Source organism: Lampetra planeri, chromosome 17 (genome assembly GCF_965212315.1).
Source record: "Lampetra planeri chromosome 17, kcLamPlan1.2.h2, whole genome shotgun sequence".
Taxonomy (NCBI): domain Eukaryota; kingdom Metazoa; phylum Chordata; class Hyperoartia; order Petromyzontiformes; family Petromyzontidae; genus Lampetra; species Lampetra planeri.
The window spans coordinates 1,723,612-1,795,700 of NC_136123.1; the positions used below are offsets into that span (position 1 = coordinate 1,723,612).

The following is a 72,089-nucleotide window of genomic DNA, read 5'->3' on the forward strand; positions in this document are numbered from 1 at the left end:
ATTTGGACCGGTCCCGGGCCTCCCCGTGGTCGATTCAGCCCTGAAACTTGCGCATGGTGCAGTGTGTGAAAATCAGCATTGGGGAGACAAAGGCGGCCGGGTACAGTGCCGGTCACCCACCCACCCCCCTCGTGTTCCGTGTTGGCTTTTGCAGGTGCTACTCGCTAAAGAACACTTGCCCCAACAGTCTGCTAAGACTCCAGGGCGGTGAGGGGGGGGTCATCTTTGTGTTCATAGCTGTGAAGATGCAACGTCAGATTGTGATTGACACCAGGCTATGTGCACGTTAAGGGCACGTGAAGTGTCAAACGCCCGCTGGGACAGACCCAGAAGGTGCAATCGGTCGACTGACTGAGAGAACTGTCCGATGCACCGCCTGTGCCAACTCGCTGTGTTTTAGCCACCAGGCCCATCCACACACAAAACTCCCCACCTCAACGCCGCATGCCTATCCGTTGTATGACTTTGAATTAATGGATCGCAACCCGCTCGCTGTAAATGGTAGCACCGATAGGCCGACGCTCCGACCACGCAGTTCAGACTGACAACTTAAATTTCGATTTAAAGCTTTGGTGACTGCAGGGATTCATCTTCTTGGTTCTTTCGGTAAAGTCACGTAGAAGGGAAGTAATACAATAATAAAAATGACAACTTAGTTGGTGATTAAACCGTTCTATACAGATTGTTAGGCGGTACATTTGCCATACCCTTTTTTCAAAAGCGAATGTTGGTGGGCAGGTGGGTCTTTTAGACCGGTAGGCAGTCGTGTGTGGGCAGTTGGAGGCAGTCGCCCTCCAGCAACAACGGAAGGGCAGAGGAGCAACGCTCACAACAACGAGCGCAGCGCCGGGCGGGCTAAAATAGTAGGTGGTACAGCTGGTGCATCTATCAGTCATCTCAGGCAGCCAACCGTGCTGGGTCTGTCCCGAGACCTCCTGTCAGCGAGCCATCGACACTTCACGTGGCGTCAAAGTGCACCTAGCCTGGCACAGGCGCCGTGGTGATGTCACGGTCACTTTGCGGCGAACGACGGCTGTGTTGGTATCGGTGTGTGTATGAGACCACTTTGATTTAACCAGATTTACACCTGGCCACAAGTTATGGGGTGCGTCTTCACGAATCATCTTATAACGCGGAGATCACGGTATTTATTTAATTAATGGGAGATAGCTTCGTGGATACACTGGTGCTGTGTTGTTCTCAACGTACGCAGGGCTTGCCGTTGTTGTAAGTACAATAAGTTGTAACCGCACGTGCTTGAATAAAACGTCACGTCTGCACGTTGTCCCCGAACTGTCGTCATCACTGCTGCGCGTTGTATCCCCTCTCGCTTGAGCGGTGGGTGTTCTCCGGGTTCTCCCGATTTCCTCCCACGTGGAACTCACTGGTCAAGCGTCCCAAATGGAGCGGCACCCCCTCTCGACGCACCCTAATCTCACACCCAACCTCCTGTGTACAATTTAAAATAAGAAATGAAGTTGAGGGTGCGTCTTATACTCCAAACATCGCGAGACAAAGGCGGCCGGGCGTTGTGCTGGCCACCCACCCCTTCGTGTGCCGTGCCGGCCTTCATAGGTGCTACTCGCGAACAGCACTTGCCCCAACAGTCTGTTAAGGCTATACGGGGGGGGGATCTTTGTCTTTGGTGTAGCAGCGCGCTGCGCTACGACCCCTCTCACGGCATCAACACCGGTGACGGCGATTATCTGAACCGGTCCTGGGCTTCCCCTAGGTTGACTGAGCCTCAAATGAACACTTGGCACGGTCTCTGTGCGAGTCTACGCCACCGGTGAGACAAAGGCGGTCGGGCATGGGTGGTGTTAGCCACCCACCCACCCCCTCGTGTGCCGTAGCGGCCTCAGCAGTCGCTCGCTGTTTCAAAAACAAATTCTCGGCAGTCTCCATCATTAATCGATTTGGTAAATTTAATTATTTCTCGCCCGAAAGGACAATCTGTGTAGGTGGAGCGAGTTGACGGGGAGAAGTGTGGGGGGAGGGAGGGGGCGCTGGAGATGAGGGAGGCGGGGCTGGGGGGGGTTGTAACGATGGAACACTTTCTGCCTAATATCACCACGCCGAGTACAATGCGCAAATACGTTTAGCAGCAAAGGTCAGCCGCGCGTGTGATCAATACAGAGTAATAGTGTTCATAGCGCGGTCTGTGTGTATGTGTGTGTCATAGAGAGACACACACACACACGCGAAGACAAAGACTCCCCGTACAGTCTTAAATACATTCGGGGCAAGTGCTGTTAGCGACTGGCATCTGTGAAGGTCGGCACGGCACACGAGGGGGTGGGTGCCCAGCATCACGCCCGGCCGCCTTTGTCTCCCGAGTGGCGATGTTTACGCAACGCATCCAGGCACACATTTTAGGCTGAGTCGACCTAGGTGAGGCCCAGGACCGGTTCATATAATCACAACAAAAGACAACGATCCCACACATAGCCTTGAACAGACTGTTGGGGTAAGTGCTGTAAAGAAAGAAACCGATGAAAGCTAACGATGCGTATTTACTGTGAGCATATGCAGACATTCCTGTGCACGTACGTACGTACACGCGCATGCCGCAATTGAATTCTGCTTCATATTCTGTACATAGACAGTGAGTACTGGGGGGTGGGTCCTTATTAAACATTTATGTTGGACCTTAAAATTGTTTTCATCAGGACCCCGGTAGCGACCCTCATATAAGATCGTTTCGATGAGGCTAACATATCACGGTCATGCATAGTACGACCACAACAAAGAGCCCCAATCGTGAAACGTCGTTCGCTACGTAGGGACCACCCTCTTGTATCACAACAACAACAACCGCCGTTCGCCACAGCGCCTGTGCCAGGCTAGGTGCGCCCTGAGGCCACGCGTTGAAGGCTCACAGCTGGCTGGAGTCACCGGCGGTAGTTGTCGCACAGGTTCGCGGTTCGGATCTCGCGGCCGCCCTGGTTAACACCGCGGCGCGGTATTGAACCCGCGTTCATCAGAACGCCGATGTGTGGTTTACACATGCCGGCACCTTGATGACACACAATCTGCCACTCAAAGTGCCATCATCATCACCACCACATTAATACTCAATATGAAATAAGAGAAATGTATAGTATAGTGAGGAGAAAAAAAAAACCTTAAATATATCAATATAGCAAGTCAAAATTTGTCAATTTAGAAAATTGCACCGAAAATTACTCAGTTGGAACTGTATAGAGCATGCATCAATTATCGCCCCCTACTACTGGCAAATTAACCCCCCCCCCCCACCCCGGTCAACCTTGCGAATGATACTCATCGTTGTCTCACGCGTTCTCACCTGCTTCCTCAAAATATACTTGAGACCCGAATTCACCCACACACCAACTCACGCAGCTACTCAATCGCTCATTCACCAACTCACTCAGCCACTTATTAACTCACTCAGAGAACTCACTCACCCACTCATCTCATTTACCCATTCACCCTCTCACTCGTTCATCCATTCACCCTCTCAGTCTTTCGCCCATTCACCCACCCTTTCACCCACTCACCCACTCACCCATTCACCAACTCACTCAGCCACTCACTCGCTCACTCAGAGAACTCACTCACCCACTCATCTCATTTACCCATTCACCCTCTCACTCGTTCATCCATTCACCCTCTCAGTCTTTCGCCCATTCACCCACTCACCCATTCACCAACTCACTCAGCCACTCACTCGCTCACTCAGAGATCCCACTCATTCAGAAACCTCACCCACTCAACTCGTTCACCCATTCACCGACCCGCCCACTGACTCACTCACTCACCCAGGTGACTCTTGCGAGTTAGACTATACCCGGGGCCTTTCGCAGATCTCATCTGGCCACGCAAAGTCGACTTGGAATCCCTTTGACAGCAGCAACAATAATGCAGAGCGCGCGTGTGCACGCTTCGTTGCCGGACAGCAGGTGGCGCTGCAGTGTCGCTATGAGCGGCGGTCTCTCCCCGGAGATTCACCCCCCAACCCCTCCACGCCCCCTCCGCCTCCTCCTCCCCCTCCCCTCCCCCTCCCCCTCCCCTCCCCCTCTCCTCCCCTCCCGCTCATCCTCACGCCTCTTGAAACCAGCCCCATCCCTACCCCTCCCCTCTTGTGGGACGCGCTACTACACCCAACGGACGGATATCAGCATCATCCATGGTCTATCCACAGCTGGACGAATTCAATGTGTACAGACAAATGCGGCGGGGAGTGGTGCTGGCTACGCTACACCGCCACCATCACCCTTGTTAGGCCGTGCCGGTCTTATCTTGACGTCTGTGAAAACAATTGCTTTATAGCTCATCGGATTCCTCCAGTGTAAACACATATTCTGATTTTGGTCTAATAGGTGCTCGCTAACAGCACTGCCCCCGGTAGCCGATGAAGGATGTGGGAGGCGATCTTCGTCTTTGTGTGCGTGTGTGGAAATTAGATTTGCATCATCATCATCATCAGCAGCAGTAGCAGCAGCCATGGTCAATCCACAGCTGGATGACGGTTTTCCACTCCTCGCGATCCTGAGATATCAACAATCCAGCCAGCACGCGAGCTGATTTAATAGCTCCGTCTCCACGGACACGGTCCTTTGGGGACTCATTAAGTGAGGGGCGGGGCAGGGCAGACAATGAAGACAGGGGTTGGGGGCGGGGGATGGGGGGGGGCACGTGGCGGGGCTGGGCAGACAATGGGGGGTGAGGACGCATGGGTAGGTGAATGCTGGGTGAGTGACTTGGATGGATGGATTCGCGTGGCTCGGGCGCGTGAGCGGCTCTGCGTGTGGTGGGTTTGTTCGTCGCTTCGGCGTGCGGTTTGATTCAGAGGGAGTTTGACAGGCGGATGGCCGTGCGGATTGGTCGATGTTTAGGAGGTTGGGTTGGTGTGTTCGTGGTTGGATGGGTGTGGGGGAGGTGTTTAATTGGGTAGGGGGTTGGTCCTGTAGTTGGACGGATGGTTGAGTTACTCGATGGGTGGTTCGTTGAATGGGTGATTCGTCGCCTATGTGGCTAGTGAGTGGGGTGGTTAGTTGGGTGGGCGGTTAGTTGGGTGGGTGTTTAGTTAGTTGGTTAATTGGGTGGTTAGTTGGGTGGGCGTTTAGTGGGGTGGGTTTTTAGTTGGGTGGTTAGTTGGGTGGGTGGTTAGTTGGGTGGGTGGTTAGTTGGGTGTGTAGTTAGTGGGGTGGGAATTTAGCTAGGCGGGCGGTTAGTTGAGTGAGTGGTTCATTTGCTATGCGGCTTGATAGGTGAGTGATTAGTTGGGTGGATGGTGAGGTGGGTGGATGGTGAGGTGTGTGGATGGTGAGGTAGGTGGATGGTGAGGTATGTGTGGGGTTATGGGGAGCAGTTAGCGCGCTGTGGTACGAACCTGACGACCCGGGTTTCGATTCCCGCTCACGGCCAACACCATGGACGATTATTCGAACCGTTTCTGAGCCTCCGCTAGGTCGACTCAGCATCAAATGCGTACCTGGCGCGGTGTGCAAACATCGTCACTGGGGAGACAAAGGCGGCCGGGCGTGGTGTTGGCCACCTACCCCCTCGTGTGCCGTGCCGGCCTTCATAGGTGCTCGCGAACAGCACTTGCCCCCGCAGTCTGTCAAAGCCACGAGGGGGATCTTTATCTTTGGGGTTAGCCCAAGAGGGCGTTCCACAGAATGACGGTCGAATCGCGTTGCATCCTCCTCCTTCCTCCTCCTCCTCCGCCATCCCTGTCCCCTCCTCACCCCTCCCTCGCTTTCTCGGACACGGGAGAGGTACAGACGCTTCTCTCGGCTTTGCCCTCCTCGCCTGCTGCTGCCGATGCCGCTGCCGCCGACGACGCTGCGATAGCTGCCTGACGCGGAGTCGTACAGAAAGTCACCGACACCTGCCCGGCTTCCCTGACGATGCCACCGTCCGAGCAGAATCGGTCCGCCTCACCCTCCTCACCCCTGTCGGTGAGCAGCGATTTCCGTCCGCTACTCACCACCCACACCACACTCATCTCACCGTTGCCATCTCAGATTCGCTGCCCCGGTCATCACCCGCCCAGCCACCTCACGCGATCCACTCACCGCTGCTGCTCTGCTCACCCAAAGTCGGCATCCGCTCATACGGTTCATCGGTAGTCACGGCTATGTGCCCATCACTACTCACTCGCTCACCACTACTCACCACTACTCACTCGCTCACCACTACTCACTCGCTCACCACTACTCACCACTACTCACTCGCTCACCACTACTCACTCGCTCACCACTACTCACCACTACTCACTTGCTCACCACTACTCACTCGCTCACCACTACTCACCACTACTCACTCGCTCACTACTACTCACTCGCTCACCACTACTCACCACTACTCACTCGCTCACTACTACTCACTCGCTCACCACTACTCACCACTACTCTCTACTCACCACTACTCTCCACTCACCACTACTCTCTACTCACCACTACTCACCACTACTCACTACTCACCACTACTCACCACTACTCACTCGCTCACCACTACTCACTCGCTCACCACTACTCTCCACTCACCACTACTCTCTACTCACCACTACTCACCACTACTCTCTACTCACCACTACTCACCACTCACCACTACTCACCACTCACCACTACTCACCACTACTCACCACTCACCACTACTCACCACTCATCACTACTCTCCACTCACCACTACTCACCACTACTCACCACTACTCACCACTCACCACTACTCACTCGCTCACCACTACTCATTCGCTCACCACTGCTCTCCACTCACCACTACTCTCTACTCACCACTACTCACCACTACTCACTACTTACCACTACTCACCACTACTCACTACTTACCACTACTCTCCACTCACAACTACTGACCACTCACCACTACTCACCACTCACCACTACTCACCACTACTCACTCGCTCAACACTACTCTCCACTCACCACTACTCTCTACTCACCACTACTCACTGCTAACCACTACTCACCACTACTCTCTATTCACCACTACTCTCTACTCACCACTTCTCACCACTCACCACTACTCACCACTACTCTCCACTCACCACTACTGACCACTGACCACTACTGACCACTCAAAACTACTCACCATTACTCACCACTCACCACTACTCACCACCACTCACCACTACTCACCACTACTCTCCACTCACCACTACTCACCACTCACCACTATTCACCACTACTCTCTACTCACCACCACTCACCACTACTCTCCACTCACCACTCACCACTACTCACCACTACTCACCACTCACCACTACTCACCACTACTCACTCGCTCACCACTACTCTCCACTCACCACTACTCTCTACTCACCACTACTCACCACTCACCACTACTCACCACTACTCACTCGCTCACCACTACTCTCCACTCACCACTACTCTCCACTCACCACTACTCACCACTCACCACTACTCTCTACTCACCATTCTCCACTCAACCGCTCCTCTCAAATCCCACGCCCTCGTGCACTCGACCAGGGCACACGCGTTGGTAATTGTCCATTGCCACGCACGTGACCCTGTGTGCTGTCATGTTCTCGACTTCTGCCGTTGCGACCACGCATGGATGAGCTTTAGTTCGCAGTCTTCATCTTGACGACGATGCTGCTGCTGGCGATGCTAGCAGTCTCATTACCATGGTGGTGGTGGTGGTGGTTCATCTTTCTGATGATGATTGTGATCGCGATTATCGTGATGGTCGTTGTGGTTGCGATAATGGTGGTGGTTATTAGTCACGATAATTGTAGTTATCATGGTGATAGTGGTGGTGGTGGTGGTGGTGGTGATGATGCTGTTAGCAATAGTGGTGGGGATAGTGGTGGTGGTGGTAGTTATGATGATGCTGGTAGTGATGGCGGCAGTGCTTACCATGATGATGGTAGTGGTGGTGATAGCGGTGGTGGTGGTAACGATGGTAATTGTGATGAGGATCGTGGTGGTGGTGGTGATGATGGTGATAGTGGTGGTGGTCATAGTGGTGATTATTATCATTATGACGACGATGATAGTGGTGGTGGTCGTAGACTGCAAAGACCCAAACGAACGTGGCCGTGCCACGGGTACGAATTCATCCGCAGTTTGCCTGCCAATCCCAGTGGGATCGGTTCGCCCGTATGAGCTGTTGCGCTGTTGTGCGGCTGGGGATAGCAGCGGCAGTGGTGGTAGAAGCGCTGATTAATTACACATTGATGAGATGCGGGCATCCGAGGATGCGCGCGTGTTGGAAAGCGTGTTCCAGAAATGCATGCGGGTTGTTGTATTTCCCCCTTTCCCCAAAAACATTGATGTTGTTGTTGTCGTCAGAAACGACTCGAACCGATTAGAGTCCAAACATCTTCCAGTGTTTTGTTATTATATATATGTAAAGTTCGCACTCGTTATGAAGGTGGCACTCGTTATCAAGTTGCTTGCCGCGAATGAACTACGGTGCCTCGCTGATTTCGCTCAAGGAGCGTCAGCCACCGCGCCGGTGGCAGCAACGCGAAGCCATCGGACAAAGACGGCCACCGCTTTCAGGTGGGCTTCTGCGGCCGTCTGGAACGCTCTTTCCTTCCGGTATTAGGAAACAACTGGGAGCTGTCCAACCGTGAAATCGTCATCTAGATTGGAAACTCATTTCGTTGCAACTGGCCTTTTGTGTTTAGTTTAACACGTAGGCTTTCGCGATCGATATCATTCACAATAGAGGTGTTTTGGGTTAGATCGCGTAAATATATAAATGTGTCGTTAAACCCGCCACCACGCGACACAGCCAACTAGCAAGGGTTGTCACGTAACAGAACGTGGCCAATTCGTCACTAGTACAGCACACCGGTGTGTTGGAGAGCCAAGCCACAACATTTACAATCCGAGTACGACGTTGTGTTTAGTTTTTCGTGTTTAGTTCGTTGTCCTTCCCCTGCACCTCCGATCACGACGGCTGGACGCGTACGGTGCGAATGAAGTTGTACATGCGTGCGGTTTCCGAGGGACAGCCAACACGAGTCGGGCAGTAGCGGTGCCTCTGCATTGTGCGCACATTGTGAGAAACAGCGCATCTCGTGATATGGCAGTTACGCTTGTGTGTGTGTTCTCGTAGGTTGACTCAGCCTCAAATGAGTAGCAGGTGCGCTGTGCAAACATCGCCACTGGGGAGACAAAGGCGGCCGGGCGTGGTGCTGGCAACCCACCTCCTTGTGTGCCGTGCCGGCCTTCATAGCTATTCGCTCACAGCACTTGTCCCAACAGTCTGCTAAGCCTATGCGGGGGATCTTTGCCTATGTTTCTTATTGCGAGGAATGGACCCCAGAGAAAGAGTTCGATTCCCGCTCACAACCCGAAGTCGATGACGAATATCTGAACCGTTCTTGGCTCTCACCTAGCTCGACTCGGCCTCAAATGAGTACTCGGTGTGGTGTGTGAATATGATAATTGGGGAAACACAGGCGGGCGGGAAGTGTCTCCGTCTGTCTCAGAAACACACGGAAACGCGGCGACCCGATGGATAACACACAACCACACGGACGCACACGGAGACAAAGAATCCCCCTATGTATAGCCTTCACAAACTGTTCGGGCAAGTGCTGTGAGTGAGCACCTATGAAGGCCGGGACGGCACACGTGGTGGTGATTAGCCAGCACCACGCCAGGCCGCCTTTGTCTCTCACGTGGGGATCTTTTCCACATCGTACCAGGTAATAATTTGAAGGCGATTCGCCCAGGACCGGTTCAGATAATCGTCACCGGTCTTTGGCCGTGAGCCGGAATCAAACTCGGGTCGACGTATTCGTAGCGACACCACCGCACCCACACACGCGCAGTTGCACACGGACAAAGACAAACACCCGCCTCATAGAATTCACATACTGTTCGGGGTAAGTGCTGTTAGCGAACGCCGATGAAGGGAAACACGTGACTATCACCTCGCCAGGCCGCCTTTGTCTCCCCAGTGGTGATATGGAAACAACTACACACCGCACCAGGTATTGCTTTGAGGTTGAGTCAACCTAGGGGTAACCAAGCGTTGGTTCAGATATCGATCGCCACGAAATGTAAAGGCGTGGTCTGGAATCACACAACACAGCCGACACGTGGTCTCACACAGCTGACACGTGGTCTCACACAGCTGACACGTGACGTCACACAGCTGACACGTGACGTCACACAGCTGACACGCGGTCTCACACATCTGACACGCGGTCTCACACAGCTGACACGTGACATCACACAGCTGACACGCGGTCTCACACAGCTGACACGTGGTCTCACACAGCTGACACGCGGTCTCGCACAGCTGACACGTGACGTCACAGCTGACACTCGGTCTCACACAGCTGACACGTGGACTCACACAGCTGACAAGTGTTCTCACACAGCTGACACGTGACGTCACACAGCTGACACGTGGTCTCACACAGCTGACCGCCACCACCCGCTCGTCACTAATCATTCGCCGTTCATTTTCGCGCGGATTCGGCGCGGCCACTCAATAATTTAACGAGAAGTGAATGCTCTGCCCCGAATCCGTGCCTCCTGCATCGCCAAATGACAGGGATACACCCTCGTGCCTATCCACACACACACATGCGCGAGTTTTATTTATTTCGTGTTACACACAGCCCAACAAATAGGTGAATAGCGCGACCGGCGCAATGCGAACATGAAATAAGCGAGCGGTGTGGAGTGGTCGGTGTAGAGTGGTTGGTGTAGAGTGGTTGGTGTAGGGTGGTTAGTGTAGGGTGGTTAGTGTAGGGTGGTTAGTGTAGGGTGGTTAGTGTAGGGTGGTGGTGTAGAGTGGTTGGTGTAGAGTGGTTAGTGTAGAGTGGTTGGTGTAGAGTGGTTAGTGTAGGGTGGTTAGTGTAGGGTGGTGGTGTAGGGTGGTTAGTGTAGGGTGGTTAGTGTAGGGTGGTGGTGTAGAGTGGGGAGTGTAGAGTGGTTAGTGTAGGGTGGTTAGTGTAGGGTGGTTAGTGTAGGGTGGTTAGTGTAGGGTGGGTAGTGTAGGGTGGTGGTGTAGAGTGGGGAGTGTAGAGTGATTAGTGTAGGGTGGTTAGTGTAGGGTGGTTAGTGTAGGGTGGTTAGTGTAGGGTGACTTTACCGAAAGAACCAAAGAATAGTGTAGGGTAGTTGGTAAAGTTCAAATCTTGAATGGCGAAGGAGTGGGGCGGGGGGGGCCGGGGTTGACTCAGCCCATCATCTCGACGGGGTGTGTACAAATGGTACCACGTTGTGAAGAAGTCAGCATTGGTTGTCCGATGCGACCCAGCTGTAGGAATGTGGAATTTCCACGACTGGTCCAATCAAGGCTGTAAACATGCCATGAGCACCAACACATCAATGCTTGTTTGAGCAAGATCATGCGACACGGGGTCGGAACAGGGGACACGGCACGGGGGGGATAGGGCACAAGGGGGGGAGGGGAGGGGACACGACAAGGGGGGGGGCGTGGAGGGGCACGTATGTCACCAGCACCACCTCGTGTCGAGTTCCGCTCTTGACGCGCGCGGTTCTCCGCAGGGATTCTTTGCGCTCTGTTCCAGTTGGAGGCCGGGAGGGGGGATGAGACTAATAGACCCGAACAGGCCACGTGCATAGCCACCGCCACCACCGTCACCGCCACGAACAGCACCCGGCCAGACGGGGATGTCGATTGCGGACAAACGTAAATCGGAGATGGAGCGATCCGATCAAGTTCATGCGCGGCAACGAAATGAACGGATGGACGGATAGTGGCATCGCAAGACCGTGAGAAGGTGATGGCGGGGATAGGCCTTCACCCAGCAGTGGATAGACCACGGCACATGCTGCGGCTGATGATGGTGGTGGTGGTGAGTTACGTGGGGAGCGGTAGTGCAACGGTTATCACGCTGCTGCTACGAACCAGGCGACCCAAGTTCGATTCCCGCTCATGGTAACCACCAGTGTGACGATTACCTGAATTGTTCGTGGGCCACATCTCGGTCGACTCAGCCTCAAATGAGTACTCGGTGCGGTTCGTAAACATGGCCACTGGGGAGACAAAGGCGGCCGGACGGGCGTGTTGCTGGCCACTCATGCCCCTCCGTGCGCCGTGCCGGTCTTCATAGCTGCCACTCGTGAACAGCACTTGCCCCAACAGTCTGTTTGAGGCTGCACCACTGCTGTATGAACGACTACCCCCCGAGTCGCCGCCGCCGCCGCTGACATCTCTCAACTCCCGGCTTCTGCGATGTAACGATCCACCTCGCACGGAGCGCACGAGCCGGTTTCGTCGCTCCGTCTCCGCGGTGGAGGTGCCTTTCCAACGCCGTCGTTCCATCGCCGTCACTGTGAATCGCGCACTCGAGTTGCATCCACGAAATGAACCTCCGGCTCGCCGCAATAAAAAAAATAAAAAGGATCCTCATAAAAAATGCCAAGTTTGGAGTTCCGAACAAGGAGGACAGCGGGTAGGGTTGTCTGCTCGGTGCTCAAGGTCTCAAGAGCACACACGGGTACACGTGTTGGTACGCACGTCTGTTTGTGTGTGTGTGCGTCTGGGGAGCGGTGACGCGGCGGTTAGCGCACTGCGGTACGAACGGGGCGAGCCGAGTTCGATTCCCGCTCACGCCCCAAATAACAGCGGTTCTGGGCCTTCAGTAGGTTGCTTTAGCCTCAAAAGAGTACCTGGTTCGGTGTGTAAACATCGCCACTGGGGAGACAAAGGCGGCCGGGCATGGTGCTGGCCTCCCACCCCCTCGTAAGTCCTGCCGGCCTTCATTGGGGCTACTTGTTAACAGCACTTGCCCCAAATGTATTTTAAGGCTATACGGGGGGTCTTTGTCTTTGTGTGTCGTGAGCGGTGGTGCGGTGGTTAGCGCACGACGTTACGAATACAACGACGGCCGATTCCCGCTCAAGGCTAACATCAGTGACGGAAGTTTGAACGGGTCCCCGCGCTTCCCGAAGGTCGGCTCAGCCTGAAATAAGTTCCGTGTGCTGTGGTGATCGTCAACAAAGGGGAGGGGGGAGGGAGAGACAGAAGCGGCCGGGCGCAGCGTTACTGACCACACCACACTTCCTCTTGCGCTGGTGACGAACTTAATAGGTGCTCGCTAACAGCACTTGCCCCAACAGTCTATGCAGGCTACACTGGGTCGGGGTTATCCTTGTCATTGTCTTTGTACGTGCAAAATAACAACACTGCAGCAATATAATATTCGCGCAGTCCGAGCGAGTGCCCAGCTCCCGTGCGGATACCAGATGTGGATTATATTATTACATCGCTCGAGAGATTGCGAGGGATCAATGATGACTCGGATCATCATTGATCCCGAGGCGTCTCACAGCCCTTCAACATCTCAATAGCGCAGATGAGTGGCAGCAGTCGCGATGCGGCACGTGTCGTCTGGCACGTGGCCTACAAGCGGGCGTTCATTTGCCAGTAGGGGGCGATTATTGCTGCTGTGTGTGTGTTAGAGAGCTGTGGTGTAGCGGTTAGCGCGCTACGCTACGAACCTGGCGTCCCGTGTTCGATTCCCGCTCACGGTCCTGGGCCTCTATGTCAACTCAGCCTCAAATCAGTGCCTGGTGTGGTGCGTCAAAACATCGCCGCTAGGGAGATAATTGCGGCTGGGCATAGTGCCGGCCACCCACCCCCTCGTGTGTCGTTCTGGCCTTCGTAGGTGCTCGCTAACAGCTATACGGGGGATCTTTGTCTTTGTATATCATCTCAATTGTGCGATACATATTTTTTCGCATTTTGGCAAATGTGAATGCAGCCCCCGGCACACAATGCCGATCAAAAATAAAAACAGGCGGTATAACTTACGGTTAATGCAACAACACCGCCGCAGTAATTGATCGAGGCGTCCGCTGGATTCGAACCCGGAGAACTTCTGTAGACAAGCGACGAACGCGCCACCGCGGAACCGCGGCCTCGGGGCGGGGGGCCAGGCCGCCATCCAGCAGTGGATTGACCATGGCCAACGACTGTGCGTGGTAAACGACCGCGCTCGGAGCAGAGTCTTGGCAGATCGGGGGGGGGGGGGGGGGGTCTAGGCGGGCCGATTGAGTCGGGCAAAAATGTTGCCCATTAACAGCGTGGGCAGTTGCCGTCGGGTTTCGTCGAGTGGAACAACAGAGGATGGATGAGCAGTGCGCAAAGAGGGACGGAGAGGGGCGCGCTGGAAATTGCACTGAGAGGCAGGGAGAGGAGCGGCGTGGTTGAGGTGCCGGGTGGGTGGGTGAGGAACCACGTGGGTGAGAGAACATACGAGGCGGGTTTGAGACATCGTCGATTGGACCTTTAGAGAAACAAAAGAAAGTGAGCGGGCCGGACGCGTCGCTTGACACGGCACCAGCGTCCGCGTTTAACCGGGGTGAGACGCTCAAGAGGTCAGCAGTCGAGTCTCATTTGCAGCAGTGACCCCGAGGTCACTGAACATGACGACAAACACCCGGAAAAGTACCGCAGGGTCGAATAAAGGTCGAGAATAAACGTGGCACGTCTTCTTGGTTCTTTCGGTGAAGTCACGTAGAAGGGAAGTAATAAAAAAATAAAAATAAAACGTAATAAAATTATTCTCACGACGTTTCGGCCACAACGCAAGCAGCCGTCCTCAGGTGAAGAATTCTTCTTCACCGAAACGTCGTGAGAATGATTTTATTATGTTTTATTTTTATTTTTATTATTTTATTACTTCCCTTCTACGTGACTTTACCGAAAGAACCTAGAAGATGAATCCCTGCAGTCACGAAAGCTTTAAATCGAAATTTAAACGTGGCATGTGCGGGCACACCTAAGGGCCATGCTGGCGGGGCCGTCCTCCACGGAGATGATGGAGCGAGCGGTTGGTGAACGGCAGTATCGGGCGACCGCGAGGGATGGCGACGGTTCGTGTCGTCCTTCATCCAACAGTGGATCGATCGTGGCTGGGCAGTGTTGGCCACGGTGCTGCTGCTGCTGCACGTGGCTGCCTGCGATCCAGCGCCGCTGTGGAGGCAGCAGCGAGCGAGGGGTTGGTGGTTCACCGCGCACGCAGATGCTGTGTGACACTCCCTTCACCCGTGAGTGGACTTCGAGGTGGTGGCACACCCCTGGCTCGCCACGACAAGGCAGTACAGCAAGTGGGCGTGATCGTCATCTGTTTCCATCTGAACTGGGGATAGAGCGTTGCACCGTCGCGCAAGGCGTGGGGTTTTCTCCGGGCGCTCCTGTTTCCTCCTCCCACGTGGACAATGATAACAAATACGATTCGTCGTTGATTAGCTTGCTGATCTCGTCAAGGAGCGTAAAACCATCATGCAGCAGCAGCAGCAGCAGCTTGATCTTGGCTCGGCCATCGAACAAAGGCGGTGGCCTCCGCATCATCGCACGGCGCTTTCAGGTTCGCTTCTGCGGCCGTCTGGAACGCTCTTCCCTCCGATATCAGGAGACTACTGGGCGCGATGCACTTTCAAATCTGGAATTAAAACACATTTATTTAGAACTGCTCTTTGTGTTTTAGTTTGATGTCCTTCACCCGATTCGCACTGTCGGCTACGTCCGGTGCGACAGAAGCTACGCGAACATACGTAAAAGCAAGCTACATTTCCAGACGTTGTCAATGATCACGACGATGACGCGAAGGAAGAACGGGGCAGCGATGCGACAACACTGCGCGAACGGCCGAGTCACATCCAAAAAAAACGAACGAACGAATGAGGGAGTCTAAGAACGACTCGAGCGAGCATCTTCATAGAATGCACGACTATTTCCGATCGATTCCTCTCCGGGGCCGCGTGGCTCTCGTTGCCAAGCAAATCCCAGGCCGTCCAATTACGGCTCCCGCTCAGCCGGTGCTTTGTGAACACCGCCTGTGCGTCCACATGGAGGCGCCTAGAAAGCCTGCATCGTAAAAGACAATGAGTGATGTTGGTGGTGTACTACCCAGTTCCTTCAAACGCTCATCTCTCTTTCTTTGTTGTTATTTATTGCTGTTGTTGTTGGGGGTGGTGGTGTTCGAAATTGAACCCAGCTGATGATAACACATTACGACAATGGGTGTCTGTGTGTGAGACTGGGTATCTGTGTGAGCCTTCGGGTCTCTGTGTCCGTTGGTGTTTCTGTGTGGGTCCGTGAAAGTCTGCGTTTCTGCGTGAGTCTCTGTGAGTCTGTGGGTCACTGTGTGAGTCTGTGGGTCCCTGTGTGATTCTGTGATTTTGTGTGACTCTGTGGGTCCCTGTGTGAGTCGGTGGGTCCCTGTGTGAGTCTGTGATTTTGTGTGACTCTGTGGGCCCCTGTGTGAGTCGGTGGATACGTGGTGAGTATCTAAGGGCAGGTGATGGGAGACCGTCAGGCCAGATCTTAGAGGTCACCGTCTCTCTACTGTGCAGCGGCTGCATGATCTGGCGGAAGGCAGAGCGCGTTGGCAATGAGCCGTGGAGGTACCATCAGCAGCTTTGACCACGATTCTTTAGAACGACTTGTCGTGTTTAGTTTGTTGTCCATCCCCCACACCTCCCGATCGACACGGTTGGCTACGTAAGGTTTCGAAAGTAAAGTTCGACACGCATACATACATATATACATACATACATCTTGATCTCGACCTTGAACCTGGTCAGTGCTGGGGAGCGGTGGCGTAGTGGTTAGCGCGCTGCACTTTGGACCCAGCGGCTCGAGTTCGTTTCCATGCTCACGGCCACGGCCAGTGACCATTAATTGAACCGGTCGTGCGCCTCCCCTAGGTCGACTCTGCCTCAAATGTGTAAACATCGTCACTGGGGAGACAAAGGCGGCCGGGCGTTGTACTGGCGACCCCCCCCCCCCCCCTCGTGTGCGGTTTCGGTCTTCAGAGGTGTGCTGCTCCTTAACAGACTGTTGGCACTTGTCTCAACAGTCTGTTGAGGCTATAGGGGGGAACTTTGTTTTTGTCTTTATTGGTCAGTGCTCCCGACTGCCAAGGAGGAGACCGTGAGATCAACGAGTGGTCGCCAGGTTATACCGGCCGACCCATCATCTTCGCGGGGCAGATAAAATTGGTACCAGGTTGTAAGGAGTTCAACGGTGGTTTGACCTATGTGGGCGGATCAGTCCAACTCTCATCATCATCATCACCACCGCCACATTCACCATCATCGCCATTCTCTATATTCTGTTGTCTGATGCTTGTTTCACCCGCAGCGCTTCGGCATCTGTTAACGGGAGCAGAGGAACGGAAAGAAGACGTTGCACCACCAACAACAACAACCAACGGAACAACCACCATCACGACCGACAACAACAACCACCGTCACACGGAGACGGCCACAACTGCCACCATCACCATCAATATTAACACACAACCACTAGTAACACCAACAGCCACCATCACCACCAACAACCACCATCACCACCAACAACCACCATCACCACCAACAACCACCATCACCACCAACAACCACCATCACCACCAACAACCACCATCACCACCAACAACCACCATCACCACCAACAACCACCATCACCACCAACAACCACCATCACCACCAACAACCACCATCACCACCAACAACCACCATCACCACCAACAACCACCATCACCACCAACAACCACCATCACCACCAACAACCACCATCACCACCAACAACCACCATCACCACCAACAACCACCATCACCACCAACAACCACCATCACCTACGGAATATCCATCACCACCACCACCAAAAATAATCAACACCAACGAAAGCAAACAAGCAACAACCACCACCATCAACGAAGCAACAACCACCACCAATATAAATGATCAGCACTACAAGTGCAAGAACAAGCAAGGAAAGAACCACATCAACCACCACCACCACCAACTGAACAACCACAACCACCTCCACCAGCAAAGACAACAACAACAGCCACCACCACCCAAGGAAAGGAGCCCACAACCGCATCCACAGCCCCCGTGGGTCCTCTCTCCCCGCGCGCGCGAGCGAGCCAGCGAGCCAGCGAGCCAGCAGCCATGGGCGTCCTGGGACGTAGCGCTCAGGCTCACCAAGGCTCGTCCAGGGGGGGAGGAGCCGTGCCCACTGCTGCCATGCTGCTGCCCCTGGTGCTGGCCCTGGCACTGCCCCTGCCGGGCCCCGGCTGGGCCCAGAACGAGACGGAGCCGATCGTGCTCGAGGGCAAGTGCCTCGTGGTGTGCGACTCCAACCCCACGGCGGATCCGGCAAGCGGCGCGTCCTCACTGGGGTTCACGGTGCGCTCGGGCACCGCCAAAGTGGCGTTTTCCGTGGTGCGGAGCACCAACCACGAGCCATCCGAGATGAGCAACCGCTCCATGATCATATACTTTGATCAGGTGAGAGGATGGCGGGTGGGGGAGGGGGGATGGAGGGATTTTGATGAGAGATGATTGGAAAGAGATTGATTGAGAGATAGAATGAAGGAGGAGAGAGAAGGAGAGCGAGGGAATGGATGGAAGGATGGGAGGCTTTTTGGAGATTTTTCAGTCTTATATTGAGACGCATAGACTTACATAGAGACGCATAGACTTACATACAGACACATAGACTCATGTAGAGACGCATGGACTTACGTATAGACTTATATAGAAACCCACATAATAACGGAGAAATGCTTAAGAGTTACACAGCCTACTTGGCTTGTGCGGTGACGAGTTGTTAACTACCTCGCCTGGTATACAGGAAGTCGTGGGTTCGATCCCGAGCCTGACGCCTGCTCTATATTCGGAGTTCGCATGCCTCTCTCTCCCCGTGGTCGCCTGCAATTTTCTCCAGGTCCTCCGGGTTTTCCTCTCCATATTTAGAAAGGTGCGTTTAGAGTGTTTGGCTGCTGTACATTTACACGTGATAATCCACTTCTTTGAGCTGTCATTTGCCTGACCTTGTAAAATGTAAACATATATTTTAGTCTAAGTTTAGGTCACTACCTCGTCGTGCGTCGTTTCGGTCTGAATAGGCGCTCGCTAACCACACTTGCTCCAACAGTCCGTTAAAAAGCTACACGGGGGAGCTTCGTATTTTTATTTGTTTTTGGCAACGTAGAAATACACGCCTAACTCTACATGTCCACACGTATCGACGTGTTATCACCATGCGATGAAATAGATGCTTAGATGTATTATTTAGAGCAAAGTATTAGACTCATCCATCCAGGAGATGGATCGTGCATGATAATAATCTACAGGGCCCAAGTAGTCATCATTGACAGCCATTTGTCAGTCTTGGACATTTTCTTTTCTTCTCTTTACCATATTTCAGTATTGGCTGGTCAGTGCAGTCCAGGCTGTGAAGGGGGAATGATGGTGAAGGTGGTGAGGGTGGTGAGGGGTGATAGAGTGGGGAGCGGTAGTGTAGTGGTTAGCGCGCTGCGCTATGAATTTGGCGACTCGATTTTGATTCCCGCTTAAGGCCAACACCAGTGACGATTATCTGAACAGGTCCTGGGCCTCCCCTAAGTCGACTCAGCCTCAAATTAGTACCTGGTGCGATGTGTAAACATCGCCACTAGGGAGACAAAGGCGGACGGGCGTGGTGTTGGCCACCCACCCCCTCGTGTGTCGTGCCGGCCTTCATAGGTGCTTCCAAACTGCACTTGCCCCTACAGTCTGTGAAGGATATACGGGGGATCTTTGCCCTTGTTCTAGCCAGGACTGCCTGCGGTCACGAATTGATTAAAACAAACGACAGAACGATTAGTGTGGGTTGTGAGAAGTTAATTGACCATCTTGGCTGATGGGATGTAAAAAAAAAACTAGCATGTTATTTTTGTTGTTGTACTGTACTGAACTTCTGTGTTCCCACTTCAATGTTCTTCGCTCTGAGGCAAAGCCCTAACTGGCTGGTTTCGGCATGCGGTGTCTCATCAGTCTCGAGTTTCCTTTCATTGAAAGCAATGCTGCTGACATGACGCACTCCCCAGCAGACCCTGTCACTGGGGTTGGTGGATCACGCACAGACGGTTGTGAAACTCCCGTTTCCCGTGCGCGTCGAGGCGGAGCCGTTCCCTGGCTCGCCAGGAGACATCAGTACAGCAACGATACGTGAACCCCACCCGTTCCGTATGCACGGGGATCGAGTGTTTCTCCCTCGCACACGCAATCGGTTTTCTCCGGGTGCTCCGGTTTCCTCCGCAGTTGAATAATAAACACAACTCTTCATTGATTGGCAAAAAAAAACACCTTCAAACTAAGAAGACCGCAGAGCTCGGGAAATTGTACGTTTTGTTGATCTTCCTCACCGTACGTAGCCAACCGTGCGTATAGCAGGCGCGGGGGGAAGTCAGCAAACTAAACACAAAAAGCAGTTCTAAAGAAATTAGTTTTCAATCTAGATTTAAAAGTGCGTAGCTCACAGCAGCTTCCTAATATCGTAAGGAAGAGCGTTCCAGACGGCCGCAGAAGCACGTTTGAAACCGCGCGATGCTGAGCCAAAAGCCGCTGCAATTGTTGGTAGCAACGGCACCTCATCGCCTAGTGACTGCTGCTGCTGCAACAGTAGCTGCTGCTGCTGCAACAGTAGCTGCTGCTGCTGCAACAGTAGCTGCTGCTGCTGCAACAGTAGCTGCTGCTGCTGCAACAGTAGCTGCTGCTGCTGCAACAGTAGCTGCTGCTGCTGCTGCAACAGTAGCTGCTGCTGCCTTCCCTCTCCTCGTCTGTGGTCCCTTCACCCTGGTGCCTCCGAGTCGTCCTCCCATCGCTCCGCCCGCCTACGAGAGCGAGAGAGCGGGCGTCCGCGCGTCGGCAACGACACCGCGCCTACGACGTTGCCGCTCGTACGATCAGCTCGGCCGGCTTGTCGAGGGCTCACGCGCGAGACAAACCAAAACCTGCGGAGGGCACCGAGAGCCGTTTGGCACGCAGACTCCCGCAGACCCTCGTGGGGGGGATAGCTTGGCAAAGACGCGCAAACAGCGGAACGCGATGAACATTTGACGCGTTCCCAGTTACATCTGCACATCCGTTATTATCGCGCGGATCCTTTCCAGGCCGGGATGTAGTGGGGGGTGGGAGCGTGGCGGGTGTCCGGGGGTAACTGGGGGGTGACGAGGGGAGGGAGAGAGCAGATTGAGCTGCGCAAATGGGGTCATTGATCCAGAGCCCACAACTAAACTCCAGAGGGCCCCACGAAAATAAGCAAATTAATTTCTAACATTTAATTTTCTGTTCGTGTATGTAAAAGTAGGACTCTCGGTTCACATTATCGCGTGGTAATAGTAACTCTCCGACAGCACTTTCCCCCGACGGGCTGCATGCCTACACGGGGGAGCTTTGTCTTTGTGGATGTGTAACACATCACAATCAGCATATGCATTTATGCTGGAGGAAACCGAGGAGCTGCGAAAGCTCTTGTTCGCAGATGTCCATCAGCAGCGCGGAGAGACAAAGTCGTGCGAGCGCATGGATGCTGCTGCTGCTGCTGCGGCCGAGTGTGGAATGGTTAGACGCAGCGACAACAGAGAGGCCGCCTGTACCATTGCGTTCTCACGGCGCGGAAATTTCAACGACGGCCATGTTTCTGACACTTCCCCCTAACCCGCATTCGTCCTCTCGCGAGCTAGCACCACGCCCGGCCGCCTTTGTCTCCCCGGCGTTGATGTTTACGCACCGCGGGAGGTACATTACTTATTTAAAAGCCCGAGCCGCGTGATCCTAAGCCGTAAATCCCGAATCGGTTCATCGGTCAAACCGCCGCCGACAATCAGCCGCGCGTGGAATCGACCTCACACGTGTGTCCCCCCCCCCCCCCCACGGGCATCATAACGCAGCGTGCGCTAACCGCTGCGCCACCGCTCCTCTCCGTTTTTAGTCTGAGAGGCACAGACGCGCGCGTCGTCGCGGTGCTAAGTGGATTGACTCCGGGGTGCCTTGGCCTTAATTGGATTTTTTTTTTATCGCGGTTGTATTTTTTTTTGGGGGGGGGGGTGGTGGGTGAGATGGCAGTGGGGGGGGGGGGGGGTACTGCACGTGGTTGTTCCACTGGCGAACATTCGGAATTGTGCAGCGTGGACCTCAGTCGTTGGTACTCGAGGAGAAATTGGCCGTGACCTTTGCTCACCAATGGACAATGCCCCCCCCCCCCGCTCCCCCCGCTCCCCCCCCTCCCCACCCCTTCCATCCCCACTCACCCCTTTCGTATACAGCGCCCTTTAATTCGAGCGTGGCAACAATCCCTTTGTGCCGCGGTTGTGTCTCCGTTTTTAATTACAGAATGACGACCCTGGAGACCACAATCGCGTAGTAACAATTACCATTATTTAAATAGACATTTAAGGTTATTTGTGTATGTATATATGTAATTACGAGGTTAATTAAAACTAATTGGCGCGATGCGGAACGGCAATGCCCTTGAATCCGGCCACCCGAGTTATATTTCTCACCCGCGGGTGCGTGCAACATCAGCGGCGAATATTTGACGAAGTCTCGTGCCTCTGCTGGGTCGATTCAGCGTTGAGCGAGTAGTCGTACCTGTGGTGTGCTGTGGGAAGAAAAAAAAATCACCAACCGGGAAGACAAAGGCGGCCGCGCGAGGTGCTCAGCACACCGCGATAACCTGCCGATCTCGTCAAGAAGCGTAAACCATCAAGCCAATTCCGGTCATCATCGCAGCGGCTTCTGGCTAACCATCGAACGAAGACGTTCACCGCATCGCGCGCTTTCAGATGCACTTCTGTGGCCGTCTGGAACGTTCTTCCTTCTGAGATCAGGAAGCCAATGGAGCTATGCACTTTTAAACATAGAATAGAAACGAATTTCTTGAGAACTGCTTTTTGCGTTTAGTTTGTTGTCCTTCCCCTGTACCTCCGATAAGCACGGTTGGTTACGTACGGTGCAAAGGAAGATCAACGTACATGCATACCACCCCCTGTGTGCCGTGTTGGTTATCCTACGGGCTGCGTTAACATCACTTGTTCCAACAGTCTGTTAAGGCTATACGGGGGATCTTTGTCTTTGTTTTGCACTACTGCTGCCAACGCCGTCTACCCGTGGACACACGGCACGGTAAGGGGAGTCGAGGGAGTCGAGGATGCGATGCGGGGAGGGAAAGAGAAGGGAAGGGGAGAGGGAAGAGAGAAGAAGGCAAAATGGGAAATGGGAGTCGAGACGTGAAGGATGGAGAAGGAGTGGAGAAACTGGAGCACGGGGAATCAGGGGACACGAGGAGAGGGAGGAGGGAGAGGCTGCGTCAGAGCCCCCAAGCTGCTGCCGCTGTTGCGAGGAGGAACGGCGTCTGTTTTCACAGTGGGCGGGGAGAGGGGTAAGGGGAGGGGTTCAGAGTGGGGGTGGCCACGCATATAGGTCACGTGGTTTACGGGAGGCTTGAACTGATTTCGACAGAAAGCTTTGGGGTGCAATATAACTCTTGTGTCTCTGCCAATTATTTGGTGTAATGACTGAAGTGGTGAGTAATTAACTGTAAGATATCCTCGACGAATGTTAAAACACACGTCAACATTATAACCACCATCATCATCATCATCACAAATATAATCATCAACATTAATATTTGTATTATAAAACATCCACATTAAAACCATTACCATCATCACCGTCGTCATCATCAACATCACCGCCATCAACATCACCATCAGTCGGTCACCAGCAATGATTAACACGTCATCACAAACATCAGTCCTTGAGAGATGCTGGGAGTGTCGATGAACGGAGTAACGACACTTCGCTGCACGTGGCCAGCCCTGTCAAACTGTCATCAACTCTGAATAACAATCCTCGCTCACCACACCGCGCCGCGCCGTGCGGTGACAGGGAGGCAGGGCTATGTTGGGTTCCACGGCCGGTTCACTCATCGCTTGCCACTCATGTCAGCTGGGGCCCGGATGCGAATATCAAGGCGCCGGGTTTATAGCGCAGTGCGGAAGCCAATGCTCCCCAGGAACTTAATAAAGCGCGCAAACATTTATAATCTCCTCCACGCAATCTCCTACCTCTCTTGACTTAAAACTTTCGTGACTGCAGGAATTCATATTCTTTTCTCTCCGCCTGATGAAGACCGCTTGTGTTGCGATCGAAACGTCGTGGGTTTTTTGCTTTTATTTTAAATGTAATTGTATTTTTTTTTCTATCTACGTGACTTGACCGAAATAACCAAGAATATGAACTCCCTACCTCTCCTCTCTCATCACTCTCTTCTAACCTCCACACACTCCCCTGCCTCTCATCTCACTCCACTCCCCTCCACGCACTCTCCTGCTTTTCCCCTTTCATCTCACTCTCGTCCCCTCCACGTACTCTCATGCCTCTCACCTCTCATCTCACTCCACTCCCCTCCACACACTCTCCTGCTTCTCCCCTCTCATCTCACTCCACTCCCCTCCACGCACTCTCCTGCCACTCACCTCTCATCTCACTCTACTCCCATCCACACCCTCCCCTGCCTCCCTCATCATCTCTCTCGAATTTCCCTGCACGTGACACAATGCTAATCGTGATTGTGGAACACACAACTGTATATATTTTTTTATTTAAACAAAAATCGCCCACATTCTCCCTCGAGCGGTGCCTAAGATTAGAGGTGGTGATGAAGCATAGAGGGGGAGGAGGAGGTGAGAGTGGAGATGGTTGGAGGGTGAACAGAGTGATTCATCAATAACCTTTTCAATGCACGTTTACATGTTCATGTTTTGCGCATGTTTAACACACGTTTACATTTTCATTTTTTACGCATGTTTATGCCAGGACAGGGTTTCTGAGTCTCATGGCTCTTCTTCAGGAGGGTCATGCCAAGTTATTTTTAGTAGGGGGGTGTGTGGGGGAGGGGAGGGCATAATTGCTGCTACGTTGTAATTCCAATGGACGAATTTACTGTGCAATTAAAAATTCACCCACGAAAACTCGATCCCATGTGAGCTCGTCCGCTCTCGCGAGCTCAGCAGGCTGCAGGCTTTGAGCCTGCACGAGAGCTTGGACGGGCACCCGTCGTGCACGACAGTGTTGCTCGTTCAGGCTGCTGCTGCTGCTGTGCTACGCTGCGCACGTCAAATGCAACAGCTGCTCTGCAATCTGTGCTCCCCGCGCTGCGCGAAGCAGCCACAGTCCAGCAGCACGCTGGAGCATTGCCGAAAACTACCACCGGAATCGCTCGCGGTGTGCAACTTGCGAGGCATTCATCCAGCAGTGGATTGACAACGGAGCTGTGTACGTGCACGATGCGTTCATCAGAATAGGAATGTCTGCTATGTGCTGATCGCTGGGATAAGTGACACGGACAATTCTAGATTTGAAGCTTTCGTGACTGCAAGGATTCATACTCTTAGTTCTTTCGGTGAAGTCACGTAGGTAAAAAATGAAATTAAAATTAATAATTAATAATTAATATTGTTTTATTTTTATTTATTATAATTTAATTTTTTACCTACGTGACTTTACCAAAATAACTAAGAGTATGACACGGACAAGTCACGGTCAGTGGAGGAGGGGGGCGATACTCAGCGCCGATTCGAATCTGGGTTGTTTAAATGATAACAGGTTAATACGAACGGGGCTTTCCCAGGTCGAATGTCTCTCGTAAATGAATGCGCCGATTTGGCGCGCGCGCGAACGCACAAACGGCACGGCCGCCTAAGGTGGTGACACTTTTTTTTTAACATCGTGTCTCAGTTAAATGTAAAGACGCAGAAACCTTGCAATTGGTTTGCACGTGTCACTACTGTCGAAAGGGGAACCTGTTAAAAAGTAAACGATAGATGTGTTGTTTAGTTTCAAACATTTATATTTGTACGACAAAGTGCTAACGGGTTTGTAACGGGTTCGTGATTTCATGCGGTTACCGTTGATGCACATGAAAGGATGTTAACGACCCTAATTTGAAGGTGGTAAGGGGTCTCAGCAAGGTGGACTAGAGGAGCGACAGCCGAGAAGGAACGACCTCCCACACCGAGCGGAGGTGGACTAAAATATTTTACTTTAGTTTAACCAAAAACACCTCTATCATGTAAGATATTTTAACAGAAGTTCGTCGGTGTTGGAGCGGACAAGCGCCACGGTGGCGAGATGGTAACTACGTCGCCTGGTATACAGGAGGTCGTGGGTTTAATCACGACAATAAAATAAATGAAACTCAACAGAGACGCACAGAAATAGAGAGAGAGAGCGAGAGAGATTCTCGTAATCGTGGTAACTTCCTCTGTACATTTCCGCCACTGCCTACCCCACAGCTTTGTCTTGAATCCACTCAAATGGACACATCATATTTCATCGGCTCATTCCAGCTGGAACCGAATGCCCGCGTCGATATGTAACTGGGCACGAGACTCATCAATCGGTGCGCATGGTGATGACAGCAGCAGCAGCAATGTGGTTCACGAGCTCGATACCAATGTCGAGGTCTTGTTGCTGCTCGCCACGACGAGAGGGCTTCAGAACGGCAAGAGTTCGTGGAGTGTCGCTGTTTCTCCTCCTGCTCCTCCGTTGAAGTGAGCGCAGACCACAGCGGGTTTACTACACGGAACCGAGTTTGGGGTTGCATGGACCCTCAATCGGTACTCTCGTGATGTATCTCACTGTGTCTCTGTGGATGTATACGTGTCCCTATGAGTCTATGTGCGTCTCTAAGGTTATCAACTGTCTCTGCGTGTCGCTGTGGGTTTACTCTACGGTCGAAAGTTCGAGCGTTTGCATGGCCACAATGGCGCCACTGCGGTTTGTATTTGAAGCATCATCTCTGTGTCTCTGTGGATGTCTATGTATCTCTGCGAGTCGATGTGGATGTCTGCGTGTCTCTCAGGGTATATATTGTCTCGCCGTGTCTTTCCGCGGGTTTCCTCTACGGCGCATAGTTCCGGAGGAAGCACGGGGCCACACTCGCACGACTGACCCGTGACTTGCGTATTTATTTTCTCACTTTACGCACGACATGTCGTGCGCGTCGGCCTGGCTGGTGGTGTCGCCGTGCGGTTGGCGATCACAGCACCGGAATCTTCGAGTGGGAGGAGAAGTGAAACTGTGAACGCCAGGAGGATGCGCGATGCTGTTCTGCGTCTCGAGTGAAGGGTTCCATTCGGGAGTTCCACGTTGTTAGACGCTTGCTCTAACAGCAGTCAGCGTTCTTCCCGATGTGGGTGAGATTCTCGGATGGCGACAGCAGCCGCAGCAGCAGCAGCAGAGCGACCCAAGGAGCGGGATCGGTAGTTGAGTCGAGTGCACAGCGCAATGCGCTAACCGCTACGCTACCACCGCCACCCAAGACGAGGATCTCCCGTTTCGCCTTTGACAGCCTTTCGGAGCAAGCGCCGATAACGAGTCGCACCTATTCAGGGGCCGGCACATCACACGAGCGGGTGGGTGGCCAGAAATCACTCGCGGCCGCCTGTGTCTCCCTAGTGGCGATGATGATTTTACACCGCACCAGGCCAGGTATACTCATTAGAGGTTGAGTCCACCTAGGAGAGGGGGGGGGAGATCGGGACTCGAGTCGAGATGACGGTTGATGAAAGGCGACGTGGTGGTCACGGTTGGACCGAGAACGTGTCCCTGGCAGTGTGCAAGTTTCCGTGGAGCACTGTGTGTGTGGGTGGGTGGTGGATGGAGGGGCATCGTTCACCTTCAAAATAAGACAAAGGTCCCCCGTAGAGGCTTAACAGGCTGCTGGGGAAAGTGCTGTTCGCGAGCACCTCGGTAAGGGTCGGCACAGCACACGAGAGGGATGCATGGCCACCACCACGCCCGCCCGGCCGCCTTTGTCTCCCGAGCGGCGATGTTTACACACCGCACCAGGTACTCATTTGAGGCTGAGTCGACCTAGGGGAGGTCCAGGACCGTTTCAGATAATTGTCACTGGTGTTGACCGTGAGCGGGAATCGAACTTGGGTCGCCAAGTTTGTAGCGTTGCGCACTAACCGCTACGCTACCCCTCCCCATCCACTCTACTCACTATCCACACATACAGACACAGACACAAACCACTATATATATACAGACAAAAACCACTACACACACAGACACAAACCACGATACACACAGACACAAACCACTATACACACGGACACAGACACAAACCACTACAAACACAAACACAGACACAACCCACTATACACACACAGACAAACCCAAACCACTATACACACACAGACAAACCCAAACCACTATACACACACAAACCACTATACACACATACACAAACCACTCTACACACACAAACCACTCTACACACACAAACCACTCTACACACACAAACCACTCTACACACACAAACCACTCTACACACACAGACACAAACCACTACACACACAGACACAAACACAAACCACAATACACACACAGAGACACAAACCACTACACACACAGACACACACAGACACACAGACACAAACACAAACCACTACACACAGACACACACAGACACACACACAGACACACGCTACCGACGTCACCATCAACAAACTTAGTTTGTGTCCCCAGCTAATTACCGACGCAGAAGGGAGTCATAAAGAACGGGGATAACAGCGCCCCCCACACACCCCGTTCCTCTCCCATCCCACCTCCCGCACCCCCCCCACACACACGCCATTAATTTAGTTAATGCTATGTCGAGGCCATTTATTTTCACTAATTAGTGCTTGTTAGGTAGAAATAATTGCGTGTGTCGGTGTGATTGTGCCGCACCGCCCCCTTTGTGTTTAATGTAATTGTATTATATAATTATTACTCCTCCCCTCTCTCGCTCGTGTTGTCGCGTGGGCTGCGCGTACCGAGTTTCATTGTTCACGCTGAATTGGTGAAGGTGTAACCACCTCGTCGCCGTGTGTGTGTGCGTGTGTGTGCGCGTATCTGCGTGTGTGTGTGTACGTGTATGCGTGTGTGTGCGTGCGAGTGATCACGGGACAGACTTCGGTGCCATGGTTTTATCGAGATGACTGGCAGATGCACCACTCACTCACCCAATATCTCACCCACTAACTCACTCACACACTCACCCACTGACTCAAACATCCACTAACTCACTCACCCACTCACCTACTCACTCAAACACCTACTAACTCACTCAACCACTCACCTACTTATTCAAACACCCACTAACTCACACCCCCACTAACTCACACACCCACTCACCTACTCACCCAAACACCTACTAACTCACTCACTCACACACTCACCCACTCACCAAAACACCTACTAACTCACTGAACCACGCACCTACTTACTCAAACACCCACTAACTCACTCACACCCACACCCACTAACTCACTCAACCACTCACCTACTCACTCAAACACCCACTAACTCGCTCAAACACCCACTAACTCACTGAACCACTCACCTACTCACCCAAACACCCACTAACTCACTCACCCACTCAACCACTCACCCACTCACTCACACACTCACCCACTCACCTACTCACCCAAACACCCACTAACTCACTCACACTCACCTACTCACTCAACCACCCACTAACTCACTCACTCACTAACTCACTCACCCACTAACTCACTCACCACACGCTGTATGTCACCTCTGCTCTCCCTGCTTCTTGGCTCACACTGCTCAACTCTGCAACCCTCTCTCCCATCATCAGCATCATTGTCACCTCCGCTCCATGAGTCTCATCGATTGCAACTTTGACCGTGCCGTTTGTCGCTGGCCGCTTCACGTCTCTGTCCTTTGAGCATGTCATCTCGGCAAGGGCAGTAACACAAAGTGGCAACTAGAATAAGTATAACCCGTAAAAACAAAGTTTTTCACTATAAATCCTTTATATGCGTGGCGGCTAGAGTCCTCTCGTCCTCTGGCTTGAGATGGCTGCCACCTATGGGTCAGATGATTGCATTGCACCATTAAGCAATTGGTAATTAAATATAATATTTTTGTCCTAAAAAGTGTAAAATTTTGGAAAAACATTTTCACGAACATTATTTGTCACGCACAACGAGTCTGTGTGGAAATTGTCAGCTCGATTGGATCACGGAAAGTGGGTTAAAAAACGACCGAAAGATTTGCACGGTCCTAAGCAAGCAAGCGAACTTAATATAAAGGATTTAAAAATGACAAAAGACGCACGAAGCACTTCCCATTTTTTGCAAACGTGACCCGGCTATTTGGTTGCGTCGAGACGTTGACCGTGCAACGGAAGATCCGGTGGTTCATCTCGATAAACGATGCATCCTAAAGTATTTTTTTCATCATTTTGTTTTACAAACGCGCGAATCAGGCGAAGTTAAGCCACGTGCAATGTTCCGAGTTGTGTTTTTTTGTGAGTAATGCCGTGGACTTGCCAGCTGTATGAATTACGCATAAACCTCCCAACGCTGTGGTTTATATTTGACATTGTCGTGATGGACAGGATATTTATAGATGTGGTTTTGAGGGTAAGCGCGTGTGCGGTAGTGTAGCGGTTAGCGCGCTGCGCTGTCAACCCCGGCCACCCGAGTTCGACTCCACAGCCACAGACAGCAGTGACGAATATCTGAATTGTTATGGGCCTCCCGTAGGTCAACTCAGCCTCGAATGAGTATCTAGTGCTGTGTGTAAACATCGCCACTGGGGAGACAAAGGCGGCCGGGCGTGGTGCTGGCCACCCACCCACGTGTGCCGTGCCGGCCTTCATAGGTGTTCGATAACAGCACTTGCTCCAACACTCTGTTAAGGCTATGGGGGGGGTGTGGGGGGTGGGATCGTTATCTTTAACCCGGCGATTTGTGTTCAACTCCCGGCTACTCAGTGCACCGTCCGTAACCAACCGATTAGCACGCGTGGCTACGTACGGTGCGAAAGAAGTTCAGCATACCTACACAGTGCCTCCCTCCCCTAGGTCGACTCGACCTCAAAATCAGTACCTGATGATGAAGGTGACGATATTGATGATGTAAACGTTAATGACGACGACGACGACCACGCTGGTGGTGACGATGATTGATGATGATGATGATGCTGTCGTTGATTACCGTGACGTCGACCATGACAATGACGATGTTCATGACGATGACGATGTTGTTATTGATGACGATGTTGGTCTGCACTTCGTGCCCTCCGCTATGCACAGACGCTGGTGAACGTGGGGAACAACTTCGACGTGGAATCGAGCACCTTCATCGCTCCTCGCAAGGGCGTCTACAGCTTCAGTTTCCACGTGGTCAAGGTGTACAACAGACAGACCATTCAGGTGAGGGGAGGGGGTGCGGGGGGGCTGGGTCATTGGGGGTGGGGGTGGGGTGACAAAGCAGAGTTGTTTTATTGGTGGACACCCCCATTGAATTGAGAATCTGCGGTTCTCTGTGTGAGTCTATGGGTCTCTATGTGAGTCTATGGGTCTCTATGTGGGTCTATGGGTCTCTATGTGAGTCTATGGGTCTCTACGTGAGTCTCTGGGTCTCTATGTGAGTATATGGGTCTATTATGTGAGTCGATGGGTCTCTGTGTGAGTATATGGGTCTCTATGTGAGTCTATTGGTCTCTGTATGAGTCTATGGGTCTATTATGTGAGTCTATAGGTCTCTATGTGAGTCTATGGATCTATTATGTGAGTATATGGGTCTCTGTGTGAGTCTGGGGGTCTATTGTGTAAGTCTATGGGTCTATATACGAGTCTATGGGTCTATTATTTGATGCTGTGTCTTTGTGTGAGTGTATGGGTCTATGATTGAGTCTATGAGTCTCTATGTGAGTCTATGGGTCTATGGTTTTAGTCTATGGGTATCTTATTTGAGTCTATGGGTCTCTTATATGAGTCTATTGGTCTCTTATGTGTGCCTATGGGTATTTATTTGTGTCTGTTTTGTTTCCATCTAACTATGGGTTACAGCGTGAGGTTATGGGTCTGTATGTGACTATATTGGTCTCTGAGTTCATGGGTCTCTGAGTTCATGGACATCTGTGTGAGTACTATTTATATCCCTATGGAAGTGTATCGCCCTCGATGCGACTGTGGGTCTCCATGTGGTTATTATGCATTGGTCTCTGTGGGTCTCTGTCAGGCTCTATCGGTCGTCGTGTGAGCCTGTGACAAGCAAAACTAGAGCGCCGTACATTATTGTGTTATCATTGCATAATCCTTACGTAAGTGCCATGTAATCTACACATGCACGTGTCATTTACGACGAGGAGGAGGAGGTTACTGAATCACTGGCAAGCGATTGTGAATTACATTTACGAGCACTCGATAGAACAAATTGCGCCCCGGAGCGACGCTCAGAGGCTTAACCGCTGATCCAGTCGACATTACGATGTACGTCTTCCCCATAGCCATGCACGTTGGGCTCACATCGCATCACCCTCCCCCGTCTCGTCGCATCGCGGAGGCTCGGCAGGTACTGAGCCTGGTGTGGGAGTCCAGGAGGGGCGGGGGGGGGGAGGTTAACCCCCCTCCTCCCCACCACTTAGTCACAGAATTATATTCCTGTGCAAATTAGCATTGAGGTGGCGATCATTTCCTGAGTCAGTACGCGGAAATTCCACGTTTCTATGGCGGCAGACGAGTGAATCCGTAAAGCAACCGCTGTTTTGGACTTTTCTACGAAATTGTACCAATTTTACCAACAATCCCCCCTCTACCCCCTGAAAAGATGATGAGCTGAAGCAACATCTCCAACCAGGATTTGAACTCGCACCCTTTTGACAAAGTTGTGGGCCCGCTCCCTCTGCCACTGATGCTCTTCTCAGCACAAATGTGCATCAATGTTGGGGTTTGGATACGCATACATTTTAACGTCTGACCTCTCCATCACCGGCCAGGTGGCTTAGCGGTCGAGCGAGACGCTCGCAATCGGCAGTTAAAATATCCTGGGGCGGCGATTGACTCAGCCTATCATCCTTCCGAGGTCGATAAAATTAGTACCAATAAAAAAAACTTCGAGTCTTGAGAATCGGGTGTATGAGCCTCCCGTAGGTGACGTAACTAATCGAAAACGTGAAACTCCTAGTGGCTTTCTAAACTCAATATATATTTTTAATTTTATCAGGTAAGGCCCACTTAGCTATTTAGCTCTTTTTCAGAAACGACCTGGCCACAGATGACAGCGCAATTAAGTGGCTTATCACGTGGAAATATCTCGCAGCCAAATACTCCGAACGAAATTTCTAAATGTGCATGGAAAACCCATAGGGGGGAAAAAGAAAACGGGCGCGACCACGTGTAGAGGGACAGAGCCCGCAAACTCCAAACACGCAGCAGGCGTACAGGGTCGAGAATCGAACCCACGAACCTCCCGTACACCAGGCGAGGTAGTTAACATCTCATCGCCACCGTGGCACCCTTCGGCCGCAGGTGAGCCTGATGCTCAACAGCTGGGCCGTGATCTCCGCCTTCGCGGGCGACCAGGACGTGACGCGAGAAGCGGCCAGCAACGGGGTGCTGCTGCTCATGGAGAAGGGGGACCGCGTGAACCTCAAGCTGGAGCGTGGGAACCTCATGGGCGGGTGGAAGTACTCCACCTTCTCGGGATTCATGGTGTTCCCCTTCTAATCGACGAGAGGTCGCTTCACTACTCGACCCCGCCCCTGGAGAGGTCGCTCACCACTCGATCGCCCCTTCTACCCTCAACAGCACCACTGCCCCCCCCCCCCATTACCCCACTCGTCGCCTCCTCGTCCTTCTCGTCTTTCACCATACTTCACCATCATCTGCTAGTTCCCACCGCCACCTTCCTATCGCCTCCTCTTGTTTACCCAAACCCCACCTGACCCACCACCCGCCCGAGCCCTGCGCGTGGGAGCTCCGAAGGCAGAGGGGGTGGTGGAGGCGTGGGGGAGACGGGAGAGGGGGCCAGGAGAGTTGTGGGGGGGGGTCTCTATTGGAGGACGGTGGTGGGGGGGGGGGGCAAGGGTGGATCCAGCGGCGTTGCGATGAGGATTGGCGATGGCTGTGGGACTGAGTCGAGTCGCATTGTGTTCGCAGATTTGTGAATGGTTTCAACACGCGCACGCACACACACACGTACACACACACGTACACACGTACATACACACGTACAGACACGTGCGTAAGTACGCACAACAAGAATGACAACGATGACAACAGCAGCAGCAGCAACAACAGCCGCCCGTTCGTCACTGAGTGGTGGGGGGTGTCATCATCGCGCTGCCCGTACCAGGCTAGGTGCGCTTGCGGACCACGTGAAGTGGCAGCCGCGTGAGTACACGCTCATGAATGTACACAGATCTGCGTGCGCGCGTGTGTGTGCGTACTCCCATAGACAGACACGCGTGTACAATGATGCACATATTCTCATAGGTGTTGCCTAAAACACCACATATACAGTCACACAAAATAAACTGTCGTAGACACACACACACGGACACGTGTGTGTATGTTCCAACACACACACACACGGGTATACATTGATTCGTACGAATATGCTTGCATGCAAATGCATATACAGTAGAAAATATATTTGCACGATGCACAAAAGACAAAATTCCCCGTAAAGCCTGAACAGACTGTCCGGGCAAGTGCTGATAGCGAGTAGCACTTATGAACGCTGGCATGACACACGAGGGGGTGGGTGGCCAACACCACGCCGGGCCACCTTTGTCTCCCCAGTGGTGACGTTTACACGCCACACCAGGTACTCATTTGAGGCTGAGTCGACTTAGGGGATGCCCATGACCGGGTCAGATAATCGTCACCGGTGTTGTTGGCCGTTAGCTGGAATCGAACTCGGCATAGCTGGGTTCGTAGCGCAGCGCGCTCACCGCTACATTCACACTACGTGCACACACACAGATTGCACGTGTCCTCATCACACTCACCCACGGAGGGAAGGTAATTCCTCGTTTCCATCGCACGGCAAATTCCGACTTCGGCTCAAATTAATCATTCGCGTCATAGTAAGGGGTTTATAAATAACACATTACATAAGCAGACACTAATATCGCCATCTCACCGGTCCCGCCTCTCGACGCAGAGGCAAATATCAAAGCGTTTCTTACCCATCCCATCAGCCAGCCAAACGGCCTTATTGGGAGTGCGTCATTTCAGCAGCATTCATTTCAAGACGAGATTACAAAACAAAACAAAACTCTTCACCGGTTTCAACACGCGGTGTCTCATCAGCAGCAGCAGCAGCAGCGGTCAGACTCGCTTGCTTAAATCGATGCTGGTGACCTGCCAGACGTTGATAGGCAAGCACGCGCTGTCGCTTTACGGTATGGGGCTTCGACGGAAAGTGACTCTGTCGCATTGTATAGTTAGACGCAATCACCTGCATCGTTGAGTTTGAAACAACTCATTATATTTGGATGCTTGCGTCCTTCTTATAGGGCACAAGGCTATGGCGTGCGTATTGTCAGCTGTAGATTCACAACAGGGGGGGGGGGGTTGCTGTGTGTTTCCACATTGAGTAATTTGCGAGTAATTTATTTTCACATTTGGACAATTTGAACAAAAGGGACACAAGACAAAGATCCCCCTGTTGAGCCTTAACGGACTGTTGGGGCAAGTGCTGTCACCGAGCACATATGAAGGCCGGAACTGTGGCACACGACGGGGTGGGTTGCCAGCCCGCACGTACGCACACACGCACTCACACGCACACTTACTCACACACGCACTCACGCACACTTACCCACACATGCACACGCGCACACACGCACACTCACACGCATGCCACAGTATTTTCAAATCAACTCCATGCCCATCAGTTGCCTCCAATCCTCTCCCTGCACGCGCGAACGGCGAGATATATGTATTTAATTATTTTTGCTATGATTACATTGCATTTTTTCTTAAATTATGAACAGGAGGGGTGGGTGATTGCGAGCGAAGAAAAAAAGAACAAAAGCAATTGCTGTCGTTTTTGGATGTAATTAATTACGATTATCGTCGCGAATGTGTTTTTTTTGTTTTGGGTTGTTCCTCCGCCGACGAGAAGACTGTTGATGATTCATCGCTGCTCTCTTTCTGAGCGGGAACTCTGCTCGAAGACGAAAATTTCGGACCAAGTTGTCTTGAAGGCGCGCACGGCGAAGACGTGGCGACAGACGTGTTTGCGCGCGCGCGCGCGCACACGCGTGTGTGTGTGTGCAAGAGACTGAAACACAAATTGGGAATATATATACACACACACACACACGCGCGCTGGTACTCGTATGCACATGGATTAAATACATTTTAAAAAGCACATATACATGCCATACTCACACACGACCAGATAAAGACACCCCCAACTGTATAGCCTCATATATGCTTTGGGGTCAAGTGCTGTTAGCGAATTGCAGCACATGAGTGGGAGTGTGGGTGGACAGCACCACGCCCGATCGCCTTTGTCTCCCCGACTCCTTCCCCCCCACACCAGTGCTGACGTTTATATGCCACACCAGGTGCTCGTTTTAACTCGACCCTGCAGAGGCCTCGGGACCGGTTCAAACATTCGTTCCTGTTGTTGGTCGTGTGCTGCGAACTGAACCCGAGGTCTCCAGCTTCGTAGAGCAGTGAGGCTAATCACTACGCTACCACTCCACACACACACAAAAAAACACAAAGACAAAGATCCCCCGTAAAGCCTCACTTTACTTTTGGGGCAAGTGCTGTTAGGGAGCACCTATGAAGGCCGGAACGGCACACGAGGGGGTGGGTGGCCAGCACCACGGCCGAAAACACACGCAAAGACAGACACACAGACACACATACAAGCTGAACGCAAGCGCGTTATGGAACATAAGTATTTCCATAATGTGAGTAGCTATGAATAACTAACCATAGGCGTCCCATTGTAGTGAGGCTATGTCAATAGGATGCTATGCCGTATCTGTACACTGATGCTTGCGTCTCCTTAATCAGCCCCCATTCCCCGCGCGCGCGCGTGTCGTGAAAGCTTCGTCTCCTCGTTGTACCTTCCTACCCGCAAGGGTTCTCACGCATATTCACACGGAGAAACAAAGGTACCTCGCGGAGCCGGCCCAAAGGGTACGTCGGCGATTCTGGGCGATCGCCACCGGCCCTGCGCTTTGGGGGGGGGGGGGGGGCACACGGTGTGGGAGTTGCCCTCGGCTACGCACCCCACCCCGATCGACGGCCCTGACCCCCCGTGCGGCCCTCCAACAGGCTGCTGGGACAAATGCTGTTCGCGAATAGCAGCTATGTATGCAGGCACGAGAGACACACACACACGAATGGGGGGGGGGGGGGCGGGTGTGGGCGCAACCACGTCCCGGCCGCCTTTGTCTCTCCCCTACTGCTCATGTTAATCACGCGGAGCAACCGGTAACTAATTTACGGCTGAGTCGACCCTAGAGGTGTGACTCGGATTTTCCGCGTTCGTAGCGAGGTGCGCTAAACACGGCACCACCGCTCCCTTACAACGTCATGCAGTTTATATATACACCAATACAAAAAGACAAAGATCCCCCGTATAGCCCTTAAGAGACCGTTGGGGGCAAGTGCTATTAGCGAGCACCTATGAAGACCGGCACGGCACACGAGGGGTTGAGGTGGCCAACACCACGCCCGGCCGCCTTTGTCTCTCCAGTGCCGATGTTTGCACATCGCACCAGGTCCTCATTTGAGGACACAGACACACAGACACACATGCAATCTATTACGCTCATCGCTCAGTGATCTGTGCAGTGCTTAACACTGGAGGTGACATTCAGCCGTGCCCTGCTGACGATGAAACCCAAGGGGTGGGGGGGGGGGGGTGCAACAAAACGCATCGAAATAATCGAATAAAATCGACGTATTAAGCTCGCAGTGCGCGCGTGCGTAATAATCAATAACTTTAAATTCATTTGCGACTCGCGAAAGTCTTCATCCAGCAGTAGAGCGATCGTGGCGCATGGGGATGATTCCGACCATGACCGTTGTTGTTGTTGCTGTTGTTGCGTGATCCCCGCAGCCGCCAAACGCCACTGCATTCGCCAAAACGTTGAAAAGGAATCGATTACTAATTGTTCAATTAAAATTGAGAATTTTTGGGGTCGCATCGGGCAAGTTAAATTATGGTTATGTCGTAAACCCTCTACCACCCGACACAGCTAATTCATGAAGTTGTCACGTGGTGAACAAACTTGGCCAATGCTTAACAATCTGGTAGTCCGACGTTTCGCTGGCAGATACATCCAGCATCATCAGTGACAGCCTATGCGTTCAAAAAAAAACATGAATACCGAATATGTAATCGATTATTGAAGGGAATTTTGTTTCCTTTGATCGCGATAGGTGTCCTCGCTGCACGGGGAGTACACGATTTAATCTCCCCGAATGAAACGCCGATGATGAGCCATTCAAAGTGTCGTGTTGTTCAAGATGTCCCAGCATCGCAGAACCAGCGGCGAGCGCGATATTCGCATTTTAAATTAACAAATTAAAAACAAAGGCAATCCCATAACTAATGAGGGCTGTCCGTCCCAGCCAGTCCTCGGAGTTTTTTTCGTTTGTTGTGAAACATATTCAGCGCGGTTTGCCAACTCCACTGCTGGATGAGTTTTCAAGCTTCCTAAATGGTTACTTTACGCACGCAAAACAAAAATAAAGACTCTAAAGTTGTGTCCTAGTTGTAAGTGACCGCCGCCTCCTCCCTTCTGCACCTGAGCGACTGCTTGTGTCACCAGTAGAGTCACCGTCTGCGGAACTTGTTGGGTAACCGAAACAAAAACACGACAATGGGTCCCACTAGCGTGGAAGAGGAAACTCCACCCGCGCAGTTCCAAGTGGCCGACTGTGCAGCAGCGAGCATCTGTGACCGTGCCGATGACTCCCAAGAAGAACGGAACCGGGCCACGGCTGTCTGCGTCTTCATCCCTGCTGCTTTCAGTCGGTCAAACGTGCTTCACTTTTATTTGTCGGTGACCTCCTAACTCAAGACAAGACTGACCGCTATGCAGTTCTTCAGCATCTGTTAGTGGTGAATATTTGTATCCGCATGCTGCGCCTCGGCGTGTTCTTTGACACTTCAAGGAGACACACTCAAGCATCGATCTGCTCGGCTAATTTGTAGCGACTCCTTCGTTCGTAAGTACAACAATAGTCTCTTATAGTCGTGTTTTTCTTTTCTTTGGAGGGGGTGCATGTGGATTAATCAACATATGAACACAGCGAACAGCTGTGTAACAAATACAAAGGATCCCCCCTATAACCTTCAACAGATTGGTTGTGCAAGTGTTGTTAGCGAGCTCCGACAGACCGGCTGCCTTTGTCTCACCGCAGCTGATGTTTACGCACCAGGTACACATTTAAGGCTGAGTCTCCCTAGTGGGAGGGTCCAGGACTGGCTCAAATCGTCACCACTCCTATGAACCGTGAGCGGCAATCGAACACGGGTTCGTAGCGCAGTGCGCTAACCACCGCACCACCGCTCCCCACACCGCTATATACACGGATACACAACACAAAACGCGACAAGGGATGAACAGGCAACGGCTGAGCGTTGTTGTGTGCGAGTGTGTGCAACTGCTACGGCGTGGTGCACATCTCAGCCAATGGACATTTCTTTCAACTAGGTCGGCATCATCCAGTGGACGTTCTTCTGCAACTCGGTGCGAGCAGTTGCGTAACCGGTTGCTTACCCGACGTGGATCTTCTGTTCATAAATCGCACGAGCAAGGGTTAGGGTTCGACGTCCTCCAAAGAGTGTAGGCCTTGTTCACACCTGAGCGATCGCTCGCATTCAACTCGGTTGCAAGCAACTGAATCGCTTCATATGTACGTGGATGTTTCCAGTTGCGGCCAGTTGCGCAACCGGTTGCCCGCGGTCGGCGGAGACCTGCAACCGGCGGTATGTTCAACGATTTGTAGCGACGCGTTTCGTCACGTGCAACATTTGCGCAACTATGCTTCGGTTGTTAGACTCCTGCTAAAACGGCGCTGTCTTGAGTTTCTGTTTTCGAGGGAACGTCTCGCACGGGTGCGGTCAGGGCGGGTCGCGGACGCAATTCAGTCGCGGCGCCATTTCGAACGGCGATTCGGGTTGCGCAACCGCGCGCTCAGAGGTGGACAAAGCGGTTTGCGATTTCGTCGCGCGCAACTTAATCGATCGTGTCCGGACCCCGTGTGGGGAGGGGGGCGGTGGGGTGGACTTCTAGGGGTGGGCGGGGGTAGAGAGAGGGGGTGGATATCGACCACGTGGCTGCAGCATCTCTTTATAAAGCGTGCTCTCTCTCTCGCTTCTCCCTGTGCGGGTAGAATCATTTCAATAAGTACGCTAGCTTTATTCATTCCACGCCGCGGTTATTTACACCAAGGTAAACTGTTACCCCCGAGAGCTGGGTGAGGGGGGGGGGGTGTATGCGAGTTCAGGGGGGGGGGGGTGGGCTCTGGGGGTAGTGGTGAAAGTGGAACACAGTTGAATACAGCAACGGGAGTGGTGGTGATTCACTTAAGCCGCGTGCTAAGTTTGCGTAGCCAATTTTAAGGTGGCCCATTGGTGATTTGCGAGTAAACGCCACGTGATTATCTCGCCACATTTATGTCGCTAGCATCGATTCAATTCGAAGCGGCCGGGTCGGGTGGTAGAGGGTCTTGACGAGGCAGCATTTCGGACAAATCATTACGCGTGGTGTTTGCCGTGGCTGATCAAAGCAGCGTGGACTCGATGTTCTTGACATAACGACCGGGGGATGTAACCCGCGCATTGATTTATCTATTATCGATGTAAACACGAACGGTGTATGTGTGTGTGGCACTCGATGATAGCTCGCGATGTTGGCGCCCGGCTATGTGTGGACAGTCAGAGGGCAAATGCTGTTGTTGTACGCTACTTCTATGCTGCCACGGCAATTGCTTCCAGACTCCCATTAACCGGCCACTGTCCAGCGTGGTGAAGTATGGTAAAAATAACCTCCCCCCCTCCCACAGCATTGAAAGGGGGTGAGTGGGAGGCACTCATCCAGCAGTGGATTGACACACGAGGCTGCACACGCACATGGGGACATCACGCCGAGAGCGGAATTGTAAAATAATCACAAAGGAAAGCATCGTCTGATACATAATTATTTAAGTAATGATTATGATAAAAAAAAATAATGACCGATAAATAATCCTTGCCTCGCGTTCCCTGGCAAATGGGGACATCACTACCGTTTAAATAATCTACGTGATATAAATAATAATTACGATTTAAATAATAATTGCGGGAAAAAAATCTACGCCTCGAGTTTCCCGGCTGTGGCTCCTGTCCACCACCCACCCCATCGGTAACTTCATTGTCGTAGTGTGTCGCTGGGTAACTGGCTACGCGGAATTCCCAGTGTCACAAATGAACATTGAGTTGAAGTGAAACGGCGGAAGAAGACGTTCGGAAGACGTCTAATCATAATACTGTAGTAATAATAATGATGATGATAGATGGCGATACGGAAGAAGTTGGTTTGACGAATACAGGAGGCTGACCGCTGCTCATGTAACACATTCCTGCGGAGGGAGCTGATAGGAATGTTGGGTTGCTCGGTCAATGGCCAGGGTCAACGGCGGCGTGGTGTATTCCGCAAATATGCCCGACTGTGAGGGCGGGCACAAGCCGGCGTGAGTAGGTTAAACGTTGAGTTTTATAAGGGCACCACGGGGTGACCAGCCCCTCCCCACCCAGCCCCACCCCTCCCCACCCAGCCACACCCCTCCCCACCCAGCCCCTCCCCACCCTCCCCTCCCCACCCAGCCCCTCCCCACCCTCCCCTCTCCACCCAGCCCCACCCTCCCCACCCAGCCCCTCCACACCCAGCCCCTCCCTCTCCACCAAGCCCCTCCCTCCCCACCCAGCCCCTCCCTGCACGACGGACGGACACAATAATCCCCTGTGGGCTGGTGTAACCAGGAAGTTCCGAGTTGTGCTCCTGTTAATGTCCTTATTTCGCCATGCTATTATATAAATCCCAGAAAAAACGATGTAAATAAAACCATCACTATATATATTATAAATGTATAGAGCAGAGCAGGTGTACTGCTCCGAGCACAAGAAGCATTTTGAGAAGAGAGCATGGCCATGATGACAGCTGTTTCATTGTCCCTTGCAGAGAAACGGGCTCTCCCTTCGAAATAATTACAATTAAACGTAATGAAATACATCTGCCGTGTTCTCCGGAATATGAGACGCGGTGTTACCCCCTCTCCTTATTTTGTTCAAGGAGAATCTGCTGGTGCGTCTCGTAATCCGGCACGTGTGTGTGTGTGTGAGATCACAGTTGTATAACTTTATTGACACCGGACACAAGTTGTGGGGGTGTGTCTTACTTCCCGGCAGGCAAAGTGGGACCTGCTGCTCGAACGAGCGGCTGGCAATCGAAAAAGGTTGAGAGAGTGGTTGTGGGTTGACTCGGCCCATCATTCCCCTGGATGGTTGGGTGGATAAAATAAAGTACCACTATATGGGGGAAGCCAAACAGCGGCTGTGTTATTGAGTGACTGACCCACCTCCGCTATTCTCACCCCGTCATAGGAATGTGGAATTTCCACCACTGGCTCTGCGGGGCTTGTGAACAGGAGATACGCACCACGTGCCCTCATTGTTCGCGGGGGATCGTTACAAAATTAATTGACGTGACTCGTTTTTTTTGTGTGTCCCCGAAGAGTCTTATATTATATCCGGAGAATGCGGTAATTGTCGTAACCCCCACCCTCTACCCCCCCCCCCCCATTGCCACGAGAAGGGTGCAGAAATGCATGGAAACTCGCCAGGCGTGATGAACCGCGAAGCAAAAGTTGTGGTCTGCAGTGTTCTCACAGCGTAATTCGAGATGATGACGATGATGATGACGATACCGCGATGCGTGTGTGAGACTCAGAGAGAGAGAGAGAAACGAAGGTGTGAATCAAATAAAGTCATCGTGTAACTAAAACCCTGCGCGACTTGAGGAATTCCCGTCGGGATGTTGTTGTTGGTGGTGGTGTTATTCGTGTTGTTGCAATTGTGTTGCCACTAATACCCTGGGTAATTAGTGAATATCTCATCGTTTGGTCAGAGAGTGTGTGTGTGTGGTGTTGCGAGTGTCAGGCACATCGGGGAGCGGTGGTGCAGTGGTGAGCGCGCTCTGCTGCGAACCCGCCGACCAGAGTTCGTTTCCCACTCGCGGCGAACGCCAGTGACGATTATCTGAACCGGTCCTGGGCATTACACGTAGGTCGACTCGGCCTCGAATGAATGCCTAGTGCGGTGTGTAAGCATCGCCACTGGGGAGACAAATACGGCCGGGCGTGGTGCTGGCCACCCACCCCCCTCGTGCGCCGTTCCGGCCTTCATAGGTGCTCGCTAACAGCACTTGCCCCAACAGTCTGTTAAGGCATCATGCGCGTGTGGGGATTGTATTGATGTCCAATATATCTATCTGAACCACAATCAGCATCACCACCACGACAAGCATCACAAGTGTCTCAACCACAACCACCACCACCAACTACCATTTTCATCATCACCACCACCACCAACGACCATTACCATCACCACCATCACAACTATCTCTGCACCACTACTACCACAACCAACCACCACCATCACCATCCCCCCGCACACCTTTCAACAACTCCCTTCCCCTAACCTGACACACAGCGCAATGCATCGCTCTGCGCCTCTATTGAACAGCACACCGGTTCAACATCGAATTCGCAGTAGCCTCTTCATCACCATCATGAGCAGCAGCCATGATCAATCCACTGCTGGATGAAGGCCTCCCCAAGCAGTCGTTTGCGCTCAAACGTAACAGGAGTGCTTAAGTAGTCACGCATTGGCCCGTTTTGTTCACGTGATAACCCTTACTAATTGGCTGTGTCGGGTGGAGGTGGGTGCACGACACAAATACATTTGCGCGATCTCTAACCCCTCCCCAAACAAAAAAAAAACTCATCGTGAATATGCTCTATTCTTCACGCGGCTCCAGCAATCACGACTCTCATGATGAGACACTGGATGTCAAAACCTGAGTTTGTCTTGTACTGAACCAATGCTGCTGAAATTGCGCACTCATGCCGCGCGACTGATGGAATGTATGAAAATAATGTTTGTTTCGTTTGTATGTTGACGGATGGGAGATGTATTGTCTGGTGATAGTGGGCGGCAGGGTGGCGCAGTGGCAACGCTTGAGTCTCACAGCAAAGAAGGGCCTAGGTTCGATCCCCACTTGGTGTTGAGTGAAGTCTCCACCCTTATTCACCCTATCTCTCAAGCTTCTCTATTTGCGTCCCGTGAAGAAGGCGGAGGTTGGGATGGGGTTGGGATGGGGGTGGGGGTCATTGCCCGAAACGTCGCCTATTACATCTTGCCTTGTAAGGCCACGCACACCGAGTTGTTGTAGACAACATACATTGACGCGGAACGTGTTGAGTTGTTGTTGTTGTTGTTGACTGCAGCGAGGGCCGGATTAAGATTGTGCAGGCCCCTGGACCACAGGTCCTGTGAGGCCCCCAGGAATATTTTCTAAAGGAAAACAAAGTAAAAGAAAATTTTAATTTATTTTTACGAGGCTGACAACAAATACAATTCACCATTCACAACCGAAATAACTTTTCACTTCATCTCTGGAGGCCCTCCAGCTGGCGAAGGGCCCCCTGGCTGCAGCCTCTAAAGCCCCCAAAGCTCCCACGCCTTGATCCGGCCCTGATTGCAGCAACAGCATCGTCAACATAACCAGCTGCCAACGCGGCTCATTCGACGCGCGCGTGACTCTCCAACCCCATGGACGACCACCGAATCGACCTGCATTCGTATTGTGCCAGCCGCTTACTTGCTACACGCTGGCATCATCGCATAGGCTCTTGAAACCACCACCATCGTCATCATCGTAAAATCAACCACGATCTCTCCACCGCCCGACGAAGGCATTGTACCCGTTGGTCCAACACAAGATCCGTTCCGCGATGTTGACGCTCGCACCGCGGGCACGGAGCCACGCGAACCCGTGGCGCCGTCAGCCGTCTCCTCTTCGCGGCACGGCGAGGTGACTTTAACGACAGCAGCAAAAACACGACAGCGACGGTGGAGCAATTAATTAATTAACGACCTCGCCGCGTTAATTGGATTGTCTGAGTTGTTCGCTTCTGCGCGTCCAATTAAGACGCGACAGAGAGACGTTGCTTCCGATGGCGGTGGGGGGAGGGATTATGATGTGGGGGGGGTGATTATGGGGGGGAGTGGGGGGGTGATGCGTTCTACCTCCCCCAACTCCACCTTCCTCAACAGCTTTCCACACACCCCCCAGACCCTCCCCTCGCTTGCCCCCTTCTCGCCCACCCCCCCCTCCCCACCCCCTCCGGGCCCGCTATCCCTGGGGAGCTGAGAAGGCACTAATGGTTGCATTAATCACGAGTCGACTATGGGCCAAGTGAGACGGGCGGTGTCACAGCGGCTGACACATGGCACACTCGTGGCTCTGGCTGTGTGAGTGTGGTGTGTCCATCTCGCCCTAATTGTATTCCCATTGCGCCTCTGCTGCTGCTACTGCTGCGCGGAGGCTTCGTCGTCGTCGTCGTTGTTGCTGTTGCTGCTGTTATTTCGTGCCGTTGTTGACGTTGTTTGCCGTTGTCTCATTAAGACGAAGGGATTTGCGTTCGCAGCGACCAGTGCACCACCTTGTGCGATGGGACGACGGCGGGTGGGGCGATGCAGAAGCTACTGCTGCATTGGACACGAAGGAGTCGTTAGCGGATCAGTGCAGAGGACACGAGCGACACACATCACGAAGCACACCATTGGATTCGTGCGCGTGTCTGCAACTCAACGTACACAAACATGACACATCCCGTCAGCCGCACGGCCGACTTTCTGTGGAGTAAGCAATTTCAGCAGAAAAAAATAAATACATAATAAACCTCTGGACACGGTTTCGACATTTAGTGTCCCGTGAAGTCCAGAGTAGTTTGTTGATAGCTCAGCAGCAGATCGACTGGCTCGCTTGAAGCATTGCTTGTGAACTGCTGGATGCTAATAGGCGAGCACCCCAACCCCCTTCGCCCGCATGTGAAATATGAGTCGCAGTTGGACGCAAACGCTTGATGATACGCAGCACGCGATATATTCATGAGCCCAGAGAAAACCCACCGTGCATCGAACGAGGGGGGTCATCCTCGGTCGTCATCACCTGGCCACGTGGCAGCAGCACGTCCGCCACAGCCGCGAGTGGCTGCTGGGCACACGTCCGCGCACTAACCAGAGTCCGTCCTGCTTGGCTTGCGAGATTTGACGAGATCTGGCGACTTGCCGATGCGGGTGTCCATTGGTGTTGAACAATTGGTTTGGGGTTGCAATTGATGTTTCTGTCTCGCGTTGTATCGTTTGTCAATGTCGATCTCGTCTCGTTTGTATTGTTTTGAAGGCGCTATTGGCCCACGCTTAACGTCAGAATAACCACGCACCCCCTTCCCATGTGTTTTGAAAGCAAAATATGTGGGGGGGGGGGGCATATTATAATCCGATATCTGTGTGGCTGTGTTTGTGTGACCGACCAGACTTATATACGTTAATTAACGCCGGACACGCGGGTTTATATATGTATCCATTTATTTATTTATGGGGTGCTGGGGGGGGGGGTGCGTCTTACTTTCTGGATAGCCTTATAATCCGGACAAGGCTGTTATAATTACAGCGATATGGGAAGCGACTACATGTTGTCCTGTACCGCGAATCGGGTTGACCCGTGGCACAGGTGGACGCCTTTTAATTAATCTCCTAATAGAAACGGGGGGGGGGGTGTGGGGGGGAGCGTAGGATTGGAGGAGATCGGTGAAAGCAAATCATTAAGTGTCATTCGTGATTAACAAAAATTAGCCCAGCACGAGGTTTCTATAGCTCAGCCAGAAAATGTAATTAGTGGCAATTTATTAACAGAGGCTTGCACGATTTTTTTTTAAATAACAAAAATTACCGTTTTGTTTCAATCTCGCAAACTGAAGTAACCGCCTCGTTTTTTTAAACCTCTCTTGGTGGACCGATTCATCGATTTCCCCTCTCCCAAAGCCGCCGACTTCACGCGCGTGTGACATCACAAAGCCACGCTTATTAATATTCATGCGGCCATTCAAATTCACCCTCTCAGCCTTTCGTATCAGCATACTTTTTGCATGATACCGTGCAAGCCGTACAGGTTGCGGCCCTGCGATCTCTCGCCGACGCCACTAGAGGCGAGCTTTAGAGCGTGACGCATTTGTCCAGCTCTTCCCACAACGTCCAGCAGACGTTGTGGGAAGAATCAAGTCGAAAGTAGATGGCATCTGCATTGAAAGTCCGGCGAAGCGAGCTCGCCCATTACACCCTCAATGGCTTTGGAGACACAGGGACGCTGGGGGTGGGGGGTGGGATGGGAACACAAGGCAACGTTCATGGGACATTGGTGACACTGAGACAAGAGAGACACACGGACACAGGGACATGGGGACACAGAAGGACCCGGTGACGTAAGAAGACGGATCACATGGACATCGGGACATTAATGGAACGGGGGTGGGTGGGGGCAGTGCAATTGAGATGCAGGGAACTCGGAGACACGGGGACACTCCGTGCCTGTTTCGCCATCGCCTCATTACATGGCCCTGGCCTTGATCATTGTGCAATTTGGCCTCACGATTTGCACTCCTGGCTCCATCTCGTATTGCTCACACTTCCCTGCACTGCACCCAGCCACAACTTCCCCCCCACTCACCACCTCCCAAGCCGACCCACCCCCTCCCCACCACCTCCCTCTACTCTCTAACCCCACTCCACCCCACTACCCCCTTCCTTCCCTGGCCTCATCACCACGTGTCGTCGCTCGCTCGGGGCTGATTAAGATTCGTGACAATAACGCGCCATTCATTCCGATATTAGGAAGCCACTTGAGCTCTGCACTTTTAAATTGTCGAGATTGGAAACTAGTTTCTTTAGAAACTGCTTTTTTTGCGTGTGTTTTAGTTTGTTCCTCCGGCATCTCCGATGAGCATGGTTGACTTCGTACGGCGCGAAGGAAGTTGAACGTGCACACATACAGACCACGTGTCAAGAGACGACGCATCGATTTAAAATCGATTATTTAGACTCACGATATTTGCATACGGAATCTGGCGAGCAATGATCGATTATTTTCCCTCTCTCTAATTCCTTCTGGCCTTGGTCATCCCTCCCCCTCACCCCGCGACTATATAATTACTCGTCACAGACACCTCTGAGACACACTTAAGCGGTTGTGCTTTCGCTAAGTTGTCCCCACCTGAAGAAGGACGCTTGTGTTGCGCCCGAAACTTCGTGATTTAATTTATTTAAATTTTTTTTCCTACGTGACTTTACCGAAAAAAACAAAGAGTATGAATCCTTGTCGCCACGAAAACTTCAAATCTATAATTCGTCACCCCAACGTCCAGCACACGGCCACTCACACTCTGGGTCACCTCCTGTAATCTATGTGTGAGTCTGTGGGTCTCGATGTGAGTCTACGCTAATCTACGGCTCTCTGCGCTAGTCTTGCTACAGTTTGCGAATATAGCATAGGCCATTATCAATCCGCTGCTGGATGAAGGCCCGCCCAAGCCGTAGCATTCACGCGACCTCATTCCGTCGCTCCATCTCTGCGAGTGTACCGTCCCCTTCATCGCAGACAAAGTTAAACATTCACAGTGGATATACGGATAGCCAGCTGTAATCTAATCCACACCGCTCATCCCTCCATGCTTTGATTCCCCCCCCACCCCATTCGTCTTCCTCCCTCGACTCCACTTGACTCCACTCCCTCCCGTCCCTCTCTCTCTCACCTCCCTTCATTCCCTACCCTTCACCCCCCTTTCTTACCTGCCCTCCCTCACCTATACTCTCTCCGTCCTCCGTTCTTTCCCTTCCACTCCCTCCCTCACCTCCCTTGAATATGCCCCCACCCCTCCTCTCCCTCCCCCTCCCTCCCTCTCTCTCTGGACACGTGTCTCTCCTCTCCTTGCTCTCCACCCCCCGGTGTGGCAGGGGTGATATTGGTTTTATTGGAGGGTGTTTGTCGGGGGGGTTGGGGGTTGTGGGAGCGGGTGGAGGGTGGGTCTAGGGGTGGGGGAGGTGTGGATTGTGGGGTGAGTGGGGGAGGGGTGGCGGTCGTTGTTGTTAGGGGTCGGTCAGGTCGCGCGGTGATTTATCTCTGGGCGTTAGACCGCATTGCAAGGTATGCATCCATAACAATAACAACTGCCGCAAGCCGCCAAAGACAGGCCGTTAAGGGAGCCTCCGGTTTTTTGTTGTTGCAAGGATTAGGGCGAATAAAGGAATTGTCGCCAAAGGTACGCGCGCGCTCGGCACGTGCCAATCAACGGACGAATACAGCCGCGTCGAATTGGAAAGGGACCCACTGACTCTCCTCGCAAGTCCCCATCGAAAATGAGCTTTCATTGCCCAATGTACGCGGTGAGTTGGTCGTCCTTCCGCCCGCACCTTCGATGAGCACGGTTAGAATTTCAACATGCATACAAAATAACAAAATAACAGAGATCCCCCGAACAGAACTGTTGAGGCAAGTGCTGTTAGCGAGCATCTATGAAGGCCGGCACTGCACACGAGGGGGTGGGTGACCAACACCACGCCCGGCCGACTTTGTCTCTCCAGTAGCGATATTTACACATCGCACCTAAAAGTAAAATATTATCATCCATTAATAACGCGACAATTATTAAACATTAAATCATGACCTGGCCACAAATGATAGCTCAACGAAGTGGCTCCACGGTGGTGAGATGTTAACTACCTCGCCTAGGAAACAGCAAGCTTGTCTATACTCTTGGTTCTTTCAATAAAGTCACGTAGGTAAAGAAAATATAAATAAAAGATGAAAAATAAATTAATTAAATCACGACGTTTCGATTGCAACACAAGCAATCGTCATCAGGTGTGTCCCGTTGTCTGTTAAGAGCTATAACAGATACGTGGAATCCCTCCCCATAGAGGTGGTTCATGAACCTACGTGACTTTACCGAAAGAACCAAGAGTATGGATCCTTGCAGTCACGAAAACTTCTAATCTAGAAAGCAAGGTCGCCTGTTCGAGCCCGACTAACGCCTGTATATTTGGAGTTCGCGTGTCTTTCTCCCTGTGGTTGCGTGGAATTTTCTATCTCCAGGTCCATCGGTTATTCCCTCCACAATTTAGAATCAACACGCGTTTAGAGTATTTGGCTGCTATAGATTTCCACGTGATTAGCCGCTTTGTTGAGCTCTCATCTGTGGCGAGGTTGCTGCTGAAAAAGAGCTACACAACTCAGTTGGCCTTACCTGGTAAATAAGAAATTGTTTAGTTTAAAAATAATGCGTACTCACCTTTGCCCGCAGTGAAAGCAGTTACTCTGCCCACTACCATTAAGAAACACGGTGATTTTTTGACAGGTTCACCAACAACAACAACAACAACAAAAACCGTCATTCGCAACGAAGTGAATTTTAACGTAACCACAGTCCTGGTGCCAAGCTAGGTGCACCTTGAAGCCACGTCAAGTTCAAGGAGTATTGTTTGCAGGAAGCCACGCGACAGACACTGAGGTTGTTAGAGGTTGACTGACTGAGATGATTGGCAGATACACCTCCAATGCGCCCCGCTGTACCAAGTTGCGTTTAATTCGCTTGGCACTCCGCTTGTTGTTGTGAGCATCGCTACCCCCCCCCCCCCCGCAAATCCTCACCCCTCCCGCCTTGGCTCTCGTGCGTGTCCCACAGAACCACCACCGCCCTCCCCCGTGCCGCCGTAATTTTAAACATGATCGCAAGACAGGCAGTAGGGGTCCCATTGGACCAATCCGTGCCCACACCCCCCAATCAGCGGTAGAACTAACTCTCTTGCTCTACCCCCTCCGGCACCCTCTGATCCTGGATTAAATCTCCGCGAGGGGCGATCTACAGGGATGCCTGGCGGGCAAGGCCCGATTCGTGTTTTTAACAAGGTGGGGGGAGGGGCATGGTGGATTCATAGACAGCGAATGTTGCCCGGGGGGCAATTGGATGTGTGTGCGGGTGGTGGGGTGAGAGGTTCGTGTGTGTGTGTGTCTCTTGTGGTGTGGGGAGCGGTAGTGTAGCGGTTAGCGCGCCGCGCTACGAACCCGGCGACCCGTGTTCGATTCCCGCTCACGGCCAACACCAGTGACTATCTGAAAACGGTCCTGAGCTTCCCATAGGTCGACTCAGCCTAAAATGAGTACCTGGTGCGATGTGTAAACATCGCCACTCGGGAGACAAAGGCGGTGGGGCGTGGTGTTGGCTACCCACCCCCTCGTGTGCTGTGCCGCCCTTCACAGGTGCTCGCGAACAGCACTTGCCCCAACGGTATGTACGGAGGATATTTTAGACTTTGTGTACATATGCATATAGGCCTAGGTAAATTTTATTTTTTTAAACGGTCTATACAGATTGGATTGTGTGGAGAGCTCATAGATCATTGGAATATTTGGACAAAATCCCATCAGTGAGCTCCCCTGGCACGCAACGAAGCGTTGGCTGGGTCATGTAGCACGCATGCCCAGCCACCGCATGCCCAGCCACCGCATGCCCAGCCACGGCATGCCTAGCCACCGCATGCCCAAGCCGCTTTTGTTTGGCCGGATAGAGGGGGGCTAAACGGGCGCGGCACGGGCTAGAGTAGAGACGGAGCTGATTTAACTTACCGATGACTGGAGCCAGCGGTGTCATGATCAGGAGGCTCATGATGGACGCTACTGGGCAGTTGGAAATATCGGAGGGTGGAGGAGGGACGCTCGCAACTACGAGCGGAACGCTGGACAACTAAAATACAGAACATTGGCGCAGTGTGGAGCACGGGAAGTGCATCTTACATTCATCTCTTTCTCGCACCTCCAATTAGCACGGTTGGCTACGTGCGGGGCGTGTAAGTGTGCGGGGAGCGGTGACACGGTGGTTTTAACACAGCGAGCTACAAACCCAACGAACCCGAGTTCGTTGTCACATCCACAGCTGACATCAGTGATAACCTTAACCGGTCCGGGGACGGGTCACCCTTAGGTTGACTCAGCCCTGAACAAACAAAACAATATCGGTCCATTATTTTGAACACCCGTCACGGGCGACGCAAAGGCCCCGGTCTTCTTGGCCACACCGTCACCTCGTGCGCCCTTCCGACCTTGAACAGGTGCTCGCTTAACAGCGCTTATCGCCGCAATGGAAGGGAACTGCATTTGCTCTCTACCCTATACCCGCAAACGGGACTCATCTGCGAGACTGGATCGCGAGGTCAAGTCGTCATCCTCGCAGCAGTAGCAGCAGCATTAGCGGCTTTTGGCTCGGCCGTCCAACAAAGTCGGAGGTCACCGCGTAACGCGGCACTTTCGGTTGCGCTTCTGCGGCCGTCTGGAACGTTCTTCCCTCCCGATATACGGAAGCCACTGGAGCTGTGCACTTTTACATCATCTTCATTGACACACTCATTTCTTTAAAACGGCGTTTTTGTGTTTAGTTTGTTTGTCCTTCGACCGCACCTCCGTTTAGCACAGTTGGGCACGTACGGTGCGAACGAAGTTCAAATGAATACGACTCGCACGGAGACCTATAGACTCACACAGAGGCCCACTGTTTGTTGTCCTTCCCCCGCACCTCCGATTAACACGGTTGGCTACGTACGGTGCGACAGAAGTTCAACATACATACAGACATACATTGTGTTTCCACACCCCCCCCCCCACCGTGTCTGGCGAGGGCTATCGATTTAGTTTTTTTTCCCCGAGCATCCACGTGGTGCCGGCGCTTGTTAAGGAAGGACTCAACAAAGGCTTTGGCGTTCTCAGTCAGTTAGACTCCGAGCCCGCGGGGAGGGAACTTCGCGTTGTCAATTAACGGGGGTGACTTTTGGAGCCTTTGGCTGTCGAGCAAGGTGCGCACACGTTCCGCAACAAGCTTCCAAGTCAGTCCATTAAGCGAGAAGGCAAAATATAACGAGCGGACCATAGACACCCCCACCCTCCCTCCCTTCGCACGGCTGTTCGTCCACATTAAATATAAATAATAATGAAAAGCAACGTTTTAAATATATGTTTTTCTTGTACGCGTGCCATCAGTCACGCGGCCTTCTGGGAATGCGCAATTTTTTGCAGCAATTGATTGGTGGAATGCAGGCAATGGCCAGAATTTTGATGACAGTTCAGCAGCCTTAGTTGATACTCTTATGTTTTTTCGGTAAAGTCACGTAGGTAAAACATAAAATAAAAATTAATAAAAGTAAAATAAAAATAAAAAATCACGACGTTTCGGAGGCAACACAAGCTTCCGTCTTCAGGTGGAAGCGTCACAGCACGATTGTTGTATCAAGTAACTTGATACAACAATCGTGCTGTGACGATTGTTGTATCAAGTAACTTGATTGTTGTATCAAGTAACTTGATACAACAAGACGATTGTTGAATCAAGTAACTTGATACAACAATCGTGCTGTGACGGTTCCACCGTACTGTGACGGTTCCACCTGAAGACGGAAGCTTGTGTTGCCTCCGAAACGTCGTGATTTTTATTTTTATTTTACTTTTATAAATTTTTATTGTATTTTTTTACCTACGTGACTTTACCTAAAAAAACTAAGAGTATGAATCCTTGCAGTCACGAAAGCTTCAAATCTAGAAGCCTTAGTTGAAGCAAGCGAGCACGCTTCAACTCCTGACGAGGCGCTGAGTGTTGAAACCGAAAGAGTTTGCTTGTGCTGCACCAATGCTGCTGAAACGATGCGCTTCCCAGAAGGCCGTGCTGCGGTTGATGGGATGTGTAAATTAACATGGTTATTTTTTACGTGGAGGGAGATATATTAAGTAGATATTTCGTCTGTTTATTGAGTGTGTTACTTATATTCAAAGACAAAGGTAAATGTTCCCCGTATAAACTGTATATGATGTGGGGGCAAGTGTTTTTTTGGCGAACTCGTCAACAACACTGCGTGTGTATGGCTGTAATAGGAAAAATACCATAGGCGACGTTTCGGGCAATGTCCCTTCTTAATAGCACGTGAACAAAATGCCTCTATTATGTGCCATGAAGAAGGGGCATTACATGAACCGTCGCCTATGATAATTTTTTTGTTCTTATTAGGCCACAATCTTATTGACGAATGTGTTGAGATTTGGTGCGTGTATGTCCACCATTGCCAACGCAGCAATATCACCAGCAGCAGCTTTAGCAACATGATTTGCTTAACCTATGAATGCATAGTCGAGTGACGGTTCGGGCAATGAACGTCGCGATGGAGGAACGCGGTTTGGTAATTAATAAGAGTGGTGTTTAATTAATTATTTACCACAGTGACGTCCCATTACCTTAAAAACAGCTGCGGCTCGGTAGGGGGAGGATGGGGAGAGGGTGGGGCATGATGGGGAGGGAGTGGGGATGATGGGAAGGGGGTGGGGGATGATGGGGAGGGGGTGAGGGATGATGGGGGAGGGGCGGAGGATGAAGGGGAGGGAGACGAAGGATGAAGGGGGGGGGGGTGACAGTGATTTGGTGAGGTGGGCGTAGATTGTAGGCGGAACGGGGTGGCCATCCCTTGTCAGTAAATAATTGGAAATATTTGTTCGGGGATTGGGCGGAGGGGGATGAAGGCTGGGTGGGTGGTTGAGTGGTGGGGGGAGAGGCGGATGAAGGGGGGGGGAGAGGGGAGGGGTGGAGTGCTTTCCTTGGAAGTAAATCATTTCAAATCTGGGAAATAGATTCCGTCAAGAGAGATCAGGCCGTTGTTGGGGATTCAACCGAAATTGCCCCAGGGGGTACTCCAGGCTTGCCAAATCTAAGCAGCGGGCCACGCGCTGTAGGAATTACACGCACAGAGAATTTAAATACCCCAAATACTCACACTTACAATCGCCCGCTGTTGTGCCGTGAGTCTGCGTCACTCTCCCAGGGCGAGGCACTCGGTCAACCGATGTCTTTATCAACCACCCTTGGCGACTTTTTAGTTGTTGTTGTTGTTGTTGTTATTGTTGTGGCGAGTGAAGTTTAAAAGTCGAACGGGTGTGTTGTTGCTGTTGGTGGCGAGGTAAAGTGTGGGGATGTCCCGCGTCTGTTACAATGCAACTCATGGTTTTGGTGATGCTGCTGCGTTGGCAGCTGTGGTTCAGAAACACAAATAACAACATCAAAATTCAACATACGTGTCAATAACATCGTGGCTTTAATAGGAAATAAATATGTAACATGGCACGTTGCGAGTAATGGTCCTTCGTCATGTGCTTGTGAAGTGTTAATGGCAAATGTTTAATTTATCTATGGATATAAATTATTAGCAACGCATGCGTGCTTTGGATATGTCCATCTATCGGTCCCAGCCAGCCGGAGAAACAGCTTTGAAATATAACATGTGTTAAACAGTCCTACACATTCGCGAAAACGAGCTTCATAGCTCAATGGTTTCTTCCAGAAAAAAAAAAACAAGAGAACGATTTCTGATTCTCTACGATTTTACTGTGGGGCCAAAATCAATGCCCGAGAGCACCGAATCACGCGCCACTCCGCCCGATCTCGTTCGGCAGATCTCGGAATCTCAGCAGGCGTAGAGCCTGCGTCGTGATGAGAGACGGGAGCTCGAGGCTGCTACGGACGAGGTTCACAGCAAGCAACGGGTTTAATTTTATTACTTTAAAATTGTTTTTGTATTGACCATGTAAGGCCCACTGAGCTATTTTCAGAAGCGATCTGGCTATCACAAACGATAGCTCAACCAAGTGGCTCATCGTCACGTGGAAACCGATAGCAACCCAAATACCCTAAACGCGTGATGTTGATTTTAAATGTGGAATGGAAAAACCGGAGGACCCAGAGGAACAAATCCACTCAACCGCGGGGAGAGCGAGGCACGCAAACTCGAAATATACAGCAGCAGGGTCGGGATCGAACCCACGACCTCCTGTATACCAGGCGAGGGAGTTTACATCTCGCCATCGTGACGCCCCTACACAAATTCTTTGTTGTGGTCTGCTGCGTACCGAGCCTTTAACAACACTCACTGGCAGAGCGTATTGTTGCAGTATGCTCGAAACACCCCCACGGCACAGGGGGAGGGGGGTGGGGGAGGCCCTCTTTCATCCAGCAGTAAATTGAGCAATGCTGCTGATGGTGGCCGTGATGATGAAACAACCACCGAATCGGCTCCCCATTAAGAAAACATATTATCTGTTTTGGGTATGATCAACGCCATCACTGGGAGATATAAAGGCGGCCGTGCGTGGTTGCAACTACTACCCTTCCCCCAAACGTAGGGGGCGGGTGCAGCGACGGGGGCCCTAACCTGCCCCCACCCTCGCTCCTCCGGCCCCTCTCCTTGAGATCCCGAAAATTGGTATTTTACTGGCATTAAATAAAGAAAATCTATAGAATGGGGCCATTATTTAAAAGGCTTGAAATGTAGAGACCGGCCCTCCCTCCCCCCCTTGGGAAGTTTCTCATCCGCCTTCTGACCCCCCTCCCCCTCTCGCTATACCCCCCCACCCCCCCAATGACCCCCCCCACTACCTCCCACTCCTCTCCATCCCCTCTCCACGCGCTCCTCTCACCGCTCCGACGGCAACTCGAGCCGTGCTTTCGCCAACGTTCTGCCGGTTTCAGCGCGCGGCGGCGCGAGCCAAGAGGATGAAGTAGCGACACAATTAATAGGCCGGGAGGGGGGGGGTAACGGGGGGGATGGAGTAGCTGGGGGTGGGGGGAGGCAAAACCCCGGTGATTGTGTGAATTGGGCCGCTCGCTGACTCGACGATTGTCAGTCACCCAGAGGGATTTTTTCGGAGAATATTTTTTTTGGTGGTGGTGGTGGTTGTTGTTGTTGTAAACTTGCATTTCGCTGTGTAACGAATTGCGTTCACTCACTTCATGAATTGGTCGCGCGGCGGATGGCGCAGTGGTTGGCGAGCCACACATTGCGCTGTCGTCCGTTAAAAACAAAACAAAAAACCCAGTCACACCTGAGTTCGATTCCCGGCCACGGCTAACATCCGATGCTTTTAGATGTCTAAATAGGGTTAGGTTCAGACAAAGACTCACATTGATACATGGGGTACTGTGTGCAAACTCACGGGACCTGTACACGCAGATAGAGAGAGAACGGTAGAGGCTCGCATAGAGACGAATAGACTCACACAGAGACACACCGACTCGCACAGAATCTCACTTACATCTCGCCTCGCAGAGTCTTACACTGAGACCCTATACCCATAGACTCACACAAACACACACCGACTCGCACAGAATCTCACTTACATCTCGCCTCGCAGAGTCTTACACTGAGACCCTATACCCATAGACTCACACAGACACACACCGACTCGCACAGAATCAAGCTTACATCTTGATTCGCAGAGACTCACACAGAGACCCCTAGACTCATAGACTCACACAGAGACACACCGACTCGCACATAATCTCACATCTTGACTCGCAGAGACTCACGCTGATACCTCTAGACTCAGATACCCATAGGCTCGCACAGAAACGCATAGACGTGTCCTCAGAAGATCCCACCATCTGGTCGTAGGTATTCTCTTCGTGGAGACAATCCCAGTGCCACGGCTCTTGACTATCCACCGCGCTTTCAGATGCGCTCCTGCGGCCGTCTGGAACGCTCTTTCCTTCCGCTATTAGGAAGCCACTGAAAGTGTGCACTTTTACATCATCGAGATTGAAAACTCATATTTTTAGAACCGCTTTTTTCTGTTTAGTTTATTGTCCTTCCCCGGCACTTCCGATGATTACGTTCGGCTACGTACGGTGCGACAAAAGTTACCTATAGAGCACGGTTAGCTACAGAAGTTCAACACGCGCACGCACAAGTGCGCACACACGCATTCTCATCAATGATGGATCTTCACCAATGTTGGGCAAAGTGACAGCGAAAAAAACAACATTCGAAACTGACGGTGCGAGGGAATCGCCTTGCGACCGAATCTTAATCACGGGGGGGGGGGGGGGGGCAGAGGGGGCAGGGGGAACTACCGTAGGGGCACTTTGATGATGTCGAAGCATTGCATTATGGAGCGGCCGTCGCATGGCCGCATCGCCCTTTGAACTTGAGCGGCCGCGTGTCCTCACGCGCGGCCTCGTGTTAACAAGGCTCCGTGAGTTATTGCCAAGGCCACGCGAGTCTGGCGACCGGCGTGTTGTGTTTGAGGCTTTATTGAATATAACGCCATCAGCAGCAGCAGCAATCTGCATGCTGGATGGTCAATACACTGCTGTCCATAGTGGGGGGGGGGGGGGGCCTTGGGAAAAATCAAACTGTGCGTGCCCCCACACCGCGACACCTTTAAACTATCTGACATCGTGACGGGGTGCGGGGCTCGGGGCGGTTTCCCTGTGTAACTCTATGAATGTCTGTGTAACTCTATGAATGTCTGTGTAACTCTATGAATGTCTGTGTGACTCTATGAATATCTGTGTAGCTCTATGAATGTCTGTGTAACTCTATGAATCTCTGTATAACTCTATGAATCTCTGTGCAACTCTATGAATCTCTGTGTAGCTCTATGAATGTCTGTGTAACTCTATGAATGTCTGTGTAACTCTATGAATCTCTGTGTAGCTCTATTAATGTCTGTGTAACTCTATGAATCTCTGTGTAACTCTATGAATGTCTGTGTAACTCTATGAATCTCTGTGTAACTCTATGAATGTCTGTGTAACTCTATGAATCTCTGTGTAGCTCTATGAATCTCTGTGCAACTCTATTAATCTCTGTGTAACTCTATGAATCTCTGTGCAACTCTATGAATCTCTGTGTAACTCTATGAATCTCTGTGTAACTCTATGAATGCCTGTGCAACTCTATGAATCTCTGTGTAACTCTATGAATCTCTGTGTAGCTCTATGAATCTCTGTGCAACTCTATGAATCTCTGTGTAACTCTATGAATCTCTGTGCAACTCTATGAATCTCTGTGTAACTCTATGAATGCCTGTGTAACTCTATGAATCTCTGTGTAACTCTATGAATGTCTGTGTAACTCTATGAATGTCTGTGTAACTATATGAATATCTGTCTAACTCTATGAATATCTGTGTAACTCTATGAATGTCTGTGTAACTCTATGAATATCTGTGTAACTCTATGAATGTCTGTGTAACTCTATGAATATCTGTGTAACTCTATGAATATCTGTCTAACTCTATGAATCTCTGTGTAACTCTATGAATATCTGTGTAGCTCGATTAATTTCTGTGTAACGCTGCGGTGTTTACACGTAACTCTACGCATATCTGTGTAACTCTATGGATATCCGTGAAACTCTGGGGCTCTCTATTGAACTTTATGTAACTGCAATATCCATTAACTGCCACCGCTGGCGACCGTCCTGGGCTGTGACCGTCTTCGTAACAGAGTTGCTAAGCTCAATGCTGGGACCTCACCGGCTGAGCAAATAATTATTGTCTTCTAGAGCGAGCGATGTCATGGATATCCGGATGGAAGTGAAAACAGATCTCCAAATCCACTTCTCAATTGGAATAATTTCCGCCGCGTAAACGTCTCAGCCAAAAAAAAAGAAAAATTACGACCAAAAATTGAATCCGATCTCCACTCAAGCAACGCCGGGAAATTGACCTTAATCCATTTAACCTTCTTCGTACAATTTTTTATTCATCCGACGAGCGGTAAATGGTCAGCAGTTGCTTTTTTACCATCAAAATCAGCCAGGGCTTTAAAAAAACATCCTCGCAGTTTCCCCCACGGGCTCACCACTTTGTTCCGCTGCGTTCCATCTTACTTTGACGGCGATGTCACCTTCCCGGTGAGCCCAATCCTGCATTGCGTCACGGCGATTTGGAACTCAAAGCGGCGCTGTTGGGCTCATCACATCCCCATGTACAGCCCTGAGCCAGCGACGAGAACTCCGGACTCGTATGGCGGCGAGGAAGGATGGGGGTGTGAGTCTCTCTATAAGGCAAGCTATGGGTGAATGTCCTCACAGAGGTACTCACTTTATCGCCCCCCCCCCCGGAAGGATGATACGCTGAGTTGACCCCCAACCTATCTTGGATATTTAAACTGCCGATTGCGATCCGCTCACTGTCTATAAACGAAACAAAACTATTTCTTATTTTAACAAGTGAGGCCCACCGAGCTATAAAACTCTTGTTCGAAAATGGCCTGGCTCTTAAAAATGATAGCTAAACGAAGTGCCTTTTCACGTGGACATTTATAGCAGTCACATACGCATGCGGATTCTACATGCGGAGGGAAAACCCGGAGGACCCGGAGAGAGACGCGCAAACTCCAAATATACAGGCGTCAGGGACGGGATCGAACCCATGACTACCTGCGTACCAGGCGAGGTAGTTGACATCTCACGAACTACCTCAGGCGAGCATTGCCGCGAGGTCTCCCTGCTTGCCGCATTACAGACAAAGCGCCACCACGTGGGACCCCGTGAGCTCAATCTTCTGACTAAATGCACGTAACACTTAAATATATAAACGTAGATATCAGGAGCGGTGTTGATCGAAGGCGCTACTCGCGAGACGTGGTGCCGCTAACAGGGTGGTGTTGGTGGGGATGCTCGATCAATGAAATCATTCAATCGTTCGATCGATTCATGTAGGACTCTATGATGCAGCACGCTGGGAGGCGGTGGAGACTGTGGACAGAGTGTTTGTATATCTGGGTGTGCGTGTCGGGGGAGCGGTAACGTAGCAGTTAGAGCGCTGTGCTACGAACCTGGCGACCCGAGTTCGAATCCCGCTCATGGCCAATACCAGTGACGATTATCTGAACGAGTGTTGGGCCTCTACTAAGGTCGGCTCAGCCTCCTCAAATGAGTACCTGGTGTGGCGTGTAAACATCACCACTGGGGAGACAAAGGCGGCCGGGCGTGGTTTTGGCCACCCACCTCCTCGTGTGCCGTGCCGGCCTTCATAGGTGCTCGCTAACAGCTCTTGCCCCAACAGTCTGTTCAGACTAGACGGGGGATCTTTGTCTTTGTAGGGGGAGTGCAGCGGTTAGGGCACTGCGCTACGAACCCGGCGACCCGAGTTCGATTCCCGCTCATCGCTACCAACACCACTGAGGATTATCTGAACCAGTCATAGGCCAGAATCTGCTTCAGTCGTGCTGATTTTTTTTCTTTCAGATTGACACACCAGAGCTCGCGTTTCTCACCGTGGCAAGTGTGCGTGTGTGCGCGCGTGTTGGTCTGTGTGTGTGTGGGAGCAGTAGTGTCCTGGGCCTCTCCTAGGTCGACTCAGGCTCAAATGGGTACCTGATGCGGTGTGTGAACATCACCACTCGGGAGACAAAGGCGGCCGGGCGTGATGCCTGCCTTCATAGCTGCTTGCCCCAACAGTCTGTTAAATGTTAGCGTCCACCTATGAAGGCCGGAACGACACAGAGGGGTGTGTAATGTGATCAGCACTACGCCCGGTCCGCCTTTGCCTCCCAAGTGCGGCTGTTTCAAACTTAGTTCTATCTACATATTCGCCAACCGATGTTGCCCGATGTTGAGAATGAAGCTCCGAGTTCTTTTGGCCAGACGATGATGCGCTGTACCGCTCACTCGATAGGCAGAGCCGTCCCTTGGCTTCGGCGAGAATAGGGGGGGGGGGGCGAAACAATGGGATGGGCCCCAGGTCCCCGCAGCCACTCACTAAAGGTAACCACTATCACAACGTGTAACCACGATGTCATAGTGGCGAATACAAGCGGGGTGTGTACGTGACCAGCGTGCTTCATGGACGTGGTTATTGGACCACAAGGTCGCGGTGATTTAAAGCTGTTGGTAACATCTCGAGTTTTTTTGTTGTTGCATCGATCACGTGGCTCCAAGGAGCGCAACGTCCAGCCTGGAGCCCGAGCGGGTCGCTGGGTTCGTAGCGCCGTGCGCTAACCACTCCACTGCAGATCCTCGTCCGCTCTCAAAGACAAAGATCCCCCGTATAGCCTTCATCGGCCTTTTGGGGAAAGTGCTGTTAACGAGTAGCACCTATGAAGGCAGGCACGGCCGCACGAGGTGGAAGAAGGGGCAGCATCACGCCCGGCCGCCTTTGTCTCCCCAGTGGCGATGTTTACACACCGCACCAGGTACCCATTTGAGTAGACACACACAATCTCAACAACAACCGCCATTCGCCACTAAGTGGCGGTGACGTCACCACGACGTTTGTGCCAGGCCATGTGCACCTTGAGGCCACGTGAAGTGTCGAACGCCCGCTGGCAGGAGGTCACGGGGCAGACCCAGGTGCCACGGGTCGACTGACTGAGATGACACACAATCTCACACACTATCACACACACTCACACAATCACACACAAACTCACAACAACAACAACCGCCATTCGCCACGAAGTGCCGGTGACGTCACCACGACGCTTGTGCCACGTTAAGGCCACGTGTCGAACGCCCGCTGGCAGGATGTCATGGCACAGACCCACACGCACACTCACAATATTTCACACTCACTCAAACAAACACACACATACACGCACACAATCTCGCACACACTCACACGCGCACGCTCGGGCGGCTCATAACGAAACGTGTTCCAGGAGGGATCGGCAATTAACTTACGGGAGGTCCTGACTTCCAAAAGTCGGCTGGGCTGCAGCCATAACGGAGACAATTAGGGAGCGGCCCCTCTGCAGTTCTTTGTTTTCATTACGCGGCTCGGCACGTTAAGTGCCGAGCCGCCTTAAGTGGCCGCCAGAACAATAAAGCACCAGGGAGCGCATTGCCATTGCCTTCCCCTCCTCCCGTCTCTATTTCTCCTCTCTCTCCTCTCTTTTTTTTTCGTTTTAGCAATTTTATTCATGCACAACACCTCCTTGTTATACATGGCCACGCGTAGCACAGTGCATCCCACCCATAGACAGCCACTCTGGAACACAGTACGATGGCTTGCGAGCTCCTTTCCGTTCATAATTCCTCTGCGAGAGGTAGTTCGCGAGCTCCCTGATCAGCTTGGTGTTGGGCACTCGGGAGAAGGCGCATTCGGGTCCCTCTCTCCCTCCTCTCTCGCCCTCCTCTTTTTTTACGATCAGAGGAAACAAGAAGATGCTCGGTGTAGTCGGCACTTTGCTTCGTTCATCATTTCGTTTTTTTATGCTTTGCTTTAAGTAACCCCCCCCCCTTTTTAAATGAAAGATTTCTCTCCCTTCTCTTTTTTTTGCGATCAGAGGAAAAAGGAAGATGCTCGGTGTATTCGGCAATTTGCTTCGTTCATCATTTCGTTTTTTTTCAATGCTTTGCTTCATGTGCCCCTCCCCCCCCTTTTAAATGAAAGATGTTACGAAAGATTTTACGCTCTACTCTCCTCCTTCTTACCCCTTTCCTTTCTCTCTCTCTACCCCCCTCCCTTCTCTCTCCTCTCTCTCGCGCGCGCGCGCTCTCCCTCTCTCGTTCCTTCGCCTCGCTCCTGGTTATTGTTCTGCATATTTAGTTCGCTGCGTTTTTTTATGACGCACGACATCAAACTCAGCCACCGGCACCATACCGTGAGCCCCCCCTCCCTCCCCGCGTCCCGTTACCCCCCCCACCACCACCACCTCTTTTACACGGGGGAGGAATAAAAGATAAATATTTCGAGATTGTATCGCTGTAATTTACGGGGGGACGGGGAGGCCCATTACCTCGGGCGAAGGAGCGAGTGAGCGGGGCGGGGTGGGTAGGGGGGTGGGTAGGGGGGTGGGTAGGGGGGTGGGTGGAGAGGTGGGGGGAGGGGTCTAGGGGGATGGGGTGGGGGGCAAAACGCGGCGTACCTCGATATACGCCCGCCGCTGATGATCACTCGTCAGGTGTTGGCTGAGAGGCGGCTCAGCCAATGGGGGCGGGGCGAGCTCCCCGGCACCATAGGGGAATAAGATGCACGGCCACCCATTGCGGCAGCTACCTCTGATAATTAATCATTTTTAATGAGGCCACGGCTGATTAAACAGCGCTGTTGCTTCTGGAGGAGGGGGAGGAGCAGGAGGAGTCCTTCCGTATTTGCTTCCCAGTGGGACAATTCGTTTTTTTTGTTCCCGCATATTGCGAAGTGGTTTGTTGTTGTTGTTGTTGGTGGTGTTTTTCAGTTCGTGTTGTCCCGGTTTCGGCCCAGCAGCGAGCGACCTTCGCCGCTCGTTGTTGTTGCAGAGCTTCGCGGTTCCAATCCGACAGGCCGCCCCGGTTACTACTGCATCTGGAGTTTGCACGTCTCTCTCTCTCTCTCCCTATATTTAGAATCAACATGCGGTTTAGAGTACTGCATTTAGCTGCTACAAATGTCCACGTGATAAGCCACTTCGTTGAGTTATCAATTGTGGCCAGATCCCTTCTGAAAAAGAGCTGCGTCGTTCAGTGGGCCTTACTTTGCATCAAACTAAATATAGTTTAAATATTTTAAAAAGTGTTTTAACTGTTAAAATAAATACTCCGCGCCAGTGGACGGTTAAACATCCGGCATTCGAAAATATTAGGGCATCGTGTGCCATAAGTCTGGGTTCAAATTTGTCGAAATAATTACACCACAAATGACTGAATTGACACTACTAGCGAACTGCGTGGAACGCAGCCGCGTCGTCCCTCGTGATAGCCTTGCGCCATGAGAATGGAGTGACTACCAAATACGGGACACTATATTGTTATTAGAATTGTGATTAACTATTCTACCCACCTATTTCCTCCCAACTTCTCCCATCCACGCACCTACCCCCACCCACCCACCTTCTCCCACCCACCATCTGCTCTCACCCACCAACGACCCACCAATCTAATTTCGTCGTACATGGCGACCTACTCTTCACATCACCCCCCAGAGGTCGATAAAATATGTAGCATTGAGTGAGGAAGTCCCCAGCAGTTACCCTTTGGAGAAGAATCGCCCCCCGTCATAGAAATGAGGAATTTCCACCACAGACTCAGGGCTGTAACGAGGAGATAAGGCAGCGCTTTAGCAATGCTCACTGGCACTATACATCGTTTTGTTTCTTGACCATGGTGACTTGAACAATGAAACGTTGCTGATGACCTCGGCAGGCCATGTATCAAGATGACGAAAAGATAACACTGGTCAACAATTTTTTTTCAGGGTGCTGATTCCAAATCTGATCTCAGATTTGCTCTATCACATCTAATTTTTATGCTATCGGCATACCCCGTTTTCATTGATTTTCCCGAAATTAACTCTGTCACTTATGATTGCAAGTTGTTGCGAGTCAGTGACTGCTTTAGTGTTAAAATATGGTGCTGTATTTTTAGGATAGTGTGTTTATAATATAATTTTATGTAGATATCCACATTTATTTAATATTTTTCTTCTGCAGTTTTTATTGAAAATGCAATATTTGATATTTCAAAAACCTGATGTGATAGACAAAAACTGATGCCAGATTTGGAATCAGCACCCCAAAATTACCTTAAAACCGATGGAATACCTTATGCCAGAAAAAGTGTGTTGTATAATAGGTCTTACCCTGTCCGGCAAGAACACAGGAGGCGCTAGCATGTTCAAACACCGAATAGACGCCCATCATCACAAGGCATCAAGTCTGCATCAACCACGCATCATGCTTGCGGTAAAACGCACGCTTTGATAACAATAATGTACATGCATCTCCTTTGTAACTGATTTTCCTCCGCCGGAGACAGACTCTCTTGCGGCCTCGTCTCATCGGTGTTAGACCGTTGAAACAAAGCCACGCAAGGCCCTTTATGGCGTTTCAAGGACGATGCCTACATTACTGTCAACTTTGCTTTTGCATGTTTTACCAAAAGGCATCTGTAAAATTAAGAATAAACGCAAACTTGATGCCGTTGTGATAACGGGGTGTCAATTTGGTCTTTAAACATCTCAACAATCTCCTGTGTTCTTGGGAATAATTCTAGATTTGAAGCTTTCGTGACTGCAAGGATTCATATTCTTAGGTTTTTTCGGTAAAGTCACGTAGGAATTTTATTTATTTATTTATAAAAGTAAAATAAAAAATAAAATAAAAATCAAGACGTTTCGGAGGCAACACAAGCTTCCGTCTTCAGGTGGAACCGTGAGAGAAATTCCAAGAAACAGTATTTGTATATATACTGGTTGAGGATGGGAGGAGCCAAGGTAGGCCCTGAAAATTATTTTTGTGAGGTTCGGTGCGGCTGAAGCACGCTGTTAGGATAACCAATTTGTGTTTCATTTACATCGCAATAAGGGCTGTAGACATGGGGGGGGGGTGGGGAGAGGGAGCGGTGGGATTCAGAGTGGGTCACACAAAAGCCACGTGATTTACGGGATGCTTATGCTGATTTAGATAGAGATAGAGATCCATAGATGAGAGGAGAGAGATTCCGAGTGTGGGTGATCACAGAAAAGTCACGTGATTTACGAGTGGTTTCAGCTGATTCCAGATATATAAACGGATGGGCAATCACTCAATCGCTGTGCGAGTTGATTGAGGTTCTTACTCGGTCACCAATGACTGTAAACAACAACAAAAACAACCGCATCACATTTGGTCCTGTACTTAATTTTCATTATGAGCGGAACATAATCGCAAGTATTTTTTCATATTATTATTATTGTTAAGTTTGATTTTACTTAGCCGATCATCCCTTTAGGGTCGATAAAATAGGTGCTATTTTCAGTGTGGTGGGGGAGGGGGGGGTCAAAAGCTGTTATCTTATTGGTAGAATCGACCGACCACCCCCATCCTCTCCCCCGCCATAGGAACGCGGAATTTACACCAATGGCTCTGCAGCGCTTGTAAACAGGACATGGGCACGATTCTCGGTGGTCAGTTGAGAAGCGAATCTCCGCGACTTTCGATTGTTCTTTGCAAACTTTTCGCAAGTTCAAGCATGCAGGCATGTAGGCATGCAGGCAGGCATGCAGGCACTGATGCATGCATCGGTAAACTCGCGTGTTCTTATCTTGAGTGCCAAGTTGACAAGTTGATTCAAACAACGAGAGAGCTATTCTGCGTCTGTGTGAGGGGTGGGGGTAATGCTAATTGAATGGGGGGGGGGTTAAAAGAAAAGCAATGTAAATGTTTGTTAGCTTCACGCTGTCACGCTCCTTAATGTTATTTACCGGGCGATGCAAAAACAAAACTCAAGTTGGGTCGGATATTAATGAATGATGACGGCAATAATTGCCTATTAACGAGTTGCTTAATTGTGACGAGCGCGTCTCACTGTGCGCCGTGTGGGGTGAACAAAACTTCCAGCGACCCCCTCCAGCCACCCCCCCCCCCCTCAATGCCCCCTTTCTCCCCCCCCCCCTAATTGCCCAACACAATTCCCCCTCCCAACGCCCTCCAACCGCCAGTCTCCCCAATGTGCTTAATATTTATTAAGAGACGATAAATCCGTTCGGAAATTTCGCGGGGGCAGCTCATACTCGCCCCACCCCACCCCCTCCCCTCGTGTTGCTAGAGAATAACCCGCGGAAGTGGCTATCGCAGAGCTAGCTGTGAGAGCCATTCTTTAAGTCGCCTCTGGTGGCATGCAGCACTACTTCCCCGCCTGCTCTGCCTCCGACAGTTAATGTTCGTCGCAGGGCAAGTCAGAGCGACGATCTTTAAGTCTTCTTGAGATCGATTTACTTGTCAAATTAAGTGCAGCAACCAACCGACAGGCACTGCTTTGTTTTACATGAGTGACGTGCATGCTGCTTTAAGTAACGCGGGCAAATTTTAACTGAATTGCAATCACTTGGGTCAAATTAGCGTTTTATTTATCGCGGATAATTGTATATTGGACACTTAAAGAAATATGCGCGATCAAACAAACTATGTTGAGGGTGATGTTACTGCTAATCTAATTCATATATATATAGAGCGCCTACAGTAAACGGGCTTCATGACAGAGCTTGCAAAAAGGTGACAGGGTATGGATCGATGTCGTTTACAGGGGGGCACTGCAAGGATTGAGGATTCGTTTCGTTGGTTCTCCTCCCGCACCTCCGATTTGCACGCTTGGCTATGTACGGCGCGAAAGAAGTTCAACATACGCACATGCATACTACTCACACAGAGACCCATAGACCCACAAATGAGACCCCTTGTCTGTTGTCCTTCGCCCGCACCTCCGATTAGCACGGTTTGCTACGTACGGTACGAAAGAAGTTCGGCACACACACATACACACACACACACTTCCGTCAATGCCAACACTGCGCGTGTGTGGCCTAAAAGGAAAACAAACAAACAAAAACATAACAGGCGACGTTTCGGGTAAAGGCCCTGCGTCGTTGCATTCACGTTCTCGCTATGCAGTGGCAGCTCTCGTACGTCTCTGACACACACACTCACCGCCCCCCCGCCCCCACGGCCCTCCCCCCCCTCCCCCCCCTAGCCTCCAGCGCACCCTCCACCCCCAAGCCCTTCCACGCACAAGCAAGCACCCCCAGCCACTCGGCCAACAACTCATCGCGTTTGACTGGGATAGATGGGACAGACAACAGCTCCGCTACGGTGCGTGAGCAGCCGTGACCCCCCTTCGCCCCCCTCGACGAATTGACGGATTTGGGGGAGGGGGAGTAGGGGGGGGGGCACGGCACACGCAGCGCGTTGTTGGTTCCTTGCGTTGGCTATCGATTTCGGCATTCGCTTCTCTTAGACGGCTTTATGGGTCTCTGGCGTGGGAGCCCGGGAAGGGGACCGTGTCACGGCCCATGAAATCACCGCCCCGACGTTTGCGTGGTTTTCCGCCGACGGTGGAGGCCGCGGCTGCGATCGCCCGCCGCCCCCCCCCCCCCCCTCTATTCAAAGGGGCGTGCGGGTCGATTGCGGTTTGTATGGTGGCCCTTTAATATGTCGGGGGGGGGGGGTGTTTGGAATACAGAGTGATCAATTTATGGATACCCCATCGAGTTTCAAATGCGCCTTCTCTACCCGGCCGTGTTTCTGCGGGTCGGGGTTCCGAAGCTGGGCGAGTGGGTCCGCGTCTCTTGTGGAACAGCTCGAGGTTTGTTGAGTTTGTCACGGAGGCGACGAAAGCATGGATGACGTTTGAAATCGTGGCGATCCATTTACGGATACCGCGCTGGTTAGTTACCAATGGCCCTCTCTGCTCTTCCCGAGTCTCTTTGTCGCTCGTCCATTTGTGACGACGACCTGGACGCACTTGTTTCGAGATGGTTTCTCTTATCTAAGGAGTCACTCGGAAAGTCTGAGACCCCACCCAACGCAACAGCCCCGAGTCTCCCGCGCATCTCCCTTATATACGGTCCGAGGCCACGCCCCCATTCCCGAACCTTCTCGCTGGTTCTAGACCGCTCGCTCTACCGGCTGACTCCACCGCCCTCTTCCGTCACCTGGCCACGCTCCGATCTCTCAATCATTCCCGTAGCCACTAGTCCATTCGTACTGTAGGCTGACTCCCATGTTATTACCTCCCGTAGCCACCAGTCCACTCGTACTGCAGGCTGACTCCCCTGCCATTACCTCCCGTAGCCACCAGTCCATTCGTACTGCAGGCTGATTCCCCTGCCATTACCTCCCGTAGCCACCAGTCCACTCTCAACGTAGGCTGACTCCCCTGTCATTACCTCCCGTGGCCACTAGTCCACTCACAACGTAGGTTCACTCTACTGGCATTACACATTTAGGGATTCCGCTGATTATAACAAATGGCCCTCTGCCTCCTGTGTCTTTTGGTCGAGTTATTCCACGCGTTCCTTTAAACGCTCTCCCCTGCCTCTGCGGAGCCCTGCAAGCACGAATAATCGGGTGGCGGTGGCAGTGGTTACATACGCGGCAGCTGACCATCCAGCACAGCTGATTAGGCAGGAGCGAGATGGGGGTTGGTGGGTCTCCGCACACACAGATGCTGCGTGAAACTCCCCCTTCCCGTGGCTGGGTCTCGAGGAGGAGGTGCCATACCTCTGGCTTGCCAGGAGAAGGCAGTACAGCAAGTGGGTTAATTGTCATCTCCCCACTCCGCCCCTATTGTACGGGAATAGAGTATTGCTCCCTCACACAAGGCGTGGGGATTCTCCGGGTGCTCAGATTTCCTCCTCTCCACGTCAATAATAACACCGGTCAACACACTTTTTCTGGCATAAGATATTCCAACGGGTTTAATGTTGGGGTGCTGATTCCAAATCTGGCATCAGTTTTTGAGATATCAAATATTGCATTTTCAATAAAAACTGCAGAAGAAAAATATTGAATAAATGTAGATATCTACATAAAATTATATTATAAACACACTATCCTAATAAGATAGCATCATATTTTAACACTAAAGCAGTCACTGACTCGCAACAACTTGCAATATAAAGTGACAGAGTTAATTTCAGGTAAAATCAATGAAAATGGGGATTGCCGATAGCATAAAAATGAGTTGTGATAGAGCAAATCTGAGATCCGATTTGGAATCAGCACCCTAAAATTAGTCTAAAACAGCTGCAAAAGTCCAGGCCAGAATTTTTTTTTTGTTGACCAGTGTAATGAAAGTTGTAGACACAACTCATCGTCATGAATTGCCTGAATACATCTTGCAAAAATACGCCAATGTGGAAGCAGCAGGACCCTCCTGAAAAGTAGCCACGCAACTCAGTGGGACATTGCTGGATAAATAAGTAAGTTAAAGAGTTAATGAATGGTGTACACCACAATTAGTCAATCTTGCAGGCAGCGTGCTGTGGGCTAAAGAGTGGCTACTCTTGCCTATTTACCCAAGCATCTGGCCGGCAGGAACGAGTAAACCGAATTAATCAAACAGCAGCGTGCTTCATTGTAAGGCCCACGGGCCCCTAGAGGCCTCTGGTGGCGTTAGGTGCTGCCCCGTGACGTGCGGCCTCCGACGGTACACAAACAGCGAGAACACCCCCATCACTATGAGACCTCCTTTACCAGTGGCAAAATATAGTAATAGGTTTGTACCCTTTCAACTGGTACAAATGATGCCTTGTAAAAAGTTGTCAGTTTCTGTACCAGTTGAAAGGGTAAAAACCTATTACTATTTTTTGCCACTGGTAAAGGAGGTCTCATAGTGTAAATGCTTACCCCGAGCTCTCAATACTCTGATAGTGCGCTGTCTTTGAGTTGTACGCCTTTTGGCGTCATCTGGTCCAACACCATGTGAGACTAGGCTCTAAGAAAAGCTGTCTCGGGTGTGGACCAATCAACTTCAAGGACAGTGCATATCATTATCATCTTCAGTTGTTTCTTTTGTTTGCATTTTGACTGCTTGTGTTGTGGTTATTGCAAACATGATGCCTTGTATAAAGGTGTCAGTTTTTGTACCAGTTGAAAGGGTAAAAACATATTACTGCAACACCCCCATCATCATCTTCACTAATTTTCGACGATCGGACACCATCGTGCTGCTGTCAAACCCCCTAATGGTTTCAAATGTGTGGCGGCCCTCACACACACTGATGATGTCCGATCGGCGAACATTAGTGAAGAACACGGCTCTATACCCCTCGCCTGAACTCCCTTCGAGCGTAGGCCGTTCCTTCAGCAGGTACCTGAACAAGCAGTTGCATAGCTGCGCCCGTACATATATAAATACTAGCCCCCCCTCCACTCTCTATGCATGACATACGGGACGGTGCTGACAGAGTCAATGACTGAGGTTGGTGTGAAACCACGTGCGGAGACGTGGAATAACGGGTTGCGCCCTCCGCATGTAAGTTATCCTTTATTATTTTAGTGGGGTATCTGCAAATGGATCGCCCGTTAATTCACGCTTTTTTGGGAGTGGGGAATTACAGCGCCGTAAATTGAAATCGATTTATTGGCGAAGGCGAGTCTATAGTAAGTGCGTTCGCACGACACGCAATTGAGATGCGGTATTATTTTGGATTTACAATGAGGGCCTGTCGCATCTTACGACGCAGCGTGGTGAAGTATGGTCACTAATGTTGGTGGCCGTGAGCGAAAATTGAACACTGGTCACCGGGTTCGTCACGCAGCTCGCTAACCGTTACACGTCCGCTCCCCCCACCCCCAAAGACAAAAACAAAGATCCCCCGTATAGCTTTAACAGACTGTAGGGGACAAGTGCTGTTAGCGAGCACCTATTAAGGCCGGCACGCAACACCACGCCCGGCCGCCTTCGTCTCCCCAGTGGCGATGTTTACACATATGCACCAGATACTCATTTGAGGCTGAGTCGACCTAGGGGAGGCCCAGGACCGGTTAAGATAATCGTCACTGTAGCTGGCCGTGAGCGGGAATCGAACCCGGGTCGCCAGGTTCGTAGCGCAGCGCGCTAACCGCTACACTACCGCCACCCCCCTTCCCACACACACATGGCGGTGTGCGCCAGCGTGTGGAATAAACACGGAGCGACCTTGGTGCGTGATGGAGTGCGCGCGTCGCGAGAGCGCAGAGGTCGCGCCGGGGTTGGGCCACCCCCCCCTCCCTCCCACGCCACCGCCGCCTTTGTCTCTCGAGACTCGAGACGACGCGACGCGTGGCAGAGGCGGCACGCTCAGCGGGTTCGCCTCAC

General features: G+C 51.6%; 1 protein-coding gene across 1 annotated transcript; it reads left to right on the plus strand.

Annotated features, from left to right (window-relative positions):
* The first annotated feature begins 5,747 nt into the window (after positions 1-5,747).
* LOC144723414 (cerebellin-1-like) lies at positions 5,748-33,526 on the plus strand. Its single transcript, XM_078602192.1, has 4 exons — positions 5,748-5,927; positions 17,098-18,249; positions 30,908-31,027; positions 33,128-33,526. The coding sequence occupies exons 2-4, from the start codon at positions 17,911-17,913 to the stop codon at positions 33,323-33,325; spliced, it is 657 nt and encodes a 218-aa protein (XP_078458318.1). The 5' UTR covers positions 5,748-5,927; positions 17,098-17,910; the 3' UTR covers positions 33,326-33,526.
* The last annotated feature ends 38,563 nt before the right edge of the window (positions 33,527-72,089 follow it).

Coding starts and splice junctions, on each gene's coding strand:
- LOC144723414 (XM_078602192.1), top strand. CDS start 17,911: ATGGGCGTCCTGGGACGTAGCGCTCAGGCTCACCAAGGCTCGTCCAGG. Junction 18,250..30,907: donor TGATCATATACTTTGATCAG/GTGAGAGGATGG, acceptor CGCTATGCACAG/ACGCTGGTGAACGTGGGGAA. Junction 31,028..33,127: donor ACAACAGACAGACCATTCAG/GTGAGGGGAGGG, acceptor CTTCGGCCGCAG/GTGAGCCTGATGCTCAACAG.